The 60,948-nt window shown below is 36.1% G+C and overlaps 5 protein-coding genes across 9 annotated transcripts; 1 reads left to right on the top strand and 4 right to left on the bottom strand.

Moving 5' to 3' along the window:
* Positions 1-2,523: 2,523 nt before the first annotated feature.
* On the bottom strand, positions 2,524-3,235 carry LOC127787645 (ethylene-responsive transcription factor ERF095-like). Its single transcript, XM_052315704.1, has 2 exons — positions 2,875-3,235; positions 2,524-2,825 (listed from the first exon to the last, which is right to left on the bottom strand). Exons 1-2 carry the CDS (start codon positions 3,233-3,235, stop codon positions 2,524-2,526), a joined length of 663 nt encoding a protein of 220 aa, XP_052171664.1.
* A 1,932-nt stretch (positions 3,236-5,167) lies between these two features.
* On the bottom strand, positions 5,168-29,932 carry LOC127786908 (probable xyloglucan endotransglucosylase/hydrolase protein 32). 4 transcript variants are annotated; one of them, XM_052314663.1, is made up of 3 exons: positions 29,538-29,932; positions 29,054-29,354; positions 5,168-5,458 (listed from the first exon to the last, which is right to left on the bottom strand). In XM_052314663.1, exons 1-2 carry the CDS (start codon positions 29,875-29,877, stop codon positions 29,056-29,058), a joined length of 639 nt encoding a protein of 212 aa, XP_052170623.1. In that variant the 5' UTR covers positions 29,878-29,932; the 3' UTR covers positions 5,168-5,458; positions 29,054-29,055. The 4 variants fall into 4 exon arrangements, with proteins under 4 accessions (XP_052170623.1, XP_052170620.1, XP_052170624.1 ...); XM_052314660.1 differs by having other exon boundaries at positions 29,033-29,354; positions 29,538-29,931; XM_052314664.1 differs by lacking the exon at positions 5,168-5,458 and adding an exon at positions 23,008-24,960.
* A 5,666-nt stretch (positions 29,933-35,598) lies between these two features.
* LOC127787173 (RING-H2 finger protein ATL8-like) lies at positions 35,599-37,058 on the top strand. Its single transcript, XM_052315079.1, has 3 exons — positions 35,599-35,748; positions 35,949-36,046; positions 36,177-37,058. The coding sequence occupies exons 1-3, from the start codon at positions 35,599-35,601 to the stop codon at positions 36,553-36,555; spliced, it is 627 nt and encodes a 208-aa protein (XP_052171039.1). The 3' UTR covers positions 36,556-37,058.
* Positions 37,022-39,419, bottom strand: LOC127787172 (pentatricopeptide repeat-containing protein At1g08070, chloroplastic-like). 2 transcript variants are annotated; one of them, XM_052315077.1, is made up of 2 exons: positions 37,315-39,419; positions 37,022-37,167 (listed from the first exon to the last, which is right to left on the bottom strand). In XM_052315077.1, exons 1-2 carry the CDS (start codon positions 39,339-39,341, stop codon positions 37,107-37,109), a joined length of 2,088 nt encoding a protein of 695 aa, XP_052171037.1. In that variant the 5' UTR covers positions 39,342-39,419; the 3' UTR covers positions 37,022-37,106. The 2 variants fall into 2 exon arrangements, with proteins under 2 accessions (XP_052171037.1, XP_052171038.1); XM_052315078.1 differs by having other exon boundaries at positions 37,128-39,419.
* Positions 39,420-55,514: 16,095 nt separating this feature from the next.
* Positions 55,515-57,226, bottom strand: LOC127787644 (uncharacterized). Its single transcript, XM_052315703.1, has 4 exons — positions 56,527-57,226; positions 56,213-56,416; positions 55,907-56,111; positions 55,515-55,818 (listed from the first exon to the last, which is right to left on the bottom strand). The coding sequence occupies exons 1-4, from the start codon at positions 57,224-57,226 to the stop codon at positions 55,572-55,574; spliced, it is 1,356 nt and encodes a 451-aa protein (XP_052171663.1). The 3' UTR covers positions 55,515-55,571.
* Positions 57,227-60,948: the final 3,722 nt, after the last annotated feature.

Below are 60,948 nucleotides of genomic sequence, written 5' to 3'. Positions count from 1 at the left end.
GGATAAAATTACATCAAATTGAACCAATTGAGATATAATTGCTAAAATTGAAATGATTGGATAAAGTTACAAATTTGTGAAAATGTTTGAATTTTTGTTTTCTATTTGCTCAAAAATATATTATTAAAGGTTGTGAATTTGATTTGATTCGTAGTCTCACAAATATACAATTTGATTTGATTTCAAACTATTAGATGTATGACTTTAAGTGGGAGATCAATTAATATTAATGTTTATTAAAATAATGAGAATGTAACACATGAACTGAGATTGAGAATTCACTCATTTTTTAATTATTGTCTCATCAAAAATACCTAATATATAGTTAAATGCATTAAAACCTAAGACTCGACTCCTTGACAACTAACCTTGTGTCAATCGCCATTTTATGGGTTTGGACGGATTAAATTTTATAAGCACGTAATAGTTTACGAATTACACATATTAAATAAGTCAATCAAAGGTTAACGGGTTCATGCTTAAGAGAAACTTGATTCTTGATTCCTGATTTATTTTTTTCACTAGCTAGAAAAAATAATTATAGTATTTTAGAGGAAAAAATGTTTTGAATAATTTTTGGAACCAATTTTTATGAGTTAGATAATTCCTCAAATCCCGAAAAATATATATTTTTTCAAGAAAACTAAATTTAAATATGTATTTTAACCTATTTCATGATAAAGAAAATCCAAAATCATGGGAATAATATTGTATAGGTTTAAATGGTTATATGAAATTATGATCATGATTGTGAGAAATTATAATTTTATTTATTTATGAAGTAAAGTTCTCTTATTATTTGTAAAAGTATATAATTTGGTAATGTTTTCAACTCTTTACGCCCTTATAATGGGAATAATTGTTGTTGATGGAACTTATGGGGGGCAGGAGAACTCTTAACTCTAGGCACATGCAATCAAAACAAGGACTTATTAGCGGCGTATGATTATCTTTAGGCCTGGGGGACATATGATGATTAAGAGAGAGTAAAAATTCGGTTTAATTGAATTTATTAAATTGAATCGACCGAACTTGTCAATTTGTTTCGATTATGTTTTTTAGGAAGTTCAATTTTTGATTTTCTTTATTGGAATATCCGGACATATCGAAGTATAAAATGATGTCGTTTTTTTTAAATCTTTTCTTGAGTTGGTGCTTTAAGTTTACAATTGATTTTTGATTTTTTTTTTTTTTTTTTGTCAATCGGTTAGTTCGATTTCTTCTATCTATCGAAAAATTTAATTTTTTTCTTTTTTTTGTGTTAATTTGATTTTTGATTCAATTTATACAATTTATGTTCAATTAGTTCGGTTATTGGATTTAATTGGTAGGTTCAGTTCGGTTCGGTTTTATCTCCTGATTTGGTTCATTCAATTAGTTAATTTCGATCGATTTAGTTTGATAACCGAACTGACCGTTTACACACCCTTAACGATGATGATAGCATGCATTAATAAAAAACTTGACTAATATCTCCTTTCATTATTTTTTATTTAAAATAATTTGATTTACTATATCTCATAATTCGCAAGCAAAGATTATAAAGGGTTTGCTTTTTTCCTTTCCTCCTCTTTTTTCATTGATAAAAAAATAATTAGCAGTACTGAGGGGTCGGGGTTGCAATCCCTAGACTAGTCAGGCGCAAGCCTGGAATTGGGTTATTAAAAAAAAAAAAAAGCTAGTGATGCTATTCTATCTGAAGTGGCCGATTTTTTAGTTTTGTGTTTTCTTTGTGTTTTATGAAATTTGAACGACTTAAACCAAGTTATTAATTTTTTAAATAAATTACATTATTAGTCCCTAAACTTTGTACGCCAACATAATAGTCACTATATATATATTTTTTTTGTCATTGTAGCTACGAGTTTCTTAAACTTTAATCTATTTTTTGATTTTTGGTCAAATTTTATTAATAAAAATGTACCTAATATGCATTAATACTACCACCGTAATCATTTGAGTGTGGAATTTAATTTTAATATTAAATAATTTTATTTAAAAAGATCAAATTTTAATAAAAATTAAAATTAGTGACTCTAATAACAAAAATTAAAATATAACTATTAATTTGTTAAAAGAACTTAAAAATTATGATGGCAATTCTTTATCATCATCGGCAACAATAGCATATATGGGTTATTTTTTATTATTATTAACTTGAGATATCTTGGATTTTGTTGGAATAATCACATTTTTAAATAAATTATGGTATAATCTTTATTTAATGACTCTTATAAAACATATATAAATAATTGGGATAGTTGCTCTTGTGTGATTTTCGGTCCTCGTACCCTCGATTATGTTAAGGAAGATAAATCGTAAATTAGGGTTTAGAAGCTTACATAAACACAGAATTAAACTTATAACTTATCGAATTGGATCGAATTGGACCAACATATTGCCGAACTAACCCTTACCCTTGGAGCAACATATATGGGTTCTTGATTTTACACAACGTGAGGGTGATCATCAACGTACGGAGAATCGCAGAAGGTGGGCGGAACCACCACCGACGACGAAACCTTAAACCTCTTGCTCCTCCACCTCTCGCCGCCGCCCACCTCCTCCGGATTGTCCATCCACCACCCCTGCCATCATCTGATGATCCCCAACAAAAACTTCTCCAACATCCGGCCCATCCGAGTCCAGCTCATGTTGCCGGAACCACCACTCGCCGCCGCAGCACTCCGACCCACTCGAGCTCTCCCCGGAGGAGACCGGCTCCTCCGCCACCGGCGGCACGATAACGCTCGGCTGTACCACATTCTTATTCACGCTCTTCACATCACCGAGGCTGCTCCCGTTTTGCTGCCCGTTTCCTGAAGCTGAAGAAGCTGGCAAACGCGAAATGGTCGCCAACCCTGTTTCTCGAACCCTTGCCGGAACTAATAATATTCTCCGACGACCTGGCCATGATGCTCTGCAAGTTCCTGCTCAGCCTGGCCTTCAAGGACGAGAAGCTGAGCCCCCCACAGGAAGCGGTTTTGGGATTCCCCGGCGGAAAGTTGGTGCGAGCGTTCTCTCCGCGGAGGACTCGGGCTGCTTCGTCGTAGGCCCGTGCAGCTTCTTCTGCGGTGTCGTACGTTCCGAGCCATAGTCTTACGTGTTGAGACGAGTCCTTTATCTCCGCAACCCATCTTCCCGACGGCCTTTGCCTCACTCCGACGAATCGGCGTGTCGTCGTTTTGCCCACCTCTGTGGCGGTGGTGCTTTTGATGGTTTTAGAACCAGCCATGCTGATCAAAAAAGGTGGCTAGGGTTCATTTCTTGTTTGGTTTAGTGAGGAGTAATATGTATACATAGTGAGGAGTAATATGCATACATACATATATAGAGAGAGGGGGGGGGGGGGGGAGATATAAGTTCTCTAATTCTCTCTTAATTTTTATTAGGAAAAATTATTATGAAAATAACAATTTTATAAATATAAATTATTACTTCTCAATTTTGACAAAAACCAAGAATAATTATTGTGTATCGAGTAAATTTAACAAACATATATAATAGTTCACAAATTATACGCATCGAAAATTCCCTCTACTATTACCTGTACCCTAGTTTGGTAGTTTCCACTGCCAGAGTTGATAAGAACATCAAGATTTACTTATCTGTTCAATTTATTGTAGTTAGGAGTTTCGATCTCATATTAATAACATCTTACTATAGTTAGAGGGTTGAGTATAAGGGTTTGGGAAAGTCAATTTTTTTTTAACCCCCCACCCCGCGCTCTTTATGCACAATAATTATTTTTATAATTTGAATCACACAACTTTTGAAATACGAATAAGAAACTAACTTTAGAGTTTAAGGTCTAAGATTTAAAAACTTTTCTAATTACAAAAAAAGTAAATTGACCTCGATTTGAAATTTACATTTATCTTCAATACTATTATATAAACAAACTCAATTGCAAAAGTAGAATTTCCACGCTCATTAATCACCTTTTGTAGAAGCTCAATCAATGGCACTATTGATAAAGGGATAATAGAGTAGGATTGAACACACTTTTAGCACACCAAATCACAACTACATTTTGGTGTTTAACTTAAATATCGAAATCATATCACAAAATTTCATATTTTTATAGAAATAAACGAGTCTTCATCTCAAAAAGAGTACGTTTCTAATACTAATTTCAATATTATGTTTTAAGTTTTCAATCTTTAACTTAAGCATCGAAATATTTATACAAAAATTATCTTATGTCCTTTGATCATTTTTTTTCTTGTAAAATCCAACCAATTATATATTACACATACTACGCCATTTGATCGTTTTAATATAATATATACACACATACTATAATGAATTATATATTTTATAAAAATAAATTTCATTTATATAATATTAATATTTGGCTTTACAAATAAATAAGATGTGCGGAAAGCAGAATATATAGTATATGCTCTCTTCTCAATTATTCGTTTGTTAATTGAACCTCTATCGGCTTGTCGGCTTGGCCGACTTGATTTACAAAGGCTTGCTGGGGTAAACTGTACGTATGTCTACTCGTCTTGGGAGCCATGGCTGGAACAAGCCAAGCCAAGCCGCACTGGTGACGAAATCAAAGAGAAGCCGACAAAATAAAGCCGGTCCGAGCTTGTCGGCTTGTGACACAAGAGGCAGTTCGGAACGTTGGGTCCAGAATTTAAAAATCCGGCGGGAAAGCTTAGTTTGATGGGTAGTGATGTGGGGTTAAGCCCTTGGATTTTAGTTCATGATGGTGGAATGATTTTCTAGGCTTCCAAACAAAGAAGCCCTGTCCTTTCTATTGTCCTCACTGCACTCCCCCAAACTAACCCTTGATTATGCCCATGATTAAGATCGGTTTAGTCCATGATTCTGCCCATGAATAAGAAGATAATTTAGGAAATTAAATGTGATATTACAAAATCTATAAGTTAGGACCCTAATTATTTAACTGTGGTATTTGATCCCCTTCATTGGTGAAAGGTCACAAGAAAATGGAAACATAAAACGTTTTTGATAAAAAACGAAAACACGAAAACGAATATTTTTTTAAAAAAATAAACATAAATAAGATCCAAAAAGAGAATAGAAAACGTTTTCAAAACGTTTCGAAAACAAGGATTTCCGTGCAACATAGGGTGGAAGTGCAAGATTTCATCTGTTAGTAAGCAAACTGAATTTCTTTGCCATTCACACGTGCAGAGGGACACAAGTCCCAAAATAACTCGATCTCATTAATCAGAGATAAAGATAATCTCCCATTGTCGAGCAAATTCAACTTAATACCATATCTACTCAAGAAAGGGATAACCATGACTAACAACAACAACAATAAAAGTTTACCTAGGTTTGTCGTGTCTGGAATTCAGAAAGATATGATGATTTTTAAGCTAAACTAGAATGATTCTTCTTCGGAATTCGGAGTAGCCTCCAGTACACAGCCAAGAATTCTGGTCCAGTTCAGTTTGGTTTGTCCTCAGTGCAGCAACTGGGAAGCAGACAAAGTTCAAATGCAATTAGTATTACACGACAAAGTATTATACAACTTGAATGATTCTATAACACAAAGTATAATACTAGTTGTAACATTCTATATTACAAAAACTATATAAAATATTGTACAAATTGGCCGTTGTAGGGCAACAAGTATTCAATAATCTATATACATACATACACATATATGTATAGAACAACTGAACATTTACATGCCCTGTGCAAGTATAATATAAGTAAATTTATCCACAGTTCATCACACGCCACAAAGAAACCAAGTTTTAGAACAACCACCACTACTATAAGCCTTAATCCCATTAGGTGCAGTCGGCTACATAAACCCTAAATCTCTAACCATCTCTATTCATAGCCATATTTGCCTTTTGGGTCTTGCTCTCCCTTTTTGCTACAAACTTTCTCTATTTCATCATCTCGCTTTAGAGATGCATCTATCGGTCTTCTCCACACAAGTACCATTTTGTTAAATCCTTCAATCAAAATCATCATTCATTATTTACAATGCCCTTGTTACAGTAGGTGTCTTACAACAAGGTCTGCTCGCTCCAGGATGGGGGAACCAAGACTCCCCACCAACTGTAACCTAGGATTCTTTTCACAAGTAAACAAACATATATGTTTTTCCTTTCAAGTTGCCATGGAAGATGACAAAAATTTTCTGACCAAAGAATGTATTTATTATTTATGTAGCAGCTGATGCAGTTTTCTTTTTTCCTGTATTTGGCTGTATTTGAGGCTAAAATGTCAACTGAGCTATTGAATCCCTTGGTCTTGATGATGACGCCCTCTACCGGTCATAAAAAAACCAGGTAGACCTATTCCATGCCAGCCATATACTAAATAATGCAATCATTCTATAAAACTTGCCTATTAGACAGGTATCATAGAGTAGAAATATGTGCTAAAACTCGTGTAGGAGATGACAAGTCTTTTTCAATTATAATTTGATTATATCAAGGACTTGCACTTTAAGCCCTTGTCTCTTTAATCTAGTGTGATAAACTTGCTAAATACATCCAAGAAGAGACAAAATAAATCATGAATAATAAGCTTAAGGTATGGAGGGATACCTTAGAATTCAAATTCTATACGTCGAATAGATCGATATTTGAATACAACAGAATGTAAGTTTAGTAAATATAGAAGTGAGGATGGATGTTGTGGTGAGAAATACAGATCAAGTCATTCCAAGGAGATATCAGTTTAGGTATCTTGGATCAAAAGATAGGACAATTGACGCAGAGTGTAGTGCGTGTATGAAAAAAACAACACCAAAACCAACCCTTAAAAGAACAAACTTTGATTGCCGAAGTTTGGCTTTAAAAAAAACGCAAAAACAAGATTGTTTTGCTAAGAAAACCCAAATAGGTTGCTGAAATTTAATTGAGAAAAATTTGATTACAAACTTTAGATCCTAAGCATATTTATAGTATTTGACTAATCCAAATCCATCTAATATTTGTAAACAAAATCCAACTAAAATCCTAATAGAAATAAATCCTAAGTAAACTAGAGTCCTAATAAAATTAAAACCCTAATTAAACATGAAGTAGAATCCTAAATCAAGTAGAAACATGAAGTAGAATCCTAAATCAAGTAGAATTCTAAAACTTAAGAAGTATTAAAATATTGTTCCGGTGCTACTATTTCGGTAATACTGTTCCGGTTTGGTCGGGTCGGACTTGGGCCGGGTCTTGATTGGTGACCGCATCATTCACCTCCACTTGAGAAAAAATTCGACCTCGAATTTTGATCCGAGTAGGACAAATCCACGTTCGGCAAGTACAAAGAGAAATTAGCCACATTGAATGTTTAGACATACCTATATGATTAGGCAAATCCACAACATAAGCATTATCATTGGTCTTCTTTGGAATCTTGTAAGGACTATACTTCTTTGGCTTGAATTTGTTCTACTTTCCTGCTGGAATTCATTCCTTCTTCAAGAATATCATAACTTCATCTCTAATCTCAAATACTTTGTGCTTCCTATGCTTGTCAGCTGTCACCTTATACTTCTTATTTGTGTAACTTTTGCTTGACATCTTCCTGAACTGCTTGAACTTTTCTACTAAGGAAACATGAGCAAAGACATTCCTCCTCTTCTTAGCCATATCTGCATTGGCATGGGTCCAACCATTGCTATGTTTGTTGCCCTCTACCTCCATTGTATTATTACTATTGGATTGAGAATGTTGAACATTCCATCTACCTCCATTGTATTATTACTATTGGATTGAGAATGTTGAACATTCCATTTTGAGCGCTTCTCTAATTTGGTAGATCTTATCACAAGTCTTTCTTCTCTCATTAGCTTTCTTGATTTTGACTCCTCAATGGCTTCTGAACTCATTCGTAGATTTTTCTTGCCAGGAGAAGCATTCTTTTGCAACTGTTTCGAATAAAAGCTTATTCCATGACTACCAGTAGTCTCTCAATCACTTAAAATATTGATGCTTGAATTCTCCTTTGGTCTAAGCACTTGATTAGCTATAGCAGCAGCTGTTACATCATTCTTAGTTTCGGAATCTAATTTCAAATTAATATCAAAAGTAATTGCATTACCTGAGTTAACTAGCCTAGGAGATCCAACACCCCTATCCACAAAGAGACCCATGTGACCATCTTGCTTTTTGCAATTACGAAGGTGAATATGTTCCTATTGCCTTCAACTCAACCATGCCAAAGCTTGAATAAATTGTAGAAAGATTTGCTACCATGACCTCCATCTCCTTTACAGTCGCAAGTCGATCAGAAGAAACGTCACCATCATTGGGTTGCGAAGCAATGCCTGAGCCCTCGGGATTGGAAAATACCCCAATATGAGTCAATAACCTTGGAGTTTATGTCATGTTAGCAGCATAAATTAGACCTGAGTTTGTAGACATTGAGGTTGTTGGGACAACATAATCTTCGAAATCAAGCTCCAAACTCATCGAAAAGCGATTCTTGTTTATACTCAGCGTTTCCCCAATAGTTGTGTTGCTGCGCATTCCTCCTAACCCCTTTACTACTAGGGTTGGCTATCATACGACCAAGATCATCCTCATCGTCATTATCATCCATCATTAGTCTTCTAGGATTAACGAGGACATGATTAATGGTTGGTCTTCCCAGTTTAACATAGCCGGCTTGATTCACGCCATTAGTCCGGTTCCGATTATCCTTCACTCATTGTAAAACGCCCAATTGGTTGCGGATTTGCTCCAATTGCTGCTCCATTGTACGAGTTATTTCTCGTTGTTCTTCGATTGCTCTCCAAATTGCGGGCAGCCCCCGATCACCATCACGAGGCTAGTTGCTACCGTTACCTTTAAGATTGGCCATCTAATTGGCTGATGAACCGCTCTGATACCACCTGACGCAGCGTGTAGCGCGTGTGTGAAAAAAACACACCAAAATCAACCCTTGAAAAAATAAACTTCAATGGCCGAATCTTGGCTTTCAAGAAGACGCAAAAACAAGACTGTTTTGCTAAGAAAACCCAAATAGGTTGCTGAAATTTGATTGAGAAAATTTTGATTACAAACTCTAAATCCTAGACATATTTATAGTATTTGGCTAATCCAAATCCATCTAATATTTGTAAACAAAATCCAACTAGAATCCTAATAGAAATAAATCCTAAGTAAAAGTCAACTAGAATCCTAATAAAAATAAAACCCTAATGAAACATGAAGTAAAATCCTAAATCAAGTAGAAACATGAAGTAGAATTCTAAATCAAGTACAATTCTAAAACTTAAGAAGTATTAAAATATTGTTCTGGTGCTACTATTCCGGTAATACTGTTCCGGTTTGGTTGGGTCGGAGTTAGGCCGGGTCTTGATTGGTGACCGCGTTAACAATTATTAGGGAAAATGCTTACAAACTTAAAACAAATGGTTCAAATGAAGAATAGCTTTTGGAATATTATAAAATAGTATACTTTGTTGCGCAATAGGCATGGAATGTTAGGTAATAAAGCATCAGCACGTGCAAAATATGGGCTGACTGAAATAAGCATAATAAGATAGATGCATAGCCATACAAAAAATGAAATAATTAGTAATGGAGTTAAATATCATAAGATTGGAGAAGCTCCTATTTAAGTAAAATGTTTGAGACACAATTAAAATAGGTAATCATATACAAAGAAGATAAATAGACGTATCATAGGGAATGGGCAGCATGGAAGAAATTTGTAGAAAAAGAGGTAAATGAAGAGTGAGAATAGTTATAAACCCTTGGGCAAGCCATGGGTAGGGTTGCAAATGAGCTGAGTTGAGTCGAGCCATTCTCAAGCGACTTGGTATTCGACTTGACAACAACTCATTCGACTTTGTTCGTTAAAATAAACGAGCCGAGTTTGGGCCTGCTTTGAAACTTGATTTATAAACAAGTTGAGATTGGCTCGTAAACATGCTCAATTAAAAGTTCGTGAACAAGGTCGTATGTAAATACATTAATAAATTTATTTATAATTTTATAAATATATTATTTAACATAAAGTTATCAAACTTTAAATTATTATATATATTAATGTAATCATTTAACATAATATAATATATGTATATATAATAAAACAAAATAACAAATTAGGTTTAAGCAAAATAACAAATTTTGATGAGCCCAAGCCTATTAGAGAGCCTGAGCTCCTGTCAAGTTCGAGCTCGAGCTCAACTCGTCAACCTTTTGACAAGCCGAGCTCGAGCTCAACTCGTCAACCTTTTGACAAGCCGAGCTCGAGCTTGGTTCACATGAATTGAGCTCGAGCCGAGAAACTCATGAGCCTGAGCTCAGTGGAGCTTAGACTCGATTCGGTTCAATTGCAACCCTAGACATGATAACAAATATTAGCTAGCTAGCCTAAAATTTGTTATGTTTTGTTATTAGTTGTTTGTTTGTACAATACAATTAGAGAATTAGTTTCGTTGGTTAGTTCAATTAGCAGTTAGTTAGAGCAGGGCATCACATTGTATTTAAATGCTGCAATGCAGCTCATTTCTGGTAATGAGAATTTGAGGTGTTCTTTTATTCCTTTGTCTCAATATGGTATTAGAGCTTTAGCCCATTTCCTCTCCGTTGATTCGCGCTGTCGTTTTTTGATTTTCCTCAGGTGACCTCGACGGATCTTGCATTCTTCCTTGCTCGAAGTCTGCAATCAATCTTGCCTTTCTTCCACACCTATTGTTCGTCCATACTTGTCCTATGGCGACAACAAATCCAGATTTATCCTCCTCGTCAATGAGCAATTCTGCCATTGACGATGGATCCAATCCTTACTATCTTCATCATTCCGATAGCCCCAGACTTCTCTTGGTTTCTTAGCCGCTAACAAGGGATAATTATGCCTCGTGGAGTCGTGTGATGCTAATAACATTGTCGGTGAAGAACAAGCTAGGGTTTGATGCTTGGATCAAAAATAATAATATCATTATTTCTTGGATTCTAAACTCGGTGTCTTAAGGAAATATCTGCAAGTGTGATCTATTCCGAATCGTCGCACAACATATGGATAGATCTTAAGGAGAGATTCTAACAGAGTAATGGACCTCGTATATTCTAGTTAAGGTGTGAATTGATGAACTTAACTCAAGGACAACTATTTGTAAGTACCTACTTTACTAAGCTTAAAATCATTTGGGAAGAACTTAGCAATTATAGGCTTGTATGTTCGTGTGAGAAATGCTCTTGTGGTGGTACTAAAGCCCCTATAGATCATTACCAAATGGAGTATGCCATGTCCTTTTTAATGGGATTACATGAATCTTTTGCGCAAGTTAGAAGTCAGTTACTTCTTATGGATCTAATTCCTCCTATAAATAAAGTTTTTGCTCTTATATTTCAAGAAGAAAATAAGAGAAATGTTGTGAGCTCTGTTCGAGGAAATAACTCTGTTCTATTTTCTGTTAAGCATGATATGAGTAGGCCTAGTCACGGAAACAAACCTAAACAGAGGAATAACCCTAATCAAATGAATTCTAATAAAGTGAATTCTGTTGTGATTAGTCAGGTGTTTGATGTTAGTCCTAGTCAATCCAAGAATAAGGACATTGGAAATTTCATGCAATCTTTGAATCTTGTGCAATATCAGCACTTGTTGAGTATGCTGAGTTCTCGCCTTTCCACTGTTAAGACAAGTGCAAAACCTGATGCTTTTGATCAAGTTTCAGGTACTTGTTTTCCAATCTCTATCAGTCCTATACTCAGTTGTCCTAGGTATTGGATAGTGGATTCAGGTTCCACAAGTCATATATGTTTTAATCAATCATCTTTGGATTAGTTGAGGCTTATTCAATATGCTTATGTTACATTGCTTGATCATAGCTGGATTTCAGAATCTTTTGTTGGGACTGTGAAGCTTACTCCTAATTTAGTGCTTGAGAATGTTCTATATGTGCCTTAGTTCAAATTTAACCTAATGTCTGCGAGTAGTGTTCTAAAAATCGGCCTAGGCGGCCACTGGTCACCCCAAAATTGCCCTAGTCGGGCCTCCTAGGCGCCGGCTCAAGTAATCGGCCGACTTGGGCGCCCAATTCGTTGGCTTTAAATATAAGCCATTTTTAGGATTTTTTTTGCTAAATCATTAAATCGAACCTCTCAGCGTCTCCCCCTCCCACTCTCTTCTCACCTCAACGCTGTCGCCTCAACGCCACCAAGCTTCATCGGCCCACCAGTAGCTCACTGTTGTCGGTGCGTCCAGCTCCATCCTCGTTGCCAAGCTTCATCGTCACCACCTCTTATCCGTCGCGTCCTCCTCGTCCTTGTTGCCTTAGCATTGTTGTCGCTGCCTTGTCCTCGCCGTCGAGCTCCATCTCTGTCGCGGCAAGCTCCATCTCCGTCGTAACCTCTCTCTCTCTCTCTCTGGTTATTGGTGCGTTTATATTGATTGTATGACTAAATTAAAATATTGTTTTCTCATGCTTAATTATATATTTCACTTGTCATTCCATTATTGTTGTATTATTGGTTTATGTTGCATTATTAATGCTTTTCAACTTTGATTTAATTGAAAATAACATCAAATTACATCACAAAGTTTAAAAAACAAAAATAAAATAGCAATTTTTCTAGGCCCTGCCTAGGCGCCCTAGGCCTGGCGCCCGACTAGCGCTTAGCGCCTTTTAGAATACTGTTTGTGAGTGCATTAGTTGGGAAAAATTCCCTATATCTCAGTTTCTTCTCTCATTCCTGTGTTATTCAGGATGTACACCACTCAAGAATAATTGGCAAGGGTAGACTCCTTGAAGGTCTGTGTCATGAACCTAGGTGTTAAAGCATTTGTTCTAGATTAGGGCTTGTAATAGTAGGGATATTTTCATGTAATGTTTCTGCTGTATTTCTAAAAGAATTTTATTATTTTTTTAGGGCTGATCGAGATTGTTGTAACTGCTCTTTGGGCAGTGGGTCAGGTTGAAGTCTCCCGCCTTATTTGCTTATAAATAAAGGCCGAGGGGAAGACTTTATGTATGCTTTCTTTGTGAGTTAGCGAGCTGTCTTGGGATAAGATTAAGCAGTGAGGAAGAGTGTATATCTTTCTTGTATCAACTCTATATAGCTTTCAGGTTTTTAGGCTAGGTGAGAGTTGAGTTTGAGTACTTTGTAATCTTGTATTAACATTCAAGATAGTAGAGAAAGTAAGGGCGAAAGCCAAGCTAGATGTAGGTCTTCATTAAGACCGAACCAGGGTAAATTCTTGTGTGTTGTGTGTTCTTGATTGGTTCTTGTTTTGTTTTCTGATTGCTGGTCATTTGCGAATCAAGGAGAGATTTCGTTTGAGTGTTTTGAGTGATCATATAAGGGTGAGATCAAGGTTAACAACTTGGTATCAGAGCTGGTCACCTCTGGATTAGATCATCGCCTCAAGAATTTCAAGTCGTAGAAGGCAATCTCAGGAAAATCAAGAAATGGCGCTGATTGCTTCTCGGTCAGATATCGACAAGTTTGATGGGAGCAATGATTTTGGCCTTTGGAGGATCAAGATGGAGGCACTGCTCTGCAGTCTCGGACTGGAAGAGGCGCTGGAACAAGAAGAAGCGGAAAAGGGAGAATCAATCGGGAAAGAACTCCAAGCCCTAACCGCAGAACAGAGTGAGGCGCGGGTGCAGATTAAGAAGAAGGCCTTATAGCCTTCTTATTCTGAGCCTTGGAGATAAAGTGCTCAGGGACCATCTAGGCTGAAGTCTGCGGCAGAAGTTTGGAAGAAGTTGGAGGATCTATACCTCAAGAAGACCCTCTCCAGCCGGTTATTTCTCAAAGCCAGGTTTTTTAATTTCAAGATGCATGAAAACCAGAAACTCCAGGATCATTTAGATGACTTTAACAAGCTATGTTTAGACCTAGAGAACATAGATGTTAAGTATGAAGAAGAAGACAAAGCCTTACTTCTCCTATATTCTTTACCCAAGTCTTATGAGAATTTTGTAGATATCCTTCAGCATGGTAGGGATAAACTATCTTTAGAAGATGTTATAGGGGCTTTAAACTCTAAAGATTTGAGGATAAAAATGGATAGCAAATCATCTCCAGCAGATGCATAAACTGCAAGGTCTAGAAATCCTAAGAAAGACTCTAAGAACAAAGATAAATCAAGATCTAAATCTAAGAATGGAAAAGGGCCGATTAAGTGCTATTTTTGTCAGCAAGAGGGACACATTAAGAGGCATTGTCCTAAGAGGAAGAAGGACTACGCCGAAAAGGAAAAATCTGATGGTGGGGTAAATGTATGTGATACCGGTTATGATAGTGCTGATGCACTAACTGTTAGTGACAATTATGACAGCCAAGATTGGGTCTTGGACTCAGGCTGCTCTTTCCACATGACTCCTAGAAAGCAATGGATCCAAAACTTCAAGGAAATTAATGGGGGAAAGGTTATGTTAGGGAATGATTGTGAATGTAAGGTCCAAGGGATAGGAGATGTAAAATTAAAGATGCATGATGGGACACATAGAACCCTCACTGCAGTAAGGTATGTCCCAGACCTTAAAAGAAACTTGGTTTCTCTTTGGGAATTGGATTGATGCGGATATAAGTACAAGGGTGAGGGTGGAGTAATTAAAATTCATAAAGGCTCCCTAGTATGCATGAAGGCTGCTTTAAGAAATGGAATATATTTTCTACAAGCAACCACTTTAAGTGGTGACGCTGCCAGTGTAAGTTTTAATTCCCCTGATAAGGCAAAGTTGTGGCATCTAAGGATGTCACACATTAGTAAGCAAGGGCTCAAGGAACTTGCCAAACAAGGGATATTAGAGATAGGTCAGTCCTTAGACCTAGGAAAATGTGAATCATGCATTTACGGGAAGGCAGCTAAAGATCAAATTTAGCAAAACAGCCATCCATTCATCAAAGGCACCCCTAGATTACATTCATTCATACCTATGGGGCCCAGCTCAAACCATGACTCATGGGGGCTCCCGATACTTCCTATCCATTATAGACGATTTCTCAAGAATGCTTTGGGTATATGTTCTAAAGTCTAAAGATAATACTTTTGAATCCTTTAAGATTTGGAGGAAAATGGTAGAAAATCAAGTTGACAAAAAATAAAAGTTATTAGGACTGATAATGGGCTAGAGTTTTGCAATAGGGATTTTGATCAAATGTGCAAGGAAGGAGGCATAGTTAGACATTTAACAGCCCCCGGAAACCCTAAGCAAAACGGGTTGGCTGAGAGGATGAACCGCACCTTGCTAGAGAGAGTAAGATGTATGCTCTTTCATGCAAGTTTGCCAAAAGCATTTTGGGGTGAGGCTATGTCTACAGCAGCCCATATCATTAATAGATCACTCTCTGCAGCCATTAACTTCCAAACGCCATATGAAAGGTGGACAGGTCACAAACCTAGCTTATCACACCTTAAAATCTTTGGTTGTTTAGCATATGCCCATGTAAAACAAGGGAAACTAGAGCCTAGAGCCAAGAAATGCCTATTTCTAGGCTATCCCTCAGGGGTTAAGGGTTATAAGCTTTGGAATCTAGAATTAGATGGTCCTAGGACTATAATCTTGAGAGATGTGACATTTGATGAGTCTTCTACCATTAAGTTTGGCAACCTTAAATCTCAGCATAGTCAAGAAAAGGATAAAGAAGCTGTCCAAGTTGAAATCCCAGGTGTTAGCCCAAAAGATACCCCAGAACCATCAGAAATTGCATATGAGTTTCAGGAAAATAACCTTGAAAATGATCAGGCTATGGATCAAGCCCTAGAACCTTCCCATCATGATGAAGTTGGAAGACAGTGATGCAGATTCCAGCTTAGGTGATAAACCAAATTTGGACAGATATAGTGTTGCTAGGGATAGGCAACCTAGGGTCCGAAAACCTCCCAAGAGATTCGGTTATTCTGATCTGGTAGCTTATGCTTTTACCAGTACAACCAAAATAGGAGGGGAAGAACCTCTCACATATGAAGAGGCAATGTCTTCTAAGGATGCTGGAAAATGGCAAGAAGCCATGAAGTCTGAAATAGATTCTTTGAATAAGAATCAGACTTGGGAATTGGTTAAAAAACCAAAGGGGCAGTGCATTGTAGGCTGCAAATGGCTGTTTAAAATCAAGTAAGGGGTAGGAATTAACCCTAAGCCTAGGTATAAGGCTAGGTTGGTTGCTAGGGGGTTTACCTAAGTTCAAGGCATTGATTTTAATGAAGTTTTCTCTCCTGTTGTGAGGCATACATCTATAAGGGTTCTTTTAGCCATAACAGCCCACTTAAATCTGATTTTAGAACAGATGGATGTTACCACTGCTTTCCTCCATGGGGACTTAGAAGAGAAGATTCTAATGAATCAACCTAAGGGTGTTGAAGCTAAAGGAGATGTGGAGAAGGTATGTTTGCTTAAGAAATCATTGTATGGACTTAAGCAGTCCCCAAGGCAATGGTACCGTAAGTTTGATATGGTTATAATTAGCCAAGGGTATTTGAGAAGTTCCTATGATAGTTGTGTGTATTATAAGCATATCTCCCCTAACATTTCAGTGTATTTACTCCTATATGTGGATGACATGCTCATTGTAAGTCAATCCCATCAAGAAATCCAGCTTCTAAAGCAAAGATTAAAAGCTGAATTTGAAATGAAAGAGTTAGGTGAAGCTAGGAAAATTCTAGGAATAGAAATTTCTAAAGACACTCAACATAGGAAGATATACCTATCTCAAAAGTCCTATTTAGCCAAGGTTTTATCCAAGTTCAAAATGGTAAATGCAAAGGCAGTTGGTGTGCCTTTTGCACCTCATTTTAAATTGTCTTCAGACTAGTCCCCTAACAGTGAAGAAGATAGGAAGGAAATGAGTCATATCCCATACTCTAGTGCGGTAGGAAGCCTAATGTATAGCATGGTATGTACTCGGCCAGATTTAGCTCATCCAATGAGTGTTGTGAGCCGGTTTATGGCAAATCCAGGGAAAGTTCACTGGAATGCAGTGAAATGGATGCTTAAATATCTAGCTGGAACCCTAAATCATGTTCAAACATATGGTGGTGCTAAGATAGGAGTTCAACCTAGTATCCTAGGTTATTCAAATGCAGATTATGCAACTGATATAGATAAGAGGAGGTCCACATCTGGTTGGATATTTAGATTATGGAACTCTACAATTAGTTGGAAATCAAGTCTCCAACATGTTGTAGCTTTGTCTACAACTGAGGCAGAATATATAGCCCTTTCGGAAGCTTTTAAAGAGGCTATATGGCTTAAGGGTTTAGTTAGTGAACTCTTAGGTTTAGATGTTAAAGCAACTTTGTTATGTGATAGTCAAAGTGCCATACATTTATCTAAAAATTAGGCTCACCATGAAAGGAAAGAACACATAGATGTTAGATTTCATTTTATAAGAGAAATGATTGAAAATAAATCTGTTTTCTTATCCAAAGTGGCAGGTGAGAACAATGCAACAGATATGTTCACAAAACCAGTTCCAGCAGCCAAGCTTCATCATTGTTTGAAGATTATTCAGCTGGGGCTAGCAGGAATCTGAAGATTGCTGGATTTGGGAGAAGCCTAATCAAGTCAAATGGGTGGAGAATTTGTTAAAGCATTTGTTGTAGATTAGGGCTTGTAATAGTAGGGATATTTTCATGTAATGTTTCTGCTGTATTTCTAGAAGGATTTTATTATTTTTCTAGGGCTGACCGAGGTTGTTGTAACTGCTCTTTGGGCAGTCGGTCAGGTTGAAGTCTCCCGCCTTATTTGCTTATAAATAGAGGCCGAGGAGAAGACTTTATGTATGCTTTCTTTGTGAGTTAGCGAGCTGTCTTGGGATAAGATTAAGCAGTGAGGAAGAGTGTATATCTTTCTTGTATCAATTCTATATAGCTTTCAGGTTTTTGGGCTAGGTGAGAGTTGAGTTTGAGTGCTTTGTAATCTTGTATTAACATTCAAGATAGTGGAGAAAGTAGAGGCGAAAGCCAAGTTGGATGTAGGTCTTCATTAAGACCGAACCAGGGTAAATTCTTGTGTGTTGTGTGTTCTTGATTGGTTCTTGTTTTGTTTTCTGATTGCTGGTCATTTGCGAATCAAGGAGAGATTTTGTTTGAGTGTTTTGAGTGATCATATAAGGGTGAGATCAAGGTTAACACTAGGGTTCATAACAAGTTTAAGAAGTAATTGGGGAGGGATTGAATTGGGGAAGAAATCAGAATTGAAATAGAACTGAGAACAGAATGTTTGGAGAGGGAAATGGGGCAGAAATGGGGGAAGAAATCAGTAGAAAGGGAGAGAGTAATAGAGAGAAACGAGAGGGAGAATTGGAGAGAAATGTAGAGAGGAAAATCAGAGATTCAATATCAATTTTCAGTATGCCTTCTCCCATGGAATGGGATGAATACATATAGGTGTTGCTTGGCGTGGGTGTGGATGCAGCAGATCATCCCCCCCTCCAGCAGTTACAACAAACCATTTTGTGCTTTTCCTAAGGCCTCACATGTGGCCTTTTTAATTCTAACAGAATTGATAGCTGGAATATAGGTGCAACAATTAAAGTAAAAGAAATACAGCATAGCTATTCTAATTAACTCTTGGGTTGTGACAATTCTCTCTCCTTGAAAAGTTTCTTGTCCCCAAGAAACTTATTACATTGAGCCATTCATATTCATCCAATTCCAGCTTTCTCTATCAGTTTAATGCTTCTTTCCTTCTTTATCCTTCTAGACTTTTTCCTCTTTTCTTTTTTCTCAACCGTAACAACATCATGACTTCCTGCCACATCATCTTCAACCATCTGTCCATCAGTCAATGCAACAGACCAGCATTCGAATTTTCCAATTGGAGGAGGAACCAATACAACAGCTAGAATTTTGTTCCCTTCAGCAAAATCTACAACTTCTTCAGCTACCTCCCTTAGTTTTTTTCTAGCTACAACCCGCACTGGGGGCTGTCTGATACCTATTTTAACCCCAGCCAAGGATGATTCAACCTTCTTTGGATCCAAAGACAAAGGAGCAATATACTTAGGGCCTTCTTTAATTGCATGTGGTCCATCACAATCTTGACTCGGCCTAGGATAAATGTTGCAGGTATTCCCACTCTTAGCTTCCGGTAGGTCCAAAATCGGAGGGAGAATTCTAGCTCCAATATCTATATAAATTGTTGGTCCTTCAATCAGATTTTCCTGACCCAATGCTATTCCATTTCCCACAAACTTTTGATCTGGAACACTACCAAATCCTTCCGCCCATGCACTAGCCACCCGAGGTAACGAGTTGGCTTTGGCTTCCTCTATCACTTCATCAATTGCTTCCCTATTATTTCCTTGCAGCCTTTCAGGAGATGCATCGTGGGGTATTATTTTTTCTTCTAACTTCTCAATCATTGCAACTGAATCCCCTTCCTGCCATCTTAACTTCTCCTTCGGTTGGTCCATTTTGAGAAATTCCTCCTTGTTAAAACTTCCGTAATAATCATCGAAGTATTCAATAGGAAAGTTGCAATGATACTTATTGATAAGTATCATCGCAAACTCTTGCAGCTTCTCACGGAACATATAGTCAAATTATTCGCACTCTTCATGAATCCCATTGCTTGTTCTTTTGTCTCTGTTGCTGCCAACTGCAAATGTAGCCTTCTTTGGCTGCAATTGAGGCTCCATTCCAGATGTAAAAGAAGCTTTCTTCTGCTACAATTGAAGGCTCATCTGCCCCATGTATGCACTGCCTCCCCTAGCTTCACGAGTTGGATACCCCACTGAAAATGCAGCACTGGTCCGCTGCAATTGAGGCTGTTCTCTTGCATGAAAATTAACCACTGAAAATGCAGCATCATTCGGCTGCAATTGAGACCCCATTTGTTTCATGTGTGCCCTGCTTCCCTTAGCTGATTTTTCACAATCAGCATACTTTAAAGACCAAGGAGCTATATACATACTACTCTTCTTTGCCTTCTCCTATTCAAACAAAGTTAACCAATATTCAAAGTCGAAACTACCCTTTGTATACCTTACTAGTAGCCTAGAATTCAATTGGAATCACCTCCTATTACGCCTGCAAAAATTCGAACAGCGACTGTCAGCTTCACCACTGGAATCGGCTCGCTCGAATTTGCTTTTCCTTCCAAGTTCGGCCTCAGCTTTCATCCCAAGCTCAATCTCCGTAACCTTAGGAAAGTGATCGGTGAGTAGTTGTCGGAACTTCTAATTCCATTGACTCACTGGACTCTAGAATTCGCTGCTCAATGAATTCACCGGAGTTGTTGAAAACACCGTCGGACTAGCCAGGCCAAATCGCCTTGAATCCTTCTCAACCTGGACCTTAACTATGGAAATTGATTTCCCTGCCTTACACTCAAGTCAAAATCGCAGCCAAAGAACAGCTACTACCCAAACCGTCCAAGGCTCCCAGCCCAATTTACAATCGCTTCTGATTCCAAAATCACCAGAATTCACTGCCAGATCAATCGCTACACCTATTCCCGAGTCCAAATTGCAACACCCATTCCAGTCACAACCTCCTGGCCGTCCGCGTCAACCTCCAATGGACTCAAGATCGCCTCAGGACATCGGCACTCTTCGTTCGCTACAGTCATGAACGCCTATTGGTCCACGTCACCTTCGACAGATTGTCGCCTCTAGGATCGTCTGGGCTGCTCGCCTTCCTTGAGCGAATGCGATGCAACAAACGAAATTATGCGGAATTGAGAATTCGGTGGTTGTAGTAGCTTACAACTTGGCTTCCAAGTTCGTTGAAGCTGCATTCCCTTCCACTTCGAGCAAGACTCACTGAAATTCGTGGCCAAGCGTCAACGGTCGGCTACGCCTTCAAGACTCGAACACACTTTCGGAATTCTCAAGCCGAGAGCCACTCATCTGTCGGACTCACGGGAAGCTGAATTCGCTTAGCTTTGCTTCATTGTTCAGACAAGTCGAATCGGAATGACTGAAATGGCCTCCTCGTTTGATCGATGCTAATCTGGCTCGCTGAAAATCACTCGAGGCTTTGCTTCGATCACGCCTTCCTTCTCGCTATCAACTCACGATCAAAGTGACTTCAATATTACCAGTGGAGTTCCCACCCAATCACCGACCACTGGTTGAAATTCACCTGAATTCTTGAATCGGTCTTGATTCCTTTCGAATGCTTGCACTCGCCTATCACATCGTAATCAAGGAAACTCGTTGGAGTCCTTGTATTCGCTAGAATCACTTAATAGAGAGAACCGCCGAGAAACGGTGGCTCTAATACCAATTTGTCATGAACCTAGGGTTCATAACAGGTTTAAGAAGTAATTGGGGAGGGATTGAATTGGAGAAGAAATCAGAATTGAAATAGAACTGAGAACAGAATGTTTGGAGAGGGAAATGTGGCAGAAATTGGGGAAGAAATCAGTAGAAAGGGAGAGAGTAATAAAGAGAAACGAGAGGGAGAATTGGAGAGAAATGTGGAGAGGAAAATCAGATATTCAATATCAATTTTCAGTATGCCTTCTCCCATGGAATGGGATGAATACATATAGGTGCTGTTTGGCGTGGGTGTGAATGCAGCAGATCATCCCCCCTCCAGCAGTTACAACAAACTATTTTGTCCTTTTCCTAAGGTCTCACATGTGGTCTTTCTAATTTTAACAGAATTGATAGCTGGAATATAAGTGCAACAATTAAAATAAAAGAAATACAGCATAGCTATTCTAATTAACTCTTGGGTTGTGATGGTCTGTATGTAATTGATGCCGGTACTTTTGTGTCTGGTGATCCAGACAGTAGATAGGACATGTAATTCTATTGCTACAATAGCTCATGTAGTTAGTAGACATACCTAGCATAGCAAACTTAGTCATATTTCTTTTAAGAAGATGAACAAATTGAATGGTGTGTTCAAATTTTCCTCTAACTATAAGAACACGGAAAGTTTACCTTTTGTTTCAAACAATCATCTATCTCATGTTCCAACTTATGTGGGTCATAGATATTTTCTCACTTTGGTTGATGATTGCACACATTTTACTTGGGTTTTCCTCATGAGGCACAAATCAGATGTTAGAACGATTATTCCCAAGTTCTTTTCCCTGGTTGAAACTCAATTTAACACAGTGGTTAAGAGGTTTAGATCAGATAATGCCCCTGAATTGCTATTCACTGATTATTTTGCTTCTAAAGGGGTTATTCATCAATTCTCATGTGTTGAGAGACTTGAGCAAAATTCAATTGTAGAATGTAAGTACCAGCATCTTCTTAATGTGGCTAGGGCCTTATTCTTCAGTCTCATGTCCCTATTAAATTCTGAGGAGAGTGTATACTTACTGCTGCTTATCTGATCAATAGGACCCTAACATCTATCTTACACCATTTATCCCCTTATCAAGTGCTTTATCATGCCTTTGTTGATTATGATTCTCTAAGAGTATTTGGCAGCTTGTGTTTTGCTTCTACCTTGCCTTCTCATAGAACAAAATTCCAACCCAGGGCCATAGCTTGTGTTTTTATTGGCTATCCTCCAAGTATGAAAGGGTACAAGCTATATGATATTGTCACTAAGACCACTTTTGTTTCTCGTGATGTGGTATTTTATGAGCATGTGTTTCCTTTCCATTTTGTCATTACTTTTAATGAAGTGATAGATCCATTCCTTGATTAGGTTTTACCCAAGCCAGCTCCTGACTTACCTTGTTACCCTATGTCCTCTTTTGAACCTATTGGCTCTTCTGACCTACCTGACTTATTACCTGAGGATCCTTCTATCCTCCCTAGTCCTCATCCTTTTGATATGGCTTCAATTCTTGTCCGCAAGTCTGCTAGAGCTACAAAACCACCATCTTAGCTTCGAGATTTCCATTGTAATCTCTTAAGCAACAAACCCCTACCTTCTGTTCAGTCACTATATCCTTTGCATCATTACCTTTCCTAAGATAATCTTTCTTCTTCCCATAGCACCATTCTTATGACGGTGTCTTCCACATTTGAACCCTAACATTTTCATCAAGCTGTCCAATATGCTCATTGGAGGGATGCTATGGCTGCTGAGTTAGATAACTATGTAGCAAAACAATACTTGGTCTGTCACCACTCTTTCTAATGACAAACACTCTATTGGATGCAAGTGGGTATATAAAATAAAATACAAATCTGATGGCACTATAGAACAATACAAAGCCCACTTAGTGGCTAAAGGATACACCCAGCAAGAAGGCTTGGATTTTCCAGACACTTTCTCCCCTATTGCAAAATTGGTCATTGTAAAGGTATTACTTACTCTTGTTGCTATTAACAAGTGGTCTCTTGTCCAACTTGATGTCAGTAACACTTTCCTTAATGGCAATCTTTTTGAGGAAGTGTACATGGATCTCCCTCTTGGTTATTAGCCCCAGAATCCCGCTTCTTCTCAGGGGAAGAGGTCAGTTTGTAAGCTTCACAAGTCTGTCTATCTATGGCTTAAAACAAGCCTCCAGGAAGTTGTTTTCTAAGTTTTCTACTGTTCTTGTCCAACATGGATCTCACCAATCACGGTCTGATTATTCCCTTTTCACTGAGGGAACTGGTAATTCTTTTGTGGCTCTTCTTGTCTACGTTGATGACATCATTATCGCTAGTCCTAATGTTGCAGCTATCGATTCTCTTAAGATTTTTCTTCACAATCAATTCAAGCTAAAGAATCTTGGCCAGTTAAGGTACTTCCTTGGTCTAGAGATAGCTCAGTCTACTAAAGGCATATTTTTCTCCCAAAGGCACTATACTTTACAACTCCTTGAGAACACTAGCTTTTTAGCTTGCAAGCTAGCTTATATGCTCATGATTTCTAACTCCAAGTTAAGCTCCTTTGAAGGAGACTTGCTTGATTATCCCTCTATGTATAGAAGGCTTATTGGTAGACTACTTTATTTGACTATCTCCCAGCTTGATATTACTTTGTTGTTCACAAGTTAAGTCAGTTTGTATCTCAGCCTCCTCAGTCTCATCTTGATGTAGCTCATCACCTCTTACAATATCTAAAGGCTGCCCCAGGACAAGGGTTGTTTTACTCAGCCTCATCTTCTCTTCAGCTTCGTGTTTTTTCTGATGCTGATTGAGGCTCTTGTTTGGATTCAAGGAAGTCTACTACCGGATTTTGTATTTTCCTTGGTGAGTCTTTGGTATCCTGGAGAGCTAAGAGGCAGAGCATTGTCTCCCGCTCATCTGCTGAGGCTGAATATCATCCCCTTGCGTCCACTGCTAGTGAGCTTGTATGGCTCACTCAGCTATTGTTGGATTTTCAGGTTTCTTCTCCAGCCCCTGCTCTACTCTTTTGTGATAATCAAGCAGCTGTCCATATTGCTACTAATCTAGTATTCCATGAACGCACAAAACACATTGAACTTGACTGCCACTTCGTTTGGGAAAAGATTGCTGATGGCTTTATCAAGCTACTCCCTATCTGCACTCAGCATCAATTGGCTGATGTGCTCACTAAACCTCTACCAGCTGCTCAGCTGTTTCCTTTATTAGCCAAGATGGCCATCCTTGACATTCATGGTCCATCTTGAGGGGGAGTAACAAATATTAGCTAGCTAGCTTAAAATTTGTTATGTTTTGTTATTAGTTGTTCGTTTGTACAGTACAGTTAGAGAATCAGTTTCGTTGGTTAGTGCAGTTAGCAGTTAGCTAGAGCAGGGCATCACATTGTATTTAAACGCTGCAATGCAGCTCATTTCTGGCAATGAGAATTTGAGGTATTCTTTTATTCCTTTGTCTCAATACATGAGTTATAATAAACTTACAAAAGATACGGTCATAGATAAATATGATTGGCTAGTTAGAATCTATAATGTGATTAACACTTGGTACGATGTTGAACCTCGCCATGCAGACAATTGAAAACCATCTCATATTCTGTCTCCAATGACATTATGAATGCTTCTATGGGAGGAAAACAGCCCAGCTAAACCAGCTGGAAAGACAGATTTATCAACTTTCCAAGTTCTAGCTACCACCATCTAAGTTTGTGATAAAACCACTTGACTCTTTCATCACCAAGAGTTCTGTATGGAAAATTTGGCAAGAAATGGTGGGATTCTGTTTCAACCTGTTCCTCGAACTGCACGACTAAGTAGATATCATTAATTAATGCCAATAATCAAAGCGGTTTTGAATTACAACAAATAAGGAGTATTTATAGGCAACTAATAGAAAACAGTCTACTCTAACTAAGATTCCTTGATTCAATCTAATTAAGATTGTAAAACATAATCCCAATCTAATTAGGATTCTACTAACTAAAAGGAAATAAGAAGATACCAAAGAAAATTAGGAAGCAAATTAAAATAAGAAATGAACTAAATAAATAAAATAAAGAATACCAATTCCTAAATTTACTATTCTGTCCTACACCAGTTCTACTACTAGTATTCACCAAAATATCAATTCAGAAATGAGGGGGGTGTCAAATTAATCAAATAATGTCCTGCCAAGTGTAAGCCAGACTTACAATTCCCAAACAGTCTGCTGCTTGGTTTTAGTTCCATATCTATAAAAGCAGGTTGAGGCCACCTTTATTGTAATGCCCAAACCCTTTTGATGAAATTAAGTGACTTCATGATATATTGAGGTACTTTTATGAACGTCTTGAGTAGCACATCAACTACCAAATATGGGAAGTATCCACTGAGGTGAACGAGCCATCAATGGATTGAATTTCCGGGTCAAACTTGGTGGATAGCCATTTAATATGAAGGGTATAATGTGGGCTGACCTACGAATTAAAAGGTAAAAATTTTAAATGTAGGCTTAAAATGGTCTTTTCAACAAAAAAAGTGGTATGACCCTGAACAAGTGAAGGGATGAAATTTGACAAGCAATTAATTGTCATGCCTAAATGAACATTAGAAGCAAGACCGGAGGGCTGAGGGGGCCCTAGGCCATCATTAATTTAGGGGCCCCCAACCCCTTAATAAAAAATAAAAAAATAAAAATTTATCAATTTTATTTTAATAATAAAATTAAAATAATTGTTTATTAGTTTCAAGGGGTTGGGGGCCCTAGGCACATGCCTCACCAGCCTACCCCTTGAGCCGGCCCTGATTAGAAGTAGAAAACTTGGAGATTTAGGACCTAAAGGTTGGTGCAAAAGGTCCTTTTGCTTGCAAAAGGATACTTACGAGACACATGCAAATGCTCCTCAAACAAATGAATTTTTGGATGAATGGTTGACCAACGGACTCACCTAGTATGAGATTGAAAGCAAAAACCCAAGCTAAAGGTCTTAGAAAAAAACCCACAATATGAAAAGAAGATTCTTTCAAAAGGAGATTGAACCCCATACTATAATTGGCCAATGTCACATAGTAAATTTGGCATAGATACCGAGAAGACAATGAGAAGGTTTCAGAAATTTGAAGTGCAAAATCTCGTAATTTTCTCCTAAACCAAAAATAATGACCGTACTGATAAAAGAGTTGAATCAGGAGACAAAAAGGTCATTAAATAGTGTTAGTAAGCTTTTGCACAAATATCAAGCTGCAACCGAACCTCTTAGAGTAATCAAAATCCAATTACATTGTGATTCTTACCAAAATGAAGCAAATTGCATGAATTAAAATTTAAATGTGATGCATATTGCCTATATTTAGAAACTCTTCCCCACCAGCCCGATCTCAAAATAGAGTCCCAAATAGCATATTTAGGATGGCCAGCCATACAACATACCAAAAGCATTAAGACTTCAACCAAAGATTAATTCCTTAACTTACCTCCCTCACACTTCGGATAAAAGGATGCTTAGGGCAAAACCACATGCTATAGACAAAGAGAAGAGGCTTGATGAAGGGTGAGGATCTGATACTGGAATATTTAAGGATTTATTTGAAATTAAAAGAAAATAAATGTTTGAATAAGGGAAAAACGTAAAAACAAAACAATACAAAAAAGTATCTCCGCAACTAGACCTCCAAACAAGATTGATTCAAGCGGCCACCTCTTCCTAACATAGTGGAATTTTAAGGAAAAATAATGAGAAAAATGCTAAAAATCACATGCTGCCTGGATGAGGAGCATGACCTTTTTATACAGCAGCCACCACACAACAATTTTTTTTTTTTTTTTTAAAGAATCACACCTCTCTCATCAGAAAGGCAAAAAAGGTCATTTGTATGTAGCCTTATCCTTATGTTGCAAAGAGACTGCTTCCACAACTCAAACTCATGGTCTTACAGCTCTCTAATAAAACTTCATTTTTAGATTTAAAAGGATTTTATGACCGTATAAAATGTTGGACGCACTTGTCCATTTAAACCATTTTGTCTTGATTCTATGAGTGACGTCCACCATCATCTCCCCTTCGTTCAAACAATTGATCCAAGACATCTAAACTGATATTTTCCTAGGATAGCTTGAACTCTAAGTCTTATAATGACATCATCCACACTTTTATTTTTAATAAATAATTAATTAACTGAATTCATAATTATTATTCAAAATTTATTAATTAACTGAAGGATCGTTGGTAGCATGTCAGGGGAAACCAAGGCACCGCATTTATCCTCCCACACAAGCTTTTCACATGAGCAAAACAATACCTTAATGCACTAGGTATTTCAGCTTTAAGAAAAGAGAACCGTAATTATTATCATCTCTTATGCTCAAATTTGCAGGTCAGGGCAAAATGGTAGCAGCCCTCGTTTGCAGTTTCTTATCAGTTTCCTGATTGCTTCTTTAGTCACCTATGAGTCTCCCGGAACTAGGTAGTACTCTAGGAGAAACGAAGCCACTAGTGATGTCTAAGCAGAGGCTTATTGAGATTGCACCAACCTCTAATGATTGCTCATATATTGAAATTGAAGCATAATCACAGTTTTGAGCTAGCTTTCAAGAAGTTGAAGATTGTGAGAGGAACCAAGTAGTAAGATTGCGAGCAGGTCAATGCTGCCTTCACCAAAAGCTCGCTCCAGGTTTGGAGCAACATTAATGAGTCAAATTCAATCCTACTGTAAACCTACAGCTCCACTGGTAACCTTAGCACTTTTTCATTAACTAGGAACCTATCAATTGATTCAATTCTTATGCAGATTGTGAAAAATATGAACAGCAAGTTGTGAATAAACAGAACTTGTACTAGGAACCTATGATCCCCAGCATGTAGTAACACATGGACCTGCATGGCAACCATGCGTCCAGCAATATACAGATTAATGCTCCTATCATGTATCAATTTCTCAAATAATACATCAAAATCAGGCATAGGGAGACCTAAATGTGTAGGAAGATTAGGTTACTAAGATTTCTGGTTATTTTGTATATGAAATACAAGATGTGATCTGTTAGAATAGGATACCTCCAGAAATAACAGGTTTGAGAAATGGAAAACTCTCAGGACTAAAAAGAAAGCCTACATCATGCAGCCCTCTCTATTGCATTACAACTTCTTCCCTGTGATACCAAACTGATATAAAGACATAAAGTAAACGGACCCATCTGAATGAGAACCCAAAATTGTAGCAAACTTCATTATTCTGTGCAAATGCAGCGAGACTGTTCAAGAATGGTGCATCAGATACAAAGTCAGGTTCAAAGCTGAGAGCAGGTACCAGAAGGTCTAACCAGTTTCTCCATCAAGCAATAGATTACCCAACAAGATTTAACGCACATAATGCATTACAAGACAAAAAATACAAAGTTTCTAACAGGTTTACTCATCTTTTTCTGTAAAATAAGATAATAGCACAAGTAAAAAATGAGTCACATATATTCTGAGGAAACAATGCAAATGCCGAAAGAATTCATATAATCTGTGTTATAAATTAGAGCTATGCACTTCTCGGATGAGCAGTAAACTACACAACATCGTGGCAATCATCGCTTGAAGGCAATTCAATGGAAACTATGCCCAAACGGAGAAAACAGCTCATAAAATGTTCCAGAAACAACCAAACAGGTTCACAGAAGCCAAATAGAGAGGACCATTATCATCGTGGACAAACACTAGAGTACAAAAGAGACCATCATTTGGTACAGTTAAACCTGCGACAATATCCAGAATCATATCCATGAGAATCTAGTCAAACCAATTTGAAACCAACGAATACTAGTCAAGCAACCCAGAGGAAGTCATAATCAACTAAATCAGATGGAGACAAACATCAAATCCAACCAAAACCCGCCATTTCGCAACTCACCAAATAAGAATCAAAATCAACCTTTACTCTGCAGTGTCAAGAGGCACGATCACATCCTTGTAGTGGCAAACATAGGGCGCATCGCAGCCCACGTAAGGCCCCGTCCACCTCCCTTCATTGATGTAGCTCGCATCCCAAACTGATGCGTACAAGAACATGGGTTTCTCCGGAAACCCTAAACCTTCCTTCTTCGGCTCTCTCCTGATCAATTTTCCGTCAATCAACCACTCGATCACATCAGGGTACCACCTGATCACGTACTCGTGGAAGCCATCGGAGCAGTCGAACCCTAGATCGTGGATCGCCTCTCTGTTTCCGGTCCCTGCAATCCAAAACCACTACATGTCAGGACCGGATCACATTCAGTCACACATAGAAATCAAGAGAAACAAAGTACAGAGATGTTAATGTTTCAATGCCTAGATCCCACTACAGAATTTTTGCACAGATAAAAATGAAAACCCTAAACCCGAATGTAGAATGGGGATTTGATTAAGGTTCGAGCCTGAAGCGTAGAAGTTGGTTTGGACGATGGATTTGTCCTTGCCCAAGAACTCGAAGTCGATCTCATCCTGGGACTTGTCGCCTTCGAGGGAGGAGAGGTAGATGTTGAAGTTGAGGCCGCTGGTGTTGCCTTCGGGGCACCGGATTTTGGCGCCGAACGTCCCGTAGCAGAAGCGGGTGGCGGACCGCCACCGCGCGCCGCCGCGGTGGTCGAAGGTAATGGTGATGGAGTCGGAGTGGGGGCAATGGGTGCACACCTCCGGGGTGTAGTCGACGGCTATCTGCTTGAGGGTCCGGGTTTGGACGGATCGGGTCTCCGGGTGAAGCGCAGGGTCCGCCATCGCTCGTACCGGAGAGTAGGCAGCGAGGATGGTGACCGTTTATTGTGATCGTCTTGATCTGATTTTATAAATTGTGATTGCGACCGTTGGCTGTGATGACCTTGACTCCCTGTCCGTCTATTTAACACCGTTGGATTTGATCGGAGACCGTGCTACGGTCGTTGGATCTAATTGGTGGTGGTCGAGAAAACTAAAAAAAATTAAAAATTAAAATAACAAAGTACAAATTTGACTCCTTTTTATATTTATATCAATTTGATTATCTCAATTCTTTTAATATAGAGATGAAACTAAAATGCTTGCCGCCCCTGATTGTGCTAAGGGTTAAAATTTGTCTGAATTTATTGATTTATCTCTTTTATTGAAATCGTGGAGTCAAATAGTAAAGGACGCTCGTAATGATACATTAACAAACAAAATTAAACTAAAATAATTAAAATTATTTAATTTTGAAAACGAATCAAACAATCCTACAGTTTAAAATGAATCGAACAAATCTACAATTTAAATCAAAGTGAACCGACACTTTCACCCAATTCAATTCGATTATTTTGATTTAAATAAAATTTTATTCACCCCCAATTATTATTGATAATACCATACACCGGATTTTGGGTGATATAAACAAAATTTATTAAAATAAATTCTAATTATTCATTTAAAATTGAAATGAATTTGAAGAGTTTATATTTAAAATATATTGATATAAAATATATTTTAAACATTTAATAATGAGCAAACAAATAGGTAAATTAATGGTGCATTGTTATCTCTACGTATTCGGTATAAAAAAAAATTATGTTATTTTTTATTATTATTTTTATCTACTCCATTACAGATAATATTGTTATTCTCGTTGCAAGTCCTAACTATCAAACTTACATTGAGGGTGTGATAATGAGTGTAAAAACAGTGTCTTTTAGTTACCAAATCGATTGAAATCCACGAATCGATTAAAGTAAATCAAGGAGTAAAATCGAACCGAACTGATCGATTAACAAAAAAAATCGAATTAATTGATAATTAAAAAAATCAAACTCAAATTATATAAATTGAATCTAACTGATTAAACCAAAAAACTTAAGGAACTAATAGAAAACACAAAATTGAAGAAAATGACATCGTTTTATAAATATCAAAACAACATCGTTTTAAAATTCAATGAATTCGGTTATTCCAATCAAAAAATTAAATAAAAAACTAAAAATTGAACTTTTGAGAAAAATGATCTAAATCGATTTGATGTAAGAAAAAAAATAAATCAAGTTAACAAATTCAATCGATTAGTTCGAATAAATTAAATTTTTACTCTCCCGAGATAGATGGAGGCATAAGAAAATGAATAAATGTTCTATCTTGATTTTATTATTAGTAAAGGAAAATGTTATTGTTACACCCATTTTGTACATCTTGGGTTACATAAGGGGGTATTATGACAAAAAAACCCATCATGAAGCCCATAGAAGAGCACGTGAGGTGCAGGGTATTTTGGTCATAATACCCCCTTATATAGCCCAAGATGTACAAAATGAGTGTACATCTAGCATGATTCATTAACAAATGTGGTGAAAGTTTTGTACGAGAATGTCATTAATATTGTCCCATATTTGCCCATTATCCGTCGTGATCTATATTGATCTATATTGTGTCGATTGTTTGAACAAAGGGAATATTGCATTGTTATGGCAAATCCCCATTAAATGTCACCCTATTGTAAAATTTACTTTAGTTAAATTAATCGAATCAAACTAAATAAATTTGTTAGTTCGGTTTGATTTTTTTTTAATCAATTATCCTCACAAGTTCAATTTATTTTCGATTCGTTTTTTTAGTTGAAAGAACTAAACTTTTAAACGATGCTATTTTGATATTTATAAAATGATATCGTTTTTTCAATTTTGTATATTTTTTATCAATTATTTTAATTTTCTTCAATTTTTTGTTTTTTTACGTTTTTTGGATTTAATTGGTTTAATTCAATTTATACATTTTGAGTTTGATTTTTTTAATTATTAATTAATTTGATTTTTCAAGTTAATCGGCCAGTTCGATAATTGAATCAACCATTTGCATACCCTTATATAAATATTTAAATGAAGATTGATGGGGTAGTATTTGACAATTATAAATATTTATTTATTATGCCTTGTTTTTAGGTATAAAACATTCTTATTGGTTGGTAAAACATTAAAAAATATAATATATTTATTATTGACTAATAAAAATATTTTATACTTGAAAATAAGGCATAATAATTGAATATTATCTAAAAATAAAATATACTTATTGCATCATAATCGATTGGCATTATCCTTTTACGAAAACAATAACATTTTAACGTGACCCAACACTAATTATTTATTTTTTACATTAATAAATATCGTATCATACTCAATTATCAAATACTATTTTATTAATATCACTTTCACGACACAATAAGAGACACTAGCCACAACAACACGAAACGTGTCCAAAATGGCTCACCACGTTGAACTATCTCTCGCTCAACTAGAAGACAACACAATATATCTTGGATCATTGGAATAAAAAAAAACTCCATAACAATCATCCATAAGAGAAATAAAATTTGACTATTTTATTAGTTATTTTAAAAAATTATTGTTAAGCATAAATGACTTAAAATTTTATATAAAGAAATAAAATTCGTCTTAAATATGATTAAACAAAAATTCTAATCAACAAACCTTAAACAACAATAGTAAGGGAGAACAAATTATAGGGAGAGATTATGTTAGACTTTAGTTTTATAGTTTACACTTTCACTTTCAATTGTCATCATTAGAAATCTATGATATATAAAAACGTCTTGAGGCATTTTTTAAATGTTTTTATTTTCAAAACACCAAAAAAGGTAAAAAAAAATATATATATATATATATTTGGACCATATATATAACTTCATAAATGTTTCAAGACCGTTTTATAATATTAAAAAAATATCAAAAATAAGTTTTTGATTTGAAAACGCATTTTCGTCCATGAAGAGGTTAGAGATGGAAAAAATTCTATCTTTAACTCAAAATTTTTAAAATAAGTAAAATTTTAAATTTATTGTTTGTATTATGTTTGATTGTTTGTATTTAAATTTATTATTTATTTTTAATTAATAAGTCATGGTTAATGATAGAATTTATATTGACATTTGTTTAAATACATTATGAAGTTTATGTTTATTTTTTATTAAAAATATTTTTTTTATAATTTTATATATTAAAAATTATATTTACAAAAAAAATATATTTTTGTTATTTATGCATTTCTTCCACGTTCCTATTTTTTTTACTTTTTTAAAAAATATAATTTTTTTATTTTTTTAACCTATGTGTTCAAATTTTGCTCGACTATTTATGAGAAAGAATAACCTTCTTCTCTGGTTCACTATTCTAAATTCAGATGTAATCACAGTTTATATACACTCGAAATGAACTTTCGAGAAACGATTTCTCTCTCCATAGATCCCACCTTCATGTCGTGCAAATGGAACTCCCAAAAGAATAACAAGACGCACCATAACCCTATCTCAATAAGGGTGACTTGCCTTCTAACAATAATATTGTTTTTCAAGACATCACAAATATTCGAATCTCTGATACTCATTAAAGATTGCATTAAATTAAAATATTAATTATAATAATAAAGTGAAAGACGAAGGTAAGCATGACAATGTCTTAATTAGTGGTTGCAGTGAGTGTTTGCTGACCAAAGACTTGGGGAAACAAGAAGTTGCAAAAGTAAAAAACAAAAAGGCTTAGTCTTCTAATGGTGTCTTTGCAACCACCCTGACCAAATGGTGACCTAATCCAAATAAGAGACGGTTTGCAGTTGAGTTGGGAACCATTAAGATAGTTTTAAGATGGGTTTTGCAGTTTAAAATAGAAAAACAGAAAAAAGTATTGGGTAATGTGAAAGAATCATATTGTCTAATTCCGTCATTTTGGGGTGTCCTAAATGTCAAGCCTTAAACCATACGAATTGCTAAAATTATTTATTTAAATATTTAATTAACAAGTTATACATACACATGTTGATATAATAATTTTTTAGTGTTTCCTCACGTCATTCTTTCTTTCTCTTTTTTTCTGGCGTCTCCTTAGCTCTTATCCCCTCTCTTTCTGGTTACATTTCTTCTATCTCTGATGTCTTTTGCGTCTCCTTTAACTGTGTCTCCTACAATAAATGCTACCCTCAGACTTGCCCCTTCTTTGATCCCTTAGAAGATAGAAAGTCATGACATGCCCCGTCTAATCCAACCAACCAATATAACACAATCAAAAAAGACGCTAGAGAGAGATGAGACATAGCAAAGAGAGAGAAAATAGAGAAGACAGTAAAAAAATGCCACATCAGTGTACGCATATTACTTGTTGCTCAAGTGTTTAAATGAATAATTTTACACAATTTAAATGTATATTTGGAACTACAAAAAGTTTAAGGGTACATTTAAAACTACAAAAAATTTAAAGACATTTAAAATCACAAAAAGTTTAAGATGTCCCAAGAAAAAATCATAAGAATTTAAGATCATAAATATGCATTTGGCCAATTAAAAAGGGTCACAATAAAGTGAAAGTGTGCAAACGAAAGAGAAGGCAGGAGCAAAAATAAAGTAAAAGTGTGCAAACGAAAGAGAGAGCAAGAGCAAAAATAAAAAGAAAACCAAAATTAGGCGAGGGGAGCAAGAGCAAAACCTCATTTATACCGAAATGATGGGCTAGCATGGCGAGTCATGGATCGGATTTTCCCGAGAAAACCAGAAAGAAAATCCAAAACAGTGACAGAGGGGAAAAGCAGTAGAGATCCCCACTAGGAACAGCGTAAAACACTGAGGAATCCGAACAGAAGCTACCCTTTTCCCGTTGAATCAGGCTCCGCCGCCAAGAATCCCACTCTGCCGTCTGATTCAAAAATACCCAGATTGCGGTGGACCCATCGCCACTCACAGCAATTCCAAATGGCAAGAATTAAAACGCCATCCACCAACACGTCCATTTCTGTTCTCATCCATCCATCCATTCTCTCTTTCCTTTGAGTCCACCCCTAGGGATTCAGATTCCATTTCCTTCTGCAATTGATGATGATGAAGCCTTGACCTGGGTCTTTGTGATGTTGTTGTTTCCTCTGTTCTTCAATCGCTTGTGAGTCTCTGTTTTTTATTTGAATTTGGTTCCACTTCTTTGCTCTGTGACTAATTTCCACAGATACCAGCTCAAAATTCCCAGTTTCTTCATGATTTTGGACCTGGGTTAGATTTTCGTTCTTGTAACGCAAGAAAACGAGGCTAGTCCACTTCTCTTGCCATCCAAACAATCCATTCATGATCCTCCCTGTCTTCAGTTCGAATCCACCCAAAGAGATTTGGGTTCCATTTGGTCTTCCCAATCGTGGACTCTGTTAACCCTTCGATCTGGGATTATTTAGCAGATTTTCCCTTGTTCTTCTTCAATCACCTCTGAGTTTGTCTCTTCTATGAACTGGGTTCTTTGCTCCCACTGCGACTAACCCTTAACAAATTACCTGTTAAAATTTCCAGTTTCTTGATGAATCTAGATCTGGGTTGTTGCTTGCTTTGACTTTGGCTTGTGTGATCATCAATCTTCCAAACTTCAGCTGGTGTTAGAATTCATGTCTTCTTAGCTGGATCTTTCATCTGGTTCTTGAACTTGCTTGGGCTGACCAAATTCATCTTCGTGAATTCTGGAGATGCTTGGCTCAGGGATGAACTTGATTACTACAATTATAGGGTTCGGGATGAGTGTCACTTTCATTTTGTTTGTCTGCACCAGACTGATCTGTGGGAGGCTCCGGCGGGCCGACGAATCCAGGAGGATGTTTGAGATTGATCTTGAACAGGTAGATTTGCTCCTTCCTGTTGGAAACTGCTGCTTCTGCTTCTAGAATTTAAGTCAAATTTAGTTCAACTTAAGCCCCGTTAGCATTAGTCTTAGCTTCATGCTTCACAGGCTGGACTTGAAATTCATTTCCATCTGCTTTCCTCTTTATAGAATTTAAGTTATTACAGCTTCTGCATTTGACTTATCTTTTCCTTACAGCCACAACATCAGAATACTGGCCTTGAACCAGCTGTTGTTGCTGCAATTCCTACGGTGAAGTTCAACCGTGAGGTTTGCAGTTCTCTGGAAGCTGCACAGTAAGTGAACTCACCTATCTTACATAGAATTCAGGTTTAGGGTGATTATTTTGACATGTGGGAAACTCATAGCTAGTTAAGAAATGCTCACACGTACATCGTTATATCTACCACTGCTTCTGATCTATAGGTGCACAATATGTTTGGGAGAATATCAAGAGAAAGAAGTATTGAGGATCATGCCTAAATGTGGCCACAATTTTCATCTCTCTTGCATTGATGTATGGCTAAAGAAACACTCTACCTGTCCAGTTTGCCGACTGCCCTTACAGGGCTCCTTTGAAGCAAAACGTGTAAGACCGGCAGCACTTTCTGGGATATACAGCTCTGTCGAGAGCCCAGAGATTTTAACTGAGCATTCTCCGCAATGGCTGCTACCCAGTGCTGAGCATTCAGAAGGGAGTAGTGGTCAGCAAGGGCACATTGCATCCATAAGTGGAAACCGAGAATTCAGTCCTGAAGAAGCAGAGACAAGACAACGACAGAGGCAAAGCTATGTGTGTTCCTAGGCAAAGTGTTCGTAGTCCATACTAAATGAAGTTCTGCTGTCACGTTACATCCGAAATGTGTACAGGTTTCCAAAAGTTGAAAGGTCTATGATAAGATGGGTATGTGCACCTTGACCTCCTTGAGTTGGTAGTCTAAGGTGACTGAATCATGGAGATAACTTCCTAGTAGTTTCAGAGAGTTTGTAAAGCACCCAGATTATAACGGGGATCTTATTCGAGCTCACAACATGGTTTCATTTATTGGGGCGACTCATCAGTGTCATAGACCGGGTGAATCTTTTACAAACCGTTTCTCAGGGTTTTGTATAGTATTTAAATCAATCTGTACATATAAAAGTTATAACAAGTAGTATTGTAGCATCCATTAATTTCTTTTCCTGGTATAAAGTTCATTTACCAAACAGGTAAATAAAGTAGCAGATAAGCAGGCTTGTCGAGTATGTCTTGTATCATTTCACAATGATTAGTGGCTCTTCAGATTGTTCACTCTGGATCCTGTTCAATTTAGCCGAAGTACCAAAAATGGAAAAACCTGTCCTAGATTTGTTGATCTATAAATCATTCTGGTCATTATTGATTCTTGCAGAGAGTCTTTTAGGATCAAGCTGTAATCTGCATCAAAAAGATAAGGTAAAGAGAATAATTTACATCCTAAGTTATAACTGAATGCATTTCATTTCTTTTTGTCCTTAATCTTGGAAAAAATGTATTGTATTTTCAAGAGGCTACCAGTAATCACTACAGGAACACAAGCCATACCTAAAATGGTGAAAACGGCTGCGATCTCTTGCAATAATCTCTCTATTGTATATCCTGGAGACTACTTTCAAGAAAGAATGACAATCATTACAGACACGAAGGTTCTTTGCTATTCGAATTGGTGAACCAGGGGGAGTACTTATTAATCCAAAAGCAACAGCCAATCTTTCGCTGTGCAGCAGCACAGAATACTCTTTCTCTTCATCAGCTATGTCAAATGGAACATCTGGCGGAGCTGGGGCATGACCTCCATCCAAACTTACCCTCTGGGTCATCTCTTCGATCATGGCATATATCTCCTTCACCAGAAGATGTGATTTATCACCTGCAACAAATTGGTGAATTGTGCCATTGAACTCCATCCAACTACAACCTGGTATTTTCTCAATGCCTTGCCTTTTCATCAAGTTTCTTATTTTTGATGCATCATCCCACTGGCTCAAACCTGCATACACACTTGCTAGCATCACATAGCGGCCACATGAATCAGGTTCTAACTCAATCACCCTTCTACCCACCCTTTGAGCAAGCTCAAAATGCCCACCCATTCTGCAGGCTCGAAGAAGAATAGCCCACACCACGGAGTTGGCTTCAATGGGCATGGTTTCTATGAAATTCAGTGCATCGTTTATGAGCCCTGCTCTACAAAGCATATCCACCATACATCCATAATGTTCCATTCTTGGTTCAAGGCGGATAACCTCTTTCATTGTTCTAAACATTTCAAATCCTTTCTCAACCAATCCTGCATGGCTGCATGCACATAGCAACGCAATGAATGTAACATGATCAGGCATTACTTGATCATGTTTCATACGATCAAAGAGTGCAATTGCCTCTTTACCATGACCATGCATCGCCAATCCTCCAATCATTGCATTCCACGTGAAAACGTTCCTGACTCTAATCTTATCAAACACTTGCAAAGCCAGATCAATTTTACCGCACTTGGCATACATATCGACAAGTGCTGTTTCAAGCACAATGTCCCGCTTCATGTTGTATCTGTCAATTAAAAGGTGGACATACTTGCCCTGGTCCAAGGCTCCTGTCTGTGCACAGGCTGTGAGAACACTCACCAGTGTGATTTCATCCAATTGTATCTTCTCAAACTGCATTCTTCGAAATAGGTCCAACGATTCTTGAAAGTGGCCCAAGCTAGTCAATCCCATTAGCATGCTGGTCCAAGTCAAAACATCTCTCTCATCCATCCCCAAAAACACCTCTCTGGCTAGTTCCAAATCACCACATTTAATATACATATCCAAAATTGCATTTCCAACAGTCAGATTCTTATCCAAACCAAGCTCCTTCGAGCAAGAATGAAACCACTTTCCTCTGTTCAAGTCACCCATCTGCGTACAAGCAGAGACCAAGCTAATCAGAGTCACACCATCTGGCTGAATACAATCTAACTTCAACATCTCTTCATACAAACCAAACGCTTGTTCATACAAACCCCTCTCAACATACCCATTTATCATCACATTCCAAGTCACAACATCTCTAACAGGACTTCTATCGAACACCTGGCAGGCATCCCCAACCCACCCACAGCTCCCGTAAAACTGAATCAACGCGTTCGCCACAAACAAATCCGGCTCCAACCCGTTCTTCAGAACCTCGGAGTGAAACCTCGGGCCCAATCTAACCTCCCGCAACCGAGCGCAAGCGGTCAACACAAATGGATGCGTGAAGTGATCGCACGGGACACCACATCGGACCATATAGTAGTAAAGGGAGATTGATTCGGAGGGCGTGTGGCTCTTGGCAAAGCCTCTGATCATGGTGTTGCAGATATAGGTGTCCGGGCTATGGATTTGGGCGAAGATTCTGGAGGCGTATAGGATGTCGCCGGAGTTGGAGGCGAGGAAGGAGATGAGTTTGCTGGCGAAGAGGTTGTCGCAGAAGAGGTGGGTTCGGAGAAGGAGAGCGTGGGCTTGCTTCGTTCCCCGGACCGATTTGCAGTGGGATTTCAGGAAATCGGCGGTGAGAGATTGGATCCATTTGGAGTGGTGGCTGAGCATTACAGTTTAGAGAGAGCTCTGCATTGTTCCTGCAAAACCAATACCTTCTTCTTCGCTTCCCCGCTTGTAAGATTTCGTTCATTAATAATTTAAGTGGTAAATTAGACACAAGCATATCATCTTTATTTATTTTATAATTTTAGTTATACTTTATTTTACCTTTATTTTATAAATATTAATAACTTTAATATTAAAAAAATATTTTTAATTTTTTTTGCCTTTTTCTCTTTTTTCCCTATGTTAAACTTTGGAGAGGGCAAAAATTCAATATTTAGTTTTTGATTTAACTTTTTACTTAGAAGAATCGGACTAATCGAATTTTAAAATGATATTATTTTGATGTTTATAAAATATTATCGTTTTCTTCGCTTTTATGTGTTTTTTATAGTTTTCTTTAATTTTTTTGTATTTTTTTAATTTAATCGGTTCAATTCTGTTTATACTGTTTTGATTCGATTTTTTCAATTATTAGTTAGTTCAATTTTTTAGATTAATCGGTTAGTTCAATTTTGTTTAATCTGTTAGTGAATTTTGGTTATGTTCAGTAACTAAATTGACCATTTGCACACGGGGATATATGCTCGTGCCAGTCCCAACTAAACAATAATATATATATATATATAAACTTAGATAGTACAGGCTCAACTAAACATTAATATAGTCTAGTCCCAAGGTCTCCCTTACATCTGTGCTTTTTTGCACACCTTTAACTGAATTAGTTAAAACTACTTACCTCTTAGCCTTTTCTCTCTAGTTGTGCGATGGTTTAGCCATCATTAAACTAGAGAGATCAATTGACAAATTGTTGGATTTTAATCGCTTTGGCATTTTTGAAACATTTTTGTTTTTGAAATACCAAAAAAGCTAAAAAAAGATTTTCGAGCCATTTTTATAATTTCGAAAATGTTTGAAACTATTTTGTAATATTAGAAAAATATTAAAAACATATTTCTATTTACGAAGATAACTCAAAATTTTTTATTTTTTTTAAAAAATTTGCTTGAATGTATTATAAAATTTATGTTTATTTTTAGATTTAATAACTATTTTTATAATTTTATATATTATAAGTTATATTTATAAAAAATGTCCTATATTTTTTTTTATTTATGTGTTTTTTCGCGTTTCTATTTCTTGTATTTTTGAAAATTATCGTTTCTTTATTTTTATTTTATATCATATTTATTTCTCATTTCTAATAACGTATAATCTAAATTTTAATTAATTTATCAGATAAAAAGGATAGATGAAGGAGAAAATAAAATTTTAAAAAGTATAACTAAAATTATAAAATCAAGGAAAGTTAATGTCATTTTTTAAATTTAAAGGGTACCTTTATCTTTTTACCAAATTTTAAGGGTATCGTCTATAATTTACTTTTTTAAATTTTCAAAAATTCATTTAATAATTTATTATTGTTCAATAAATTTGGGACATGTCCATTTGTGGAAAAAAAATTATTTTTTTCTCTATCGTTTTTTCTATTTTTACATAAATTTAAGAAAAATAGAATAGGTGTAAGAACCCATATTTTTATGAGATTACCACGTAATTTAAGTAAGTTTAGAATATCGAAAAATTGATTTGATAGTAATTATAAGTATCAAATCGACTGTAGAGAGTGCTTTGGAGCTGAGATATCTAAGGAAAATGATACCTTTTTTTTTAGCATTTCGAGACATAATTTATGATATCAGAAGAAATTGGATTCAAAATAATTTTCGGTACAGCTAAAATGCAACTGTCATTTAGGCTGAAAAAATCGAATTGTTATAGGGGACTTTCGGGAAGTCCACAGAAGTTTGAGAGGGATTCGATTTTTCTCAATGTTTTAAAAATCGGACCAGAAAGCGAATCAGTCTATTAACTGGGTCATGGGTCAGTTGGTCCAACCGGTTAAACCAGAGTGGTTCGACCGGATGATGTCATAAATATATATATATATAATTTATTAAAGATAATTTATATCCTGCAAAAAATAATTAACAAAAAATTATAATTAATCATCCTAATAAAATAAATAATCAATAATATCAATACAATTATAATAATTTTAACTAAAATCATCATTATAGTTAATGGCATGGGAATGATTACTCAATAGGACATATAGATCTTAACTAATAAAAATCAGCAAGAATGTTTAATGACTGCACTCTCACCCTGCAATTAAAACACAAAACAAAACACAATAAAAATTTTATATTTTATTTATTTATTTAGGCGAGAGGTTTATATTCGTCAGTGTACGAGTGCAGTTGTAGTTCAAATTTAAATTTATACTTTCTGGATAAGTCCAGGTTGTCCACTGAGAGATTTATTTATGGCAAAAGAAAAAAAAGAATGTCACACACACGCACACGCATTTAGATGGATTGATAACATGATTTTTTATGATTTTTTTAGATAACAAATACTAGAAAATAAAGCAAGACAGAAGTTGAAATAAATACTAAACGTGAGAATATGAAATTGGAAAGTACTTGAGTTAAAACAATTTCAGTGCCAACCCGTTGATTCCCAAATATTAGCATAAAAGATTAGCAACATTAATTTAATTTCAGATATGAGGATTTGTTATTAAATGCAATTAAAGATAATGATAGCTCTAGTTTAAGCAATCCCCATACATGATATGCGGGATTCTAATTTAAGAAACTACCATAAATTCAATTACAATTAATACACAAAACAACTAAATTAATCATCCGGGTTTGTGTATGATAGCGTTTCCAGTTCTAGTAACTCTCATGCGTGACATGAAAGCTCTAAGTTAGGCTTACGTTCCAATCCAAACCTAGTGATTTTTCAATAATCAAAACATACTCATATTGAAGTTTAAACCAATGTTACTCATTTAAAGCGTAGCTTTCTTTGGGAATCATTGGCGTTAGACACTGTCCTTGCCTTAACCCAAGATTAGATTTAGCTACTCATCTCTATTAAATTAATTGACAACAATTTAAATGACATAATTTAAATAACAGAATTTAAATGACAGGAATTAAAATAGAAGAAACTAACCAGCCATTTAGGCGGTAGATAATTAAAATACAAGAATTAAAATTGCAAGAATTTAAAGGCAAGAAACTAACCGTCCATTTAGGCGGTGAACAATTAAATGACAAGAATGAAAATTGCAGAAATTTAAAGGCACAAATTAACCGGCCATTTAGGCGGTGAATAATAAAGTAATAATAAATGACATAAGAATTTAAAAGAAGAAAGGAAGGAAGTAAGATCACAAGAGAGAATACTAAAGAAAAGGGGAAAGAACAAGAACAATTCTCAAAGAGAGAATTATAAGGAAACAACTAAACTTTGATTCAAGAATAATAATCACACTTACAAATGCAATCAAATGATCTATTTATAGGCCACAAGATGCAATACAAACCACACAATTTCAATTATTCAACTAGACATAATAATATCTAATGGGCACTCACACACTTAAAGTTAAATGGATTTTAGCTATAATACACACCTAATATTAAATGGATTTTAGCTAAAATACATACCTAATAAAGCATTCATAAAGTTAAATGAATTTTAGCTATAATATCCACCTAATAGTTAAGTGGATTTTAGCTGAAAAACACACCTAATAAAGCTCTCACATAAAAAATAAAAATAGATTTCTATAAATTGATTTTTAATCTTCATTAGGATTAAAAATAATCCTTGGGCCTTCTCCAAATAATATCTTCCATGGGTTGCTCAAATTGGGCCTTAATTCTTCATGGGCTTAAATTCTTCATGGACTTTAATTTTTCATGTGCTTGATTTCTTCATGGACTTGAATTCTGCATGGGCTTGATTTCTCCATGGGTTTGATTTCTTCATGGACTTGAATTCTTCATGGACTTTAAGTCTTCATGGGCTTTAATTCTTCATGCCTAAAAAAAATAAAAATAATTTAATATTATTAATAAATTATATATTATATATATGTATTACACATGGCACATATATATATATATTATATTTTATTATATATATTACATGAATGCATATAATGATGTATATGTATTATATATAATTTTATATATTATTATTATTATTATTAAATTTTACTTTAAAATTTCATTTCATTCATTTTTCAATTTAAACTTGCATATAACCATAAAATATATATTAATATCTAATTTAAACTATTTTTAAGATCAAAAGAAGGATATAATTATAACAAAATTTTTATAAAATTAACCACTAATCATACCCCCCAACTTAAACATTGCTAGTCCCTTAGCAATCAGATTATACACCTGCCAAACTTTATTCACAATAACTGTATGAATGTAAAAATTTCAAATTTGAAACCGAAATGCATAAAATTAAATAAATAATTTAGCATTCTAAATCAGATTTTTGGTTAAAGGTCATACAATCTCAGGAATGGAAATTAGGATAACCAACACACAGACTTACTCCCTCGAAGTTTTGACTTCAAATCTTACTATGGATTTTCTCTCCAATAAAAAGGATTCCTCAGGTGTACACACAAGGGGGTGCACCGTTATAAGAGTAAATGCAGAACAAGTTCAAAACTCGGTGCCATCCCAAATACAAGGAACGTATTTTCATGAAAGAATAAGGAAATTGACATAGCTTCATGATTGGAATAATGCTCTAGATGAGTAACTTCTGAATTTAAACATGATTCCCTACTCCAAACTCGAATTCTGAGATCACATGATTTATAGCATCAAAAGGGACCAGACTGGGTTGTAATGGGGCTATAAGGTTAATACAGGTTGTCAAAGAAAAGGTAGAGTGTGCAAAGGGTGTGTCGAGAATTTTTTTTTTTTTTTTTTTTTTTTTTTTTAGCATTCATTTTGAAACAGTTATGCTGAATAACTAAGAGAATTTGCCCCTTTTTTTCACTTTTTTTTTCTTTTTTTTTCTTTTTTTTTTAAATATGAAAATAGATAAACAGACTAATTCCCAAAATCACACCAGATTGGATAAAATTCATATGGTTATGGGTTAAACAAGGGTAACGAAAGAAGTTGTACTACAAATGGATCAAATGGGCTAACAAGAGGTTGATTTAAAGAAAAAAAAATAGGCTCAAAATGAAAGAAATTGATCCCCCTATCATGCTTCTCAGTCATCTAATTCATAGTTTGAAACCAGTCAAATTCATCCGCTATCATACTAGACATTCAAAGCGAATTGATATTTTGAAGCCATTGAAAAGATAAGATAAACAAGAGAGCATATTTAGAGTAAGTGTTATTTCACTCAGAATTAACGGTTATTAGGCTCAAACACTTGCTTGGGTAATAGTCTCCACTTCTGTTGAGGGATCATACAGTGTACTAATCAGCTAATTACTGTTACCTTTGACTTTATGACCGATAACCAATTTCTAAATTTTGAATCCCTGATGAATGTAAATTACTTATTCTCATGCATAAACGTTTTCAAATGAGAAATCAATGCATTCATGTTTCGTATTGCAAACTTAACCGGCTATCAGTGCATAACTTTAAAGCTTTAGGAATAGCATTATTTAAAACACATAATAATTTTTTTTTTTTTTTATAAGAGTAGATAAAGACAATCAATTCCCACAAGACTACAAACTAGTAATTACAAACTCACAGTTAAATATAAACCAGATGATTCATGACTAGACCTTACACCCCCCAACTTGAATTGCAGTAATAAATCAGGGTTGTTAGGAATACCTGTAACTCCACAAGTCCATAGATTTGCTGTGAACTGCTAAAACTTAAACAACAAATGAGCACACCATATAGATATATATTTATATTTTCACACAAAAATAAAAATTTCATGCAAGTCATAAGATAAGCAAAATGCGTCTCAAGAGTACAAAAAGTACTCCTTACTCAGCCATCTTATCAAAGACTTTGCTAACAACATTCCACAGTTTTGTTTTTTTTATTTTTTTGGTTTTTTTTTTTTCAAGAACACAACCAAAAAAATCCTGCAAGTTGTACAATAACTAGATGCGTCTCAAGAGTACAAAAAGTACTCCTTACTCAGCCATCTTAATAAAGAGCATTTCTCACAGTGATAAATCTAAATTAATCGGACCCCTTGGGCGCTTGTTACTAATTGCCTTAGACCAGTCTATTCGAGGCTCATGAGGATCGTACTGTGGAACATAAGCATGTAATTTCTCTAACAGCTTATCAATGGTGGATGCAGAAATGAGAATCTTTCTTGCTGAACGAGAAATGAACTGTTGGTCCACAGCCTGATCAAGAAAAGAGAGTAACCCATCGAAAAAATGGTTAACATTTAAAAGTCTAATGGGTTTGGTATGGAGATTACTCTTGGCCCAGGAGATTATACAAAAGATTTCTTCAAGTGTTCCAAAACCTCCTGGTAAAGCAATGAAGGCATCTGACTGATAAATCTTACAAGTCATGCGCTCAGACATAGAAGTCGTTTCTATAAGTTGACCGCGTGTAATCCTGAAAATATGTGGTTCAGCTAAAGGGATTGGCATTATACCTACCACAGATGAATTTCCAAGATGTACAGCTTGTGAAACATAACCATTCAATCCACGACTTCCCCCTCCATATACCAAATTAATTTTTTTCTCTCCTAATTTTTTACCAAGTTCGTTCGCTGCAAGTGCGTAACAAATATCACTCCCAAGTTGAGAGCCACAAAGTACACATATGGTTTTAATTTGACGAACGAACTGCCCTTCCATGTTTGTTTCTTTTGTATGTCCTGAAAAGAAGTTTGGAGATCAAAAGTAGCTATACAACAATTCAACAAGAAATAAATACAAACAAAAATCTTGCGTATATATAAGTAGTTGTGATTGTGGCTCACATCTTCCTCTGGTTTTACGTCCAGAAACGGCTTAAACACTTTCTATGAAGTGGGGATAAGCTTCCCATCCAATTTTCTTATAGATTGGCAAACAGGGTCGTTTTTAGTCAAATTCCCAAGACTATAGCGTTGGTGGTCACTTCTGAACTGGGTCCATAAAGCAAGAAGTTCTCTTTGCACTATTTCACACGGATGCGTCTCAAGAGTCAATCGGATATCATCCAGAGACTCCTTACTCAGTCCATCCTTTATGAAACTAATTTTATCTTCTCGATTTATGGACGTAAACCCCACAGATTTGCATCGTGTGTTACAGGTCCATCGAGCACATTTGTAACAACCATTCACTCTTTTCGCTCTTCTTTTCTTCGCAAAACTACTCTTCCCTAAGCCTGGAAAATGCTTAAAACTAGGTAAAGTTTCACCAGCTAATCGAACTTTTGCTTCGATCAACCAACGAATATCTTCAGGGATGTTATTAAGCATCAACAACCTAAGTCTTTCACACCTAGCAACATAAATTTTTTTCAAATCATTCTGCGGGAGAGATGGATAGTACTTGTGAATTTTTGAGAGATAAAGATCCATTTTTTTTTTTTTAACTATACTAAGAAAAAAAAAGTAAAGAACTATAAACTTTACAAAAGGGATGAGAGTACCTGATCGGAGAATAACACAAAAGAGAGAAGACTGAGCTCAAGAAGGGTGGCTTGCCTTATACAGATATGGAGTCTCTTATAGAGCAATGACCATCACTATTTTACACTCGGCTCGAGGCATGCCATAATTACAGGGTTATGCTTGGCGTCTCTTTTTCAACGCTTGGTGCCTCATTTTTCAACATTTGGCAGTGTGCCTTATCCTTTATAGGGCAGTGTGATTGCACTGCCCAAGAAAAGATAGCTACCACCAGCGTCAATTCTGTCTCTCTCAATTCAATTTTTTTTTTTATTATTTTATTATTTTTTTAATTTTTTTATTTTTATTCTTATTATTATTATTTTTTTTTTGATTTTTTTTTAATAAATGTTTTGTTTTAGGGGCCCAATAAAATCATACATACCACACAAGACAATATTATCGAGTCTAACAAAATTATTTGCACAATAGATCAGTTTCAAACACCAATAAAATCAAGTACACCTTACCCCCAACTTAAATTGCGCATTGTCCTCAATCGACAATAAAAGGATAGAAGATAGGCATACCTGGTGGTCTTCAATGCATGAACTCGTATGTAAAAAAAAAATTTATTTAGACTGCACACAGAGAAGCACTATTTGAATCAAAGTTAATTAAGTAATGCAGAAAATGAACAACTTATATATATAATTCTTTATTATTTTATTTTATTTTTTTCTTTTTTTATTTAATTTTTTTTTATTTTTTTTTTCAGATCTATAAACATCCATTTAACCTAAATGGAAAGGTGGTCTTTTAACGTCAGATTCCCAGACGATAGGAAACTTTCCCTACTCATCAGATGATGATGGATCATCTAAATCCACAACTCCTTCATTCTCCTCAACACTACCCTGGTATGGTTTCAACCTATGACCATTGACTGTTAGAAGCTGTCATGACTCCGGATTTTCTATCTCAAATGCCCCATATCCTGAGATGGACTTGATTACAAAGGGGCCGACCCATCGAGACTTCAATTTTCCTGGGAATAGATGCAATCGAGAATCATACAAGAGTACCCGTTGCCCTACCTGAAAGCTTTTTCGAATGATGTGCCGATCATGTAACTCTTTCATGCGAACCTTGGCCAATCGTGCATTTTCAAATGCTTCATTCCGAATTTCCTCAAGTTCATTCAATTGGAGCTTCCTGGATAAGCCTGCTTTAGTTAGACTCTTGTTGATCTTATGAATTGCCCAATATGCTTTATGCTCAATTTCCACCGGCAGATGACAAGATTTACCGTATACTAGCCTATAGGGAGACATTCCCAAAATTGTTTTGTAAGCTGTTCTGTATGCCCAAAGAGTGTCTACTAGTCTTAAGGACCAATCCTTACGATTAGCAGCAACAGTCTTTTCCAATATGCGCTTAATCTCCCTATTGGCTAGCTCGGCTTGACCATTGGTTTGGGGATGGTATGGTGTTGCAACTTTATGCAGTACACCATATTTCTTCATTAATCCTGCCACTACTTTATTACAAAAATGGGAACCCCCATCACTGATGATTGCTCGTGGCATCCCAAATCGACTGAATATATTTTCTTTCAAAAATTTCACGACAGTCCTATGGTCATTTGTTCTGGCCGGGATTGCTTCTACCCATTTGAACACATAGTCAACAGCAAGTAAGATGTATTCATGACCAAATGAATTGACAAATGGGCCCATAAAATCCATACCCCAACAGTCAAAAACTTCTAACACTTGGATCGGATGTAATGGCATCATGTTTCTCCTTGACAGACTTCCTAACCTTTGACATCGATCACAATTTGAACAGAACTTGTACACATCCTTGAACAGTGTCGGCCAATAAAATCCACTCTGAAAAATTTTTGCAACTGTTTTCTTGACAGAAAAATGGCCTCCACATGCAAGAGTATGACTGAAATTGATGACACTTTGTTGCTCATGATCGGGTATGCATCTACGGATGATTTGGTCAGGACAATACTTGAAGAGGTAGGGCTCATCCCAAAAGAATGTTCTGACTTTTCTGAAGAATTTATGCCTATCTTGCTTACTCCAATGGTCTGGGATCAGACCAGTTGCCAGGTAGTTCGCAATGTCGGCATACCAAGGGACAACAGATGATGCACGAATAACATTCACTTTAAACAGTTGCTCATCAGGGAAATTGTCATGAATTGGTTCATCAAATTGTGTGAGATCTTGACTTGGAATCCTTGACAAATGGTCAGCCACCACATTTTCTACTCCCTTCTTGTCTCTGATTTCAATGTTGAACTCTTGCAGGAGTAAGATCCATCGGAGCAGACGGGGTTTTGCATCTTGCTTTGTGAACAAATACTTCAGAGCAGCGTGATCAGTAAAAATGATCACTAGTGACCCTACGAGGTAAGATCGAAACTTGTCCAGGGCAAAGACAACTGCTAGTAACTCTTTCTCTGTAGTGGTGTAATTCTTTTGTGCCTCATTAAAAGTTTTGCTAGCATAATATATCACATGAGGTTTCTTATCCTTCCTCTGCCCTAACACAGCTCCTACCGCATAATCACTAGCATCGCACATAAGTTCAAACGGGAGGGACCAATCAGGGGACTGAATGATAGGTGCTGAAATGAGTGCATCTTTCAATTTATCAAAAGCATTTTGACAGGCAGGACTCCATTCAAATGGAACATCTTGAGACAACAAATGGCACAAGGGTCTTGTTATGGTGCTAAAGGAAGCAATGAATCTCCTATAAAACCCTGCATGTTCCAAAAAACTTCTGATGTCTTTCACATTCCTAGGGATGGGGAGTTTTTGAATTGTTTCAATTTTTGACCTGTCTACCTCCATCCCCCTAGATGAAACGATGTGCCCCAAGACTATGCCCTGTTTCACCATGAAGTGACATTTTTCCCAATTGAGTATCAGATTTGTTTCCTCACATCTTGCTAAAACCTTTTTCAGATTCTCCAAACAGGCCTCAAAGTTACTTCCATAAACAGAAAAGTCATCCATAAATACTTCAACAATCTGCTCAACCATTTCACTGAAAATGCTCATCATACACCTTTGAAAGGTGGCTGGAGCATTGCATAACCCAAATGGCATGCGCCTGTATGCAAATGTCCCAAATGGACATGTGAAAGTTGTCTTCTCTTGATCTTCTAGTGCAATTTCTATCTGATTGTACCCTGAGTAGCCATCTAAGAAACAATAGTAGGCTTGGCCTGCTATTCTCTCCAGAACTTGATCCAAGAAAGGCAAAGGAAAATGATCTTTCCTTGTCACAGAATTGAGCTTTCTATAATCAATGCACATACGCCATCCTGTATGGATGCGCGTGGGAATCAGTTCATTGTTCTCATTTTTTACAACAGTGACTCCAGACTTTTTGGGTACTACCTGTGTTGGACTTACCCACTTAGAATCAGAGATTGGGTAAATTATTTCAGCATCCAATAGCTTAAGCACTTCTTTTCTGACAACTTCTTTCATGTTGGGATTTAATCTCCTTTGCATTTGCCTAACTGATTTTGCTCCTTCTTCCAAGAATATCTTATGAGTACAGATCAAAGGGCTAATACCTTGCAAATCTGAAATGGTCCATCCTAATGACTTCCTGTGTGCTTTTAGAACTTTTATCAGTTGTTGCTCTTGCTGAGGTGTCAAACTTGAAGAGATCACCACTGGGAATGCTTCCCCTTCTCCTAGAAAGACATATTTCAAATCACTGGGCAATGGCTTTCTCTCAGGCGTGGACTGATGGCTATCAGGAGCCATGAGCTTACTGTCCAAGTTCCTTAATGGCTCTAAACCAGGCATCCATGTAGGCTTCTCACTTTCTTTGCTTATGACTTCCACTTCTTTTATTTCTTCGAGATCTTGATTTCCTTCTTTGGGTCTTCTCATGAACTCTTCAAAACAGTCATTGGTCAGTGTTTGGATCAAGTCTACCTCCTCCACTTCACTCTCAGTGTCCTGATGTTTGGCTACCCTAAAGATATTCATTTCTACAGTCATGTTCCCAAAAGATAGCTTTAACACACCATTCCTACAGTTGATGATGGCATTTGATGTGGCAAGGAATGGTCGACCTAAGATGACTGGCACAGGAGGTTGAGGCCCCTGATGCGGCTGGGTGTCCAAAACGATGAAGTCCACTGGAAAGTAGAACTTATCGATTTGTACCAGAACATCCTCCACAATTCCTCGTGGAACTTTGACTGATCGATCAGCCAGCTGAAAGGTCACTCTAGTGGGTTTAAGCTCACCTAATCCCAACTGTTGATACACACTGTATGGCAACAAATTGACACTAGCTCCTAAATCCAAGAGTGCCCGATCAACCTTTTGACTTCCTATGATGCATGTAATGGTTGGACAGCCTGGATCTTTGTATTTGGGAGGAGTTTTCAATTGGAGAATGGCGCTAACTTGTTCAGTCAAGAATGCTTTTTCATGCACATTTATTTTCCTTTTGACAGTACACAGATCTTTCAAAAACTTTGCATATGAAGGTGTTTGTTTGATTGCATCCAACAGCGGGATGTTGATTCTCACTTGCTTAAACACTTCATATATATCTGCATTTTGTTGCTCTTTTTTCAAATGATTCAACCTTTGTGGAAAAGGTGGTTTGGGCCTGTATTGAATTTCTTTCTCATCTTCTTTTTGTTTTTCATTTTTCTCATTTTTTTCATTTTTCTCATTTTTTTCATCGGTGGATTCATGATCTTTTGGTTCTTTTTCTTCATCAACATGTTGGTTTATCCTAGGATCAGTTGGTTTCTCAATTATTCTTCCACTTCTTAGGGCAGTCACTGCTTGCACTTGTTCATGAGTGTTGGTTTCACTATTTGAAGCTTCTACCTGGTTGGTTTGCCTAATTGGGTTATGATTAGTTTGGGATGGGAACCTCCCGGGTTCTCTCACACTCAATGTTTGTGTTATCTTGGTCAACTGGCTCCTAATGTCTTCTATGGCTCTGTTTGTTTGGTCTTGATTTTTGACAAGCTGAGCAACCTGATTATTGATACCTATTTGACTTTGGATGAACTGGTGCAAGGTATCTTCCAAAGATCTCCTATGAGGAGGTTGGTAAGTATTGGATGAAGAACCTTGATTTTGTTGGAAGGTATGTTGTTGTGTAGGGAAGGGAGGTTGAGAATGATTTCCAGAATCATTTCTCCAAGAAAAATTGGGGTGATTTCTATTATTGGGATGGTATGAATTGTAGTTCTGATTATTCCCATAATAGGCTCCACTCTGATTTTGATTTTGTCTCCCCTCAAAGTTGTGTGAATGATTGTTATTAGTCTGCCCATACAATACCTCCTTGAAAGCAGGTAGGGTAGGACATTCTTCAGTTGAATGATCTGTTGCATCACACACAGCACACTTTACTTTCACTTGATTAACAGATTGCACCTTTTTGGGTTGCATGTTTTCAACTTTCTTTGTTAAAGCAGTTAATCTTGCATTTAAATCGTCACTCTCACTCAGTTGGTATCTCCCTCTAGGTTGTGGATTTTCTCTTGAATCAAGAGCAGATGTTGGACCAACTTCCCAGTTCCTTGTATTCTCAGCCAATGTGTCAAAGAAGTGGAAAGCTTCTTCTGGAGTCTTCTCATAGAATTCTCCATTGCACATTGTAGAAACTAGCATTTTCAATTGGGGAGTGAGTGAATCATGAAAGAAACTGACCACTCTCCATTGCTCAAAAGCATGGTGCGGACAAGTGTGAAGAAGGTCTTTAAACCTTTCCCACGCTTGCGCAAAATTCTCATTTGGTTTACAGGCAAAGTTCATGATTTGTCTTTGAAGAGTAGCAGTTCTGTTGGCAGGGAAGTATTTTTTTAAGAAAGTTGTTTGCATTTCTCTCCAAGTTCCTATAGATCTAGGTGGGAGAGTGCTTAACCATATTTTTGCCTTATCTTTCAGTGAGAATGGAAAGAGTTTTAATCTTATGACATCCTCATTTGCTGTATGGTCCATGCAAGTGCTACATACTTCCTCAAATTCTTTCATATGAGTATATGGATTTTCAGAATCCATGCCATGAAAAGTTGGCAACAATTGGATTGTGCCAGGTTTGAAGTTAAACCTATGATGATTGATGGGAAAAATAATGCATGAGGGGGTTGTCTGCCTAGGAGGATGAAGATACTCCCTAAGGGGTCTGATCATCTCCTGATCAATGGGATCAGGGTCACCGTGGTCACTACCACGTGCAGACATGTTCTGTGGAAGTGGCATGTTCTCATTGTGTTGAGACATGAGTGACTGATTTTCTACAGTTTTACCTGACCTAAGTATCATACACTATGCAAAAATAAAAATAAAGTAAAAAGAAACAGAGTTACCGAATTTATCAGGAGATGCTTCTTCTTATATTTTGTTTTTCCTTTTTGTTTTTGCCTTAATCTCCCCGGCAACGGCGCCAAAATTTGACTGCACTCTCACCCTGCAATTAAAACACAAAACAAAACACAATAAAAATTTTATATTTTATTTATTTATTTAGGCGAGAGGTTTATACTCGTCAGTGTACGAGTGCAGTTGTAGTTCAAATTTAAATTTATACTTTCTGGATAAGTCCAGGTCGTCCACTGAGAGATTTATTTATGGCAAAAGAAAAAAAAGAATGTCACACACACGCACACGCATTTAGATGGATTGATAACATGATTTTTTATGATTTTTTTAGATAACAAATACTAGAAAATAAAGCAAGACAGAAGTTGAAATAAATACTAAACGTGAGAATATGAAATTGGAAAGTACTTGAGTTAAGACAATTTCAGTGCCAACCCGTTGATTCCCAAATATTAGCATAAAAGATTAGCAACATTAATTTAATTTCAGATATGAGGATTTGTTATTAAATGCAATTAAAGATAATGATAGCTCTAGTTTAAGCAATCCACATACATGATATGCGGGATTCTAATTTAAGAAACTACCATAAATTCAATTACAATTAATACACAAAACAACTAAATTAATCATCCGGGTTTGGGTATGATAGCGTTTCCAGTTCTAGTAACTCTCATGTGTGACATGAAAGCTCTAAGTTAGGCTTACGTTCCAATCCAAACCTAGTGATTTTTCAATAATCAAAAATCACTCATATTGAAGTTTAAACCAATGTTACTCATTTAAAGCGTAGCTTTCTTTGGGAATCATTGGCGTTAGACACTGTCCTTGCCTTAACCCAAGATTAGATTTAGCTACTCATCTCTATTAAATTAATTGACAACAATTTAAATGACATAATTTAAATAACAGAATTTAAATGACAGGAATTAAAATAGAAGAAACTAACCAGCCATTTAGGCGGTAGATAATTAAAATACAAGAATTAAAATTGCAAAAATTTAAAGGCAAGAAACTAACCGTCCATTTAGGCGGTGAACAATTAAATGACAAGAATGAAAATTGCAGAAATTTAAAGGCACAAATTAACCGGCCATTTAGGCGGTGAATAATAAAGTAATAATAAATGACATAAGAATTTAAAAGAAGAAAGGAAGGAAGTAAGATCACAAGAGAGAATACTAAAGAAAAGGGGAAAGAACAAGAACAATTCTCAAAGAGAGAATTATAAGGAAACAACTAAACTTTGATTCAAGAATAATAATCACACTTACAAATGCAATCAAGTGATCTATTTATAGGCCACAAGATGCAATACAAACCACACAATTTCAATTATTCAACTAGACATAATTATATCTAATGGGCACTCACACACTTAAAGTTAAATGGATTTTAGCTATAATACACACCTAATATTAAATGGATTTTAGCTAAAATACATACCTAATAAAGCATTCATAAAGTTAAATGGATTTTAGCTATAATATCCACCTAATAGTTAAGTGGATTTTAGCTAAAAAACACACCTAATAAAGCTCTCACATAAAAAATAAAAATAGATTTCTATAAATTGATTTTTAATCTTCATTAGGATTAAAAATAATCCTTGGGCCTTCTCCAAATAATATCTTCCATGGGTTGCTCAAATTGGGCCTTAATTCTTCATGGGCTTAAATTCTTCATGGACTTTAATTTTTCATGTGCTTGATTTCTTCATGGACTTGAATTCTTCATGGGCTTGATTTCTCCATGGGTTTGATTTCTTCATGGACTTTAAGTCTTCATGGGCTTTAATTCTTCATGCCTAAAAAAAATAAAAATAATTTAATATTATTAATAAATTATATATGATATATATGTATTACACATGGCACATATATATATTATATTATATTATATATATTACATGAATGCATATAATGATGTATATGTATTATATATAATTTTATATATTATTATTATTATTATTAAATTTTACTTTAAAATTTCATTTCATTCATTTTTCAATTTAAACTTGCATATAACCATAAAATATATATTAATATCTAATTTAAACTATTTTTAAGATCAAAAGAAGGATATAATTATAACAAAATTTTTATAAAATTAACCACTAATCATTTAACAGCCTAAGAAGTCCACAATACGCAACAAAAAATGGTTTAGAAACCATAATCAATAATATCAATATAATTTTAACTAAAATCATTACAAGACATGTCAAATGCCCAAATCCAACAAGACTAATCATATCTCAATATCAAAGTATTCTTAAATAATGTTGTTTGACAAACAACATCCAATACAAACACAACATTAACCACTCCTCAATTTCAAATTATCTCTAACAAACACAATTTCAAACTCATAATGGATATTGCAATCAATCTTCTTCATTATTTTCATCTTCCTCTAATGAAGCACCACTTTTGCCATCTTCATTGTCTTCATCAAGTACCATAAATTCAGCATCTTCATTGTCTTCATCATTTTTTGGATGTTCTTCAATCATACCCTCTAGCTCATCAATGTCAAGTTTACCTTCTTCCTCTTCTTCTAATATCCAAAACTCAGTTTTATCGATTGATTCATAATCAACAAGGTCATAACATCTTTTGTCAACTTTAGACCTATAAAAAGTAAAAATAATCATTAAATCAATGTTTGAAAATAAGAACAAATAAAATAAATAAATTCTTGTATAAAATGGTTTCATACCTATTTTGCAAACGCAAATTGTAATGAACATATACCAAGTCATTGAGTCTTTGATGTTCTAATCTATTTCTCTTTTTAGTATGTGTACGCTCAAACACACTCCAATTGCGTTCACATCCAGACGAAGAAGATGTTTGACTAAGAATTCTTATTGCCAACTTTTGCAAAGTTAGCGCATTATAACCAAATATCTTCCACCAATCATCTAAATAAACAAACACAAATCAATAGAATGCATTAGATAATAGATATCAAATTACAAGTTTGATAAGTAAATTTTAAATAACAAGTTTAATTTATACTTACCGGGTCTAATAGTCCTGCAACTTGTAATAGCCAAATCTCGTGAAAAACCTTGCTCTTTATCTCGAAAAAATGGAATATCATCAACTAGTTTTTGCTTCTTGTAAAGTTTTTGCTTGTCAATTACATCCAAAACTAATCTCATAATTTCTGGCTTTTTGCAAGAATTTTCTTGATCATATTGAAAAACTGGATTGAACCAATATGCTGCAGCATGAAGATCATGGCGTAACATTCTATCCCATCGTCCCTTGATCAATGTGGTATAAGGCTTGTACAAAGTCTTCTTTCTTTTGAATAAATTTTTATCCCTTTACGAGCCCTATACATTTCATCATAAACATACCCTAATGATGGTTTTTCATCAGAATCACAAATGCGCAAAAGGCGTATCAAAGGTGTCATTATTCTGACAAAGATTAAGCTATTGTTCCAAAATCTTTCATATAAAACAATTTGCTTAACTTTTCTACCTTTTGGCATCTTAAGAAATTTTTTATAGCCATCACTTACCACCAAAGCTTGCAGGTGATCTTTGTGATCATATAAACTCTTCAATACAATAAATGTTGTGGCAAAACGAGTAGCTCCTGGACGAACTATCTCTTTCCAACTAGGCCTCATCCTTAACCAATTCAAGGTCCATTTGTGATTGTAGATGAAAACAGTGACCTTTGAAGCTAAAGTAGCAACATTTTTCACATCATTCATCTCTGACATATCTTTCATAATCAAATTGATACAATGAGAAGTACATGGAGACCATCGAATAGTAGGACATCTCTCTGAAAGTTTCCTCCCAGCAATTTTATAATTAGCACCATTGTCTGTCATCATATGAACCACATTATTTGGACCAACAAACTCAACAATCTCTGCAAAAAGATTACATAATGTTTCAGCATCCATTATGAAATTTGAGGCATCAACAGACTTGATGAATGATAGGCCCTTTGAACAATACACCAAAAAGTTAATCAACGACCTTTGCCTAGTATCTGTCCATCCATCACCCATAATTGTGCATTCGACTTCAGCCTAATGTGATAAAAAAGAACCAATAATTAGCTTGATTTGTGTCTTTGCATCCCTTAATAAATTAACACGCAATGCATGATAATTAGGAGCCTTGTATCCATGACCCATACTAGCTATTTTGTCAACTACTTTTTGAAAAAAATGAAGAATTCACTGCATTTGTTGGAATACATGCATCATAAAACCATAAAGCAATTGCCATGTTAATGTCATGCCATCTTTCTTTACTTTGCACACAAGCCTTAATGGAAGGTTGTTTAGAATCTTGAACTCCATACTTGAAAAATGATGTCATCTCTCCAATTTTTCTCTTTCCTTTAGAGGATGCAGAACTACCACTTTTACCATCTTTAGTTGTAAAATGTTGGATCTCTTCAATCTCATCATCATCATCAAATTGCGGCCCACTCTTCTTTTCTTTTGCCTTTTGCAAGTTTTCTTATAATGACCCTTGAATCAAAAACCTCACATCTCCTGGAACTTTTTTACAAGAGTCAACATTTCCATTCATTCCAGTTAGATGTTGCTTCATTCTATTAATGCCTCCTCCTGCATTCTGTTTTTGACAAAAAGTACATATTAAGACCTTCTTTCCTTCAGAATTTTTTGCTTCAGTAACATATCTCCATGCTATGTTCTTTTTCTGTCTAATAGTTGCTCCTTAACTAGGAGTATATTGATCTAAGGACTGCTCTTCACTATTTGGAGTTGATCTTGAGTCAACAGTTTCCATTTACTAAAAACAAATAAAAGCACAAACAATTACACATATTACAACTAATATTACACAAACAAATTAATTAATGGGGCAAACTGCAATGAAACTAATAATAGAATTCATAATTCATAAACAAAGAAAATAGTTACAACAAATAGCAAACTTTAATTACAATTTAAGAAAATTTCACGCAATTGAAAGATGATTCAAACTTTAATTACAGTTTGAGTAACTTTAATTGTAACATAAATGTGGAGGATGATTCCATGCAAGAAAATTATCATAAACCCAAGAGAAGTCAACAAAGGAAGGAAAAACTAAAATATTACATAAAATCTCAGCCTAAGTAACTGTAAGTTTCGAGAAGAACAAAGGTTTTTTTCGAAAAAGGTAGAGGAAGGAAAAACTAAAATATTACATAAAATCTCAGCCCCAACATACTTATATTGCATAAAATTTCAGCCCAAGTAACTGTAAATTTTGAAAAAGAAAAAGAAAAAGACAAATGAACTAGACTAATCTCTTGAATGAGAAGCACAAGTAGCTACAAGGTACGATAGCGAGAGGAGGAGTGTGGTGGCAAGGTGCGACGGTGAGAGGAGTGTGGTGAAATGTGGCAGCGAGGTGTAGAATCTCAAATCTGTAGATGTGCAGCAGCAATGGAACTAAGAAGAAAAATATTCAGAGAAAGAGATACGAGAGGCCAAAGTAGTAACAAATGAGAAAGGTAAAGTGATTAACCCTAGGTAGCCCAAGTACCAACTAAAATAATTAAAAAATCGGGGTTAACCCAGTTTCCGGTTCTAACTCGGTTCACCGGGTTATCCCGGTTTTGACAGGTTTAAACGAAGGTCAACCATATACATATAACCGGACATGATGGCAGATCGGTTCTAGGTTTAACCGGCCGGTCCGGTCCGATTTTTAAAATATTGATTTTTCATAAGAAACAACCATTCAGTGGTTTCAAGAAGAAACAACCATTCAGTGGTTTCAAGAAGAAACGAAAGGGTTTAAGGACAAAACGAATATTCGGGCCTAAGTACAGTTTTTCAAAATCACTGGAGGGAGATCGAAAAGATGTTTTTTTCGGAATCTTCGGGAGTCAATGGATGTTTTAGGACTTGAGAGTCTTAAATGCAATTATAGAAAGTTGAGGGGCTTCGTGAAAATGGGCCAAAGTGAGAAAGCCAAAGTTTGAGGGGCCAAAGTAAAATTTTAAGAAACTTTCGAAGCAACAATGGCCGACCAGTCATTCCATTTCGCTAAATTGGCCACGGGGAACCCAAGAGCAATGGTCGGAGACGCCTTTGGGTCAAATCATGGCCGACAACGACCACCGGGGTGGCCGGATTTGAAGAAAAATCCGACCAAAAAATTGGCCGATTTGTCGCGCACCTATAAGTGGGATTTTTGGTCGGTTAAGGCCGCTTGAAGGTCGATCTAGGGCAGGTATATGCTCTAAGGCTCATAGGTTGGCTGATATCGAGCATTTGAAGCATCGAAGATGTCTATAAATAGACGTACATGAAGGCAAAAAATTTTAAGAAATGAAGCTTCAAATTGAGGGCTTTATCGAACAAATTGGGCAAGGAGAATAAGGGGCTTTTGTTGCCCATAGCCTAAGGATGGTTTCTAGAAAGTTAGAAGCATTTTGGTGAAGGTTTGATGGTGTTTTGGGTTTCGTCGGAGTTGGGAGGTGGGCGGTCGGGCCGAGCCTTTGACCGATAAATTGGAGCCCTCCCCAAGCCTTTTTCGAGGTACAAGAAGCACCATGTTGATCGACTAAATGAGGGCTTTCGAGAGATGGAAGAAACCAGCATCGTCGGCATGGCCGTCGCTGGAGAAAACGACCGGCGCATCTCGGCCACGCGCCACCAGTTGTCTTAGGCGCGTGCGGGCGCATGAGTCGTCCGAAAATTCTGCAAAAATTGTAAAAAAATCAAGAAAATTATTTTCCAGGGGTTTGTGCAAAAAGATTTGGATTTGGCCTTCCTGATGTCTTGGTTTCCTCACCTACCAGCCTCGTTTTGCTTGCAAACAGGGGTTTAAGGTAAGTCCAGTAATTTTCCTTTGATATTCTTAGACTTTAATGAATTTTTGTGAAAAAAAGATTGGAAAAAATAGTGTCGAAGGTATTTATTTGAATTTTTAGAAGGAAAAATGGAAAAAAAATAGAAGAAAATGCATAAAAAATGAGAAAATTAATGTTTTGAGATATTTAGTGATTAAATATGATTTATAGGATCGTTGTGCTCGAGATAAAGTGATTGATGCAACTTTTGAGGGTTGGCATGAAAATCGAGGTCGGGTATGCAAATTGAGGCGATGCGCTTTCCGAACTTTGTGCTAAGGTAAGTGATACTTTCCAACTGGTTAGTTTTATGATCTTATCATGTTGTCATACCTTGTTGTGAGTATGTCATGTAGATTGCATTTACATGTTTTGATTTATGAAATATGCATATGAGCATGATGAGATTTACGGTCATACATTGCATAAGTTTGAGATTAGGTACTAGCGCCATTGCTTTGCCAATGGTGCACCCATACACCTCGGTCTGACAGGGAAACTGGAAAAATGGCAAGTAATCTTAAGGTGCAGTCGACCCAAAAATGAGAGTTATGATGTTATGTGCATTGCATATATATATGATGATTAAATATTTTGTTCCCTTACTTAGATGATTCATCATTTAACTTGAGATTTGTCTCTGGAATATTCAAACGTTTTAGATGGAGATTGTAGCAAAAACGAGGATGAATGATGAATGAAATGGCACTTAGCTAAGTGCATGATGAGTTGTATGATGAGTTGAATATATGTTATGTAGCTCATGTATTTAAGTTTCGCTATTTCGAATTCTGAACGTTTTGATGAATGATGATATAGAACCCTATTAGGATTATTGTTAGAATTTATGTTATGTATTAAGTCATGTTGAGGAATTTATGTTCCCGTGATGTAAGAACTAATTTATGA

This window comes from Diospyros lotus, chromosome 12, assembly GCF_014633365.1.
Source record: "Diospyros lotus cultivar Yz01 chromosome 12, ASM1463336v1, whole genome shotgun sequence".
Lineage (NCBI taxonomy): Eukaryota > Viridiplantae > Streptophyta > Magnoliopsida > Ericales > Ebenaceae > Diospyros > Diospyros lotus.
The sequence above is the reverse complement of the archived record's forward strand: the minus strand, read 5'-3'. Positions and strand labels throughout refer to the sequence as shown.

Excerpts from the sequence above, each read along its gene's own strand:
- LOC127787172 (XM_052315077.1), bottom strand. The coding sequence starts at position 39,341 with ATGCTCAGCCACCACTCCAAATGGATCCAATCTCTCACCGCCGATTTC. Across the intron at positions 37,168-37,314 it reads AGCCGTTTTCACCATTTTAG|ATTACAGCTTGATCCTAAAA; the intron begins GTATGGCTTGTG and ends TTTTTGATGCAG.
- LOC127787173 (XM_052315079.1), top strand. The coding sequence starts at position 35,599 with ATGCTTGGCTCAGGGATGAACTTGATTACTACAATTATAGGGTTCGGG. Across the intron at positions 35,749-35,948 it reads TTGAGATTGATCTTGAACAG|CCACAACATCAGAATACTGG; the intron begins GTAGATTTGCTC and ends TTTTCCTTACAG. Across the intron at positions 36,047-36,176 it reads AGTTCTCTGGAAGCTGCACA|GTGCACAATATGTTTGGGAG; the intron begins GTAAGTGAACTC and ends TCTGATCTATAG.
- LOC127787645 (XM_052315704.1), bottom strand. The coding sequence starts at position 3,235 with ATGGCTGGTTCTAAAACCATCAAAAGCACCACCGCCACAGAGGTGGGC. Across the intron at positions 2,826-2,874 it reads TATTATTAGTTCCGGCAAGG|CTTCAGGAAACGGGCAGCAA; the intron begins GTTCGAGAAACA and ends CAGCTTCTTCAG.
- LOC127786908 (XM_052314663.1), bottom strand. The coding sequence starts at position 29,877 with ATGGCGGACCCTGCGCTTCACCCGGAGACCCGATCCGTCCAAACCCGG. Across the intron at positions 29,355-29,537 it reads AACCAACTTCTACGCTTCAG|GGACCGGAAACAGAGAGGCG; the intron begins GCTCGAACCTTA and ends TTTGGATTGCAG.
- LOC127787644 (XM_052315703.1), bottom strand. The coding sequence starts at position 57,226 with ATGGGTGATGGATGGACAGATACTAGGCAAAGGTCGTTGATTAACTTT. Across the intron at positions 56,112-56,212 it reads TTGCAGGACTATTAGACCCG|ATGATTGGTGGAAGATATTT; the intron begins GTAAGTATAAAT and ends TTGTTTATTTAG. Across the intron at positions 55,819-55,906 it reads AATTTGCGTTTGCAAAATAG|GTCTAAAGTTGACAAAAGAT; the intron begins GTATGAAACCAT and ends TACTTTTTATAG.